At 34.7% G+C, this 67853-nt stretch overlaps 1 protein-coding gene across 1 annotated transcript; it reads right to left on the bottom strand.

The window, feature by feature from the left end:
- Nucleotides 1–14893: 14893 nt before the first annotated feature.
- Nucleotides 14894–16751, bottom strand: LOC105054247 (B3 domain-containing protein Os03g0120900). The gene has a single exon (XM_010935729.4). It carries the CDS (start codon nucleotides 16317–16319, stop codon nucleotides 15258–15260), a length of 1062 nt encoding a protein of 353 aa, XP_010934031.1. The 5' UTR covers nucleotides 16320–16751; the 3' UTR covers nucleotides 14894–15257.
- Between the last annotated feature and the right edge of the window lie 51102 nt (nucleotides 16752–67853).

The following is a 67853-nucleotide window of genomic DNA, read 5'->3' as shown; positions in this document are numbered from 1 at the left end:
AGCAACTTCCCATGTATGAGATATTCCAATGATACTGCAACATGACATCCAATATGCGCGAAAAAAGGATTCATATGCAAAACAATTAATGGTACTTTTCTAAGATGGGGTGCATGGATTATTGGAAGGACGAAATGATGACATCTACCACTTCCATGTAATGTTTTAATTCTAGTCACGGATCTACAAATTAAGGTAACTAGTACACTACGTAACATGCAAGTAAATCATGATTGATGCCAATATCTTTATGGGAGATGTGAGAGAAAGGATAGGAGAAAGCGATTCACATGCTAATGTAGGGAAGTTGATGCAACGAACCATGCACATTCTAGGGAGAAAGTTGTTGTCACGGACTTTGGTGGGGGAGATGGACTCGGTGGAAAGGGAGATATTGGCATCAAGGGGGGGTCCTCGCCCAAGTACTAAAATCACATGGACTGAAGCGATGTTTCCTTGGCATGGACGGCAGGGGCATGGGATAAAAACGGATGCTAGCTATGGCTGCATACCTCTCTAAGGTTTAGCACATGGACCACCTTGGTGATAAGGACTGACTCATTAACCCTCTGCCTCTTTCAGTCAGTGTAGATGCCACAAGGTGTACCTTGGTGGCATGGCATCCGGAATTGCAATCATGCATGATCCTTGCAGCTTTCAAGTTGCATAGCATGCCACTAGGATCCTATGGATGTGGAAGTAGATGCTTAATTAATTAACCAACGCTGATGATAAGCTGGTCTGTTCTCATAATTAGATGCTAGAAATCAGTCTGGTGTAAAAGTATATGTTCTATTGTTACTTCTTTTCCAAAAAATTGAAGAAACATAAATAAGATAAAAAGTGATATGTTGGCACTTCAGGATCGATGCATGACAATATTGAAGGCTAGTAGTTGGCATGTTAATGCACATAAGAGGCACGGATTACTCTGATATCTCGCAATTACTTGTGGATCCCTTTTTATTAGAACTATTCTGGAGAAGATATGCAGCAAGACGCTGATAAAATACGATAATCTTATCACGAGAAATGCAAGGATTTAAACATTGGAACCTCCTCTTGAAATATGAAGCCACGTCCTCCTTTTCTCTTCTCCTTTTTAGTTGCCCGCGGTCTTTAGATATCTAGCTGCTAAAGTGGAGTCCGGCAACAGATGAGGAGTACTCCAGCCACGGGAAGCTATGATCCCATCTCAATCTAGAGATTTTTACCCCCCTTGGGCAAGAAAGGGACCGGGTGCACGAGATAATGGAGAGTGGAACCAACCCTCCCGTTGAATTGTGAGTGCACTTTTTCCCCCGCTCTCTCTTCTGAACTCTAATCATATTGGGACTGAGGTGTTTAGATAGGAAAAGTTATTTATGTTTTATGGATACTTGGAGAAATCATGACTGGCTAGTTGTGACTCGTACAAGTGAGGCCATGCATAAATAGTTTTTATCAGAATCATCTCCTAAATCCAAAACCAAATTAGAATTTTTCATTAGGGAAATGGTTAAATGGAGAAAATCACCCAAAACAAGTTTTTCCCTGTAAATGTCTATTTCTTCCTCCACTTTAAGGTAATGAAGCTTCTTTATTTATATCCTAGCATATTGAACAATATTATTTTAGATGTGGTTGTCTTCTATTTTAGGTTAGACACCCTTTGAGACTGCACAATCTGTTCTACACCAGGAATTTCTATAGACTATAAGGTTCGTCTTGTACGAACTTGTAATGAGAGTGGGTGCTCACGCCAGACATTGATTTAGCTGCTTAGGTTCCAAAGCTTCCTCAACAGTGGAGACCCATCCTATAATGTCAGGGAGCAAATCAAGTCTTGCCTACAAAACGTATCTCCAACTTGTCTATGTATGGGGTTTCAAGGGACTCGAGTGCCATTTTTTTTTTTTTTCTTTCGTTATTCGTAGACACCATATCCGACTTTCCAAACCGTAAAAGCTCATATCATGCATGTTGGTAAAGTGGATGATGCCTGCACACTTATGCACAGTGTGTGAAAAATAACTCATTGCAATTGGAGTGGATGCAACCTGTTCCTCCCTAATGAGTCTTTGAATCTAATCCTCTCTATGAACTTCCATACAATAACGATGTAAGGACTATTCTTTCACCTCTCTCTCCAATGTTTTATACTTTCTTCTCTTTCATTTTGTGCATTGTCGATCTCCCAGTCTACACTTTCAATTAGCTTTTCAAAGTCTTTTAATCGAAACACTAATTCTATACTGCCCAAGCCTGAGTGATTTTCCAATCACTTCATCATTCCGTATTCATATTTAATAGATAAGAAGAGCATCTACGAAAGGACAGAAGCGGTGTTCGATATGTACCCCCCTTTACGTGCTTTCTTGTTGTGCACGCCCTCACTTTTTATCTTTAAATAGAAAAAAGTCCAAATATATATAGACTTCTAATAATAATCAAAAAGTTTCTACTAGCTTGCATGAATAGAACTCTTCTTGTTTCAGAGTCCAAAAATAATTAAGATTGTCCCCCGTACAAAATAGATCAAGCCTTTTGATTTGATGAAATCCACAATTTGGATTATACTTCTATCATAGTGGGTCCCAACTATGGTGTACTGTATTAAACTTTGATGACTCTGTCCGGGGCAATGCTGGTGACTTGTCCAGGTTTCTGATTAGAGACCATGAAAACAATCCTATGTATGCAGCTGAATATCGTTCCCACGGACAAAACCGTAACAGTAGCTGAGCTCCAGGCAGCATGGTAAGGGCTCAAAGTAGCCACTTTGTTTTCTGGTAAGGAATATTTGGGTAGAAGGTGACTTGCAAGCAGTTATTACATGGCGTTGGAAGGATACTTCAACACTTTCATCCCACCCATGCCTTCTTACTTAATTAGAATTTACTCACTTCTTTTCCCTAATCCATGGTTATCCACATCTATCGAGAAGACAATAGCTCTGCTGATTGGCTGGCTAGGAATTAAGAGCCTCTTCTTTATACCCAAAAAAATAACAAAATAAAAACATTTCCCAATTTTATTTTTAGCCACTGACGAATGTTCGATTTGGATGTAAGGATAGGCCACTCCCTACTCGTCAGAAAGGAATCCTTCATGTGTCATTTTCCTCCAACATTCACTCGCGATTCGAACCTAGGTCACTTGCGTGGAAACAAAGGCCCGTTCCAGCTGGGCTATCGCCATGGTAGCAAACTATGTATGGTTTATCTTGAGTACGTAGTCGTGGAAATTTGTTGATGACTAGAGAATTTGGAATATGGTTTAGTTTTTTACAAATCACACCTAATATTCTATTGAATTATATAAAAATATTTTTTATCATTGTTTACAAAGTGATTCAGAAAATATCGATCTTTTTTTTGGAAAAAAGCTTCTTGGGTTAATTGTCACAAATTAGTAGACAGTCATTTTCTTAAATTTTTGTGGGTTTGTTATACATGGAGGACAAAGCTACCCCTCTTTCCAAAATATTTTTTCTCCTTTCCTTCCTCTTTTCTTTCTCATGTTTCTTTTCTGGTGCTTCAACCCCCTTCTAGATCCTCGCTGCTGCCCGAAATTGAGGTTTCACCCCTTCTTGTTACTCTTGATCTAAAGCAAGATCAAACCTTACGCATAGCAACCAATCTTTGAGGCATATAGAGCCTAAAAGACATCATCAATTTGACACTTCCTGTTATTTAATCATTCTAATTAAGGATGCTCTGGAGACATCACCATCCTAGCTTGTCAAAATCTCCTCGGTGGCCACCATATTCTCCTTGAACCTACTTCGATAGTGATAATCAAGAGAGTTACCCATGATGAAGGAAATGGCTGAGAACTTTACCACCTATTAGACCATCCATTTCCTAGCTACTTATCCACAAACTCACCCTCTCTGTCCTTGTTGGGGATAGAACTTGAACATATTGGCGATGATCCTGATGAAAATGATTGATGTGACCACTGATAATATAAAGAAGTCTTGGCAAAGATATTTTCATGTTGCCATGGACTATCTTAATGAAGTTGTTGGCAGTGCCAACATTACCAAAAGTGACATCGGGGGCTGTTATGCCCCAAACCCAACATCGGATAATAAACCCTAGAGTTATAAACCCTAGAGTAATATCCTGTAGATCATGCAAGATTTAAATAATAAATAAGTCTATAAGAAAATCAAAAGAATTATAAATTTCAATCATATTTATCAAACCAAATCAATCCATCTCTATTGAATATAGTTCACAAAAGATTGAAACATTGATTTGGTATCAGAAAATCATCTAACTAATTAAGAATTTCATTACTTGAACTCCACGCCCAACCTGATCGATGCTACATATATGCTGCAACTCTAAAGAAAAAAAAAAGTGTGAGCTTTACAACCTAATAAGAATTTCTGCCTCCCCCCCACACTAGTATGAATATGAAATATTTTTTAGTTAATATTTAGCCAATAAGAGAGTATAGTAAAATCATACATCATGTAGATTATTGTGTTAAGGGATTTTTACCTCTATCATTGATTGACCCAAGTATAGTGAACATCGACTTGCTCCTCGGTTTATGAACATGGAGGCAAAGTCTCTGACCCAACACTGTATTGTCGAGGTAATTACTCACCTATAGAGTTGGGCCTCATCATTAAAACATCCGTAAATATTCAGGATTTTTGGTGGAAAAATTTTAAAATATCAGGGCGCATGATTGCATGATACTAATCCGGGACTATGATTATACAACACCAGTCTGAGACCTCTCCTAAGGTCAGCTCGAATCCATAAGACAACCCTTGATCATCACTAGTCTACTAAACATATAGAGAGAGAAAAAGTGAATAAGAGAGACAAAAATAGAGGAGAGAGAAAAGAGAGAATCAAAATATACATAAATTTTTCTCCCTCTCTTTTTATTTTTTGTTCTTTCCTTTTCCATGAGAAAACAAGGAAAGGGGGAAAAGAGCAACAATTCAATATAGAAATCTCGAGATATGTATCACTTATATATCATCAAAGCAACAATTCAATTCAACAATATTTCAGTAAAATTATTTTCATTATCTGATTAACATAGTTGGATCTTGACCATATTATTATTCTTCTACTGAACTAGACCCGCTCACACTCCAGCCCATCGAGATATGTATCACTTATATATCATCAAAGCAACAATTTGATTCAATAATATTTCAATAAAATTATTTTCATTATCTGATTAACATAGTTGGATCTTGACCATATTATTATTCTTCTACTGAACTAGACCCGCTCATACTCCAGCCCATAATAGGCTAAACATACATTATATTTCCATCCATGGCTGGCAGTCACATCTCAACTCATGGCTAACATCATGAATACCATATTTCACACATGCTAGCTAGTCAGATACCCTTCGATGAGATAGAGTTTATCATCTTAATTTGATTTCAGTATTGGACTAGTCACAACCATACTTCAGTCCATGGCAAGCCAAATGCATACCATGATTCTGCCCATGGTCGATGACTATAAATCATATCTTAGTCTGCGGTTGATATGTCACATTTTATATATGGCCAACTAGTCCACATTTTTTTTTTTACTTTTATGGTTATGCAAATTTATGTTTTTCTTTTTGATATTGAATTAATTACAATTATGCTTTAATCTGTGATAAGTCAAACATAGCACTGCATCCCAGTCCTAGACTGATCTAGCATATACACCACATTTCTTGTATGACCAATTAGTTCAAATACTGTTCATGCCCCATCCATATTATTAAAGTCATAATCTGATTTTTAGTATTAGATTAGTCATAGCCATGCTCCAGCCTATGATAAGCTAAAACTAGTATCGCACTCCACTCCAAAACTAATCCAACATATACATCATATTTTTTGCATGACCGACTAACTTAGATACTATCCACACTGCATCAATTATGTAAAATCATAATTTTTCTTATTCAACATGATATCTATAATTAAATATCAATTAATTATGAACCATGCAATATTAATTCATCAACATATGATACACGAGCTGATATATAAATAACATATACAATCATATAGATACAGTTATAAATAATTTTTTTTATAATCATATAGATGGTTGTATCAAAGAATTCTTACCTATATTAGTGATTGACTCAAGTACGAGGAACATCAACCTGCTCGGTTTATAAACATGGAGGCAAAGTGTCCGACCCAACACTATCTTGCTCAGATAAGTGCTCACCTATAAAGTTAAGCCTTATCATTAAAACATTCATAAATATTTAGGATTTTTGATGGAAAAGCTTCAAAAGATCAGGATTCATGGTTGTACGATGCTAACTCAGGACCATGATCATACAACACTGGTCTGGACCCCTCCTAGGGCTAGCATGAATCCATATATTAGACAACTCTGGATCACTAGTTCACTAAACGTGTAGTGAGAGAGTGAAGAAGAGAAAGAAAAATAGAGGAGAGAATCAAAATATGCATATTTTTCTTCCTATCTTTCTATTGTTTTTTTCTTCCTCCATGGAAAAATAGGGGAAAGGGGAAAAGAACTTTAGGGTCGGCCACACCCATGGTGGCAACCATGGTCGGCAGCAACAACTCCCACCCTTGGTAGTTCAAGCATGATGATGTCCTTGCGATGAAAGCTAATTCGGAGAAGAAGAGATAAAGAAAGATAAGGAAAAAGAAAAAAAACTCTCAGTTAGCCACACCCTACAGTAGTAGCTCCTCAATGATGGGACTGCAACATCTGCCTCAGACGCCATCACGATCAAGTCTGGCGATGGTCTCCAGTATGACGAAGAAGGAAAGGAGAAAAATAAGAAATAAAATAGGAGAATTCCTATTTCTTCACTATTCTGACACCTCACCAACCTAAATTCCAGCATCGGCGACACCCCACAGACTAGAAGAAAGGAAAATGGAAGATTTAAGCCTTACCTTGGCTCCAGTGAGGTCTAACAGTCAATTCATTGAAAAAATTCTGAAGACCCCTTCATGAAAAATCAAGGACAAGTCAGAGGATTTCTTGCTGATGATAGATGGGTTTGGTGTGTGATGAATAGAGGGAGGAGAAGCTCTTTTATAGATCAAAAATATCATAGGATTTGGCTGCTTTAGGATAGTTTTTTTAGTTAGAATTAAATAAGAGAAAAACTTTCAATATTAAAATCAAAGAAGAGGAAGACTCCCCGGAGAAGAGGAAGACTCCCATTCCCAATGGGAGTCTTCCTTTCCTACTCATGTGGACAATGCAAGAAGCTAACTTTTTTGGATGCTTTAAGATTCATGCAGAAAAAGAAATTAGCGGGCTGCATCCTCATAGAGGCCATTGTAGACCTATATGGCAATATAGGTGAGGATGGAATAGATATTATAATAGGCCTCAAAGGTGGTGAGCATAAGGGAGGGGTCATATGGCAGGCACCATTTTTGTAGTGAGAAATGCCTCCAAAGTGGTTAAGGAGGCCGCAAGTGGTGATGACGTGGAAGCAATGATATCATAGAGGTGGAGCTTATTATTCTGATACCACTTGATGCCACCACGAGTGGAGGTGGAGAAAGATTGGGCAGGATTTCTTATAGAAATCATGCCTGTTTGCTTACTGGCCCTGTTTTTTCTAATGGCCCATTCTTGTCTTAGCCTAAATCCCATTTATAGACATGTTGGACTACAAGATTAAGAAAAATACCTATGGAGGTCCTTTTTTCCTCTCACAAAATTTGGACCGGCGAAGGATTGGGTTGATATTAGCCTTACTTAAATAGATCGTATAATTCATGATCTTATGAGAAATGAAGCCTAATCCTACTATATTTCATAAATAGGCTCTGGATTGATTGTTCGACCTAGGATTTCATTCAATATGGGATTTCAAGGAAAAGAAGAAAATGATAACGAAGAGGAGTCTTGAGGGGTTTTAGCATTTAACTAGTGAGAGATTTTTTTTTTCCATTTTCTTTTCACATCCCTCTTTCTAGGGATGGAATAGTCATCAGCCATCCTAGTTAACTTAACTATTGGCCATTGTTACTTGAGATAATGGAGGCTAATATAAGGGATAATTAGGATTTAAATAGATATTTTCCAATCCTATTTATAAATACTGGTAAGCTAAGATTCTATATATAATTTGAACAAAATATTGAGCGTCATTTGGAATATATATTTATTTTCTTACCTATATATCTTGAAATCAAGTATTATTCTAAAACATTAAGGTTGTGAAGGACAAAATGCTTGATCAATTTGCTTCAAATAAAGTTGTGGAAGTAGGAATACGGTATAAGAAAGCAATGTTTGGAAAGTGATAATCGAGAAGTGAATAGCATGGCAGGCTGCGTGGCTTCCTTCATTGAGGAACATTCTGAAGGCGTAACTTGGATTGATATCTCGTATATCCTAATGAAGTTTCATGGTATTTTATTTTGTGATTATGTTGCATGTATTCATACTAAGATTGCATGAGCCATCCGTTTCATCAAAAAAAGATGATTTTGAGCATATTGGTCTAATGTTCATGCAGTGAGATATTTAAATAATTAGAGCTTGTAAAGGTTGTAATTTTCTTAAGATAATATTTCTGTAAAAAGAGATAAGCATTAAGAATTAAATGAGTAACAAATTTGTCTTATTACATCAAGCAATGAAATAAAAAATATATGGAATAAGAATATTGCGCTCGATTCATTTTAAGCACATCAACCTTAAATGCATATGAGAAGATTTTGATGATTAAGGAATTTAAAAATATTTTTATATTTTTTTGATTTCAAGTATTAATTTGAATAAGAAATTTGGTACATTACAATAGCATCTTTATGTATAATAAACGTCATTATGTCTGTTGTAGTAGAAGTAATGCATCATGTGCCATCCTTGAAATTTTACCTCACCACGGACATGTTTATAATAAAATTTCTCTGGTAAAAAAATCACGAACATATGTGTAGTTAAACAAGAAAAGCGCAAAAGGTAGTATGAAGCTTTCATCTTTAGGCATTTAACGAGCATCAAGTTAAAGATTAGTATTTTACTATATCTTTATAGAATTAAGGGACATAAAATATTAAACCCTATGGGAGATAGACTTATGGCATCATAATAATTTATTATATTTTTGAATTTAGAGATGATAGAGGAAATGTGAGAACATAGGGCAAATGGTGGGCTTTTGGCCAAGACCAATCACCCTATGACTGCTAAGTATAATACATGAAACTAGGAACATGTGAAATAATTGATGGAATTAATGCATCGCATCTCCTTTACAAACATTTGTCTTACCAATTTTTTTCTGGATAGAAAAAAAGGTATCGTGAAATAACTAAGGATCATTTTCATCAAAAGAAATAACTAAGCACAATTTTCTGAGGGAGAGGAGATAGGTTCATCGATGTTATAGTTCTTTAAGTCTAAAATTTTGGAGATAACACCATTTAAGAATAGAACCTAGCTTTAATCTCCAGTTGCTAAGAAGCGGCGTCTCACCCATTATGTTTGTTAAGTATTTAGTTAGACAAACTTATGATGGAAGTACAGATGCTGTAAATGATTCCTCTTTAGGTTTGCAATCAGCATTTGTTTCAATAAGTATGTAAAAGTCCATAAATAACATCCTTTTAGTTAATCAATAACATGGTTGAGTTGCAATAACACTTCATGGTTACTAAAAGTTCTTAAATAGTAGAAGGTATGGAGGAATGAATATTAAGGGTCTAACTGGATTCCGAAAGATCTTATCAGTGTAATAAGATTTCATGGCAGAGGTTTCAGCCTAATTAAAATTATGATGGAAGAGGGATGGTTCCAAGAGATCAGGGTAGTTTCAAGCCACAAGTAATCGTATTTTTAAGAGAATAAATTTGGTTGCAAAAGGTGATTTATCTTATTTATACTTTTAGGGATTGCTTGTTGCCTAGGCTTCTCCATCTCTATAAAACAACCCGCTTCCACCATATCTGCAGAATTGATCTCCACCAAGATCCTTGCCTGGAAAATCTTCTCACATTGATAAGATCCATATCATCAGAATTGAACTCTGCCAAGAAATTTGCCATCTTATTACACTGATAAGATCTATTCTCTCAGAAGTGAACTCCACCATGCCATGAAACTTTCATTACATTGGTAAGATATATATTCCACATCCAAATGGACCCTAAATAGATAAACTTGAAACTCTTGTCATTATTGAATATATTTGTACGAAGGCACCACCACCTAGCAAACAATATGAGCTACAAAAGCCCACATGCTACATAAGATATCTTTTTTTCGAGAAACATGATGTAATTGTCACCATATGGTTTTGAACCTAGGACCTCTAATACGTAGGAGAGGGGTCCCAAAAGTCCTATGGACTTGAATAAAATAACTTTTCCTTCAAATTTGCTATAACTTGACTGTATTTTTTTAAAAATATTTCACAAATAACCTGTTCTTTTTTCTTTTTTTTTTTTGAGGAACACAATTTGCTTTACTCGATATGTGTAACTATGACCTTTAGTGAGATTCATATATAACATTCAAGTCAAATCCTATCAAAATTTCTCTTTTCATGATATTGATTCAAATATCTCCATGATATAGTTCAAAGCTAGTGAAACAGAACTACCAACAAGAAATACTATAAGTAGCATTTTCTATTAGGGAAAATTTCTTCTAAAGGGAAATGCTTTCTGTGTGTGGGGGGGCTCGCATTCTCTCACTCTCTAACAACTTCTAATATCCTTGATCTTCTATACCATATTCTCTCTATTTTTTTATTTTAAATCTATTGAACTTTTCCAATTCCTTGCACTTTCTTACTTGGCCTTACTATATATTATGAAATTACGTATAGGATTTTTTTTTGAAAAAAATAAATCCAACTCATTAGTCTCTGCTAGTGTGATTAATTCAAATGAAGAAGCATTGCAATTCAAGAAGTTCAAAAATATCATATCTTCGTTTGAAAGTGAATCATGAGTCTCTGAGGTATATATCTTCTAAATGTGTGATACTTGACTCAATTATCAGTGGAATTATAATTAGACTTGAATTGATTTAATTTATCTTGATTTCTTTGTCTAGCCAAATATGCCAGGATCCATGTAATCTTCTGTTTAGTCCCATGTTGGTTGTGCATTAGGAAGATTTTGAGTACTTAAGCAGGAACAAGAGACCTCAATTAATAATTTCTATCTAACCTTTTTCAATGAGATCCTAGGTTACAATTTGAGAGTATTTTACTTACACAATCCATCTTAGGTTTTCATGTCCATGATGAAAGTTATCACGATGATAGACTATAGATAATTCACTTCACATTTTTGATCAAGTGCAAGCTACTAGAATAATCCTTACAGCAAAAATTCTTGCTAACAGATATCTATATTAGATAACTCAGCTAGCACTCTAAACTTTTCTAATAGTATTCATATTTTAACTTTTTTTTGAGGGAAAGGGAAGCAATGAATGCCACCCAACTTTATTAGATAAAAATAAAAAAAGAAATAAAAAGGTATAATGAAGATATGTGAAGTTCAAAGTGTTACAGCTCAGCCTCAAGGGAGAAAATACAAACAATAATAAAGTAGAGATGAAGACTAATAGAGGAACCTAAGCTATCCAAATTACCTAAAAAGCTGAGACAGCCTTAAGAAGTGTATTCATATCATAACTTAACTTCATACATATACCTTCATACGAAATTTTATGCCTAATAATTGCTGAACCAATTGACCAGTAGGAGAAATCTTTGAGTTGGAAGTTAACTATCAAATGAGCTTTTCATGTGCCTTGGATAGATGAGTATACAATGCCTATATATAGAAAGCTATATCAATTAATTTTCCAACATGTTGGGTCAGGTACTAGAACCCAAATCTTTGGAGAAGACAATATCTAGTTTAATCAAACTGTACTATAATCTTATGCCCAAACTTTAACCCAACTTTTTACTACAGAAATAGCCAACCATGAAAAAACTCAACTTTTAAGTAGTATTGCGACAAAAGAAAACCAAATAGGTAAAAGGAGACTTACAGGCTCGAAGCTGGCCGTTAACAAACAAACTGTGCCTTCGGATATATATATATATATATATATATATATATATATATATATATATATATATATATATATATATATAGCTGTTTCCAATCTCTCTGCAAATTTGTACCAACAATTCATTGTAAAATATTCAAAAGCCACACTAGATGTCCAACCAGTCTCCTGGTATAGCATAAGATGTCATGTGCAATGCTGGTGTTGTTTCACGACTAGGAATGTTTATATGCATGATAGGTTATATGATAGTTCAAATTAGGGTTTCTTTCTTTTCAAGAAATGCTAAGCAAGCTATGTAATAGTCCAACTAAACGAATCAAGGAAACGTGACAGATAAAAGAACAGTAGACGTATGTACTTTTTCAAAAAAAAAAATCAGACATATATTTATATAGAAAAAAAAAATTCTTTGAAAAGGGGTCCACAAAGCACTCAACAGAAGCTAGTATGTAAAAGGGTCTCTTCTTCCCCATCTTTTTTTCATTTTTCTCATTGAGAATGTCTCCCTGTCTATGTATTGTGACCATGACCAATGACAAATAAATTGAGATCACTTTGAAAATTGCAGATCCGATTTCGATCTCTAATGTACCTATTTTATTAACTTGGCATTAGATCAGCCAAACATGTCAACCTGTTTTGTGTTTTCAGTTATCTTTTTCTTCCCCTTTTGGGATGGTTCTTCCAGAATGAAGAAAGCTATTGTCTCACCGGCCAGCATTAATGCTGCTGCAGTCAAGTGGCCAGGATACAGAGGTTACTACATTTTCTACTAAATAAGCTGAAACAATAATGAAAAATGAGTTAGCTATATTCTAACTAACATCTATGTACCTACTTAAATATGTCTAAAATATATATTTATTTCCTCTTCTTCTTCTTCTTCGGATGCAAAAGATGGGATAACTAATCATATTTTGATACTTGGGATACCATAGTATGATTCAAACTGATGATGTATGTACACGTATAATATGAATGACCAAACCATATAGCCATTTATTATCAATATCTAATGAGTTAGTGATCTGCGTGCAAGATGAATGGATAAAATTTTTGTTCATTAGAATGTAACCAGAAGAAATAGCTATCCCATTGTTGGCAACTTTATATTTCCGTATCTTAGGAGCACCCTGCATCATGGCAAGCCTGAGGAGCAGCTTCCATATATGGTGTCATAATGACTGCTTGACCATTGTAGAAATTGGTTCGTTCAAACAGTGTGATAACCAAGTCATGCATGCATATTAACTCTAGTGTTCCAAATTATGTCGAAAATCATGTGGATAAGTATGTAGGGTTATGATACATAAAGAAGAGCTTGCTTGGTCAGTGTCTAAAATCTTTCATCACTTGTTTGAAAAAAACACCCTTCTCACATTTAGTTTCCATAATAAAAGGCCTACAAAATCTTCCCTCATACTAATTGAAATTCCATCAGTTTCACCCACCGTTTTGCACAAAAAAAGAAATTCAAAAAATTCTATGCATCTCCACTCCCTAATTCTGAAAGGTAGCTGATGTTATTTTCATAGGATTATTACGCACATTGTAATGGACCTAGCACTATAGTCTCTGTAGACATGGCAGGTATGAGTATCATGAGACGTCTAGGATGCCCAACTCAAAATATTTTAAGCGAACTCTTCTAAGTTTCAGGAGTTCCAATTTGTAGATTATTGAAGAAATGGGAATAACATTAGTTCTCAGAAGGTCCCAAAAAAGAGAGTCAAAGCTATACATAGGAAAAGGGAAAAAGAGAACAAGAACCGAACGTAAAACATATATATATATATATCATATTTTGGATTTTGCAGCAAAAAAACATTATGTTGTACTTGCACTTTGAGATTATCTAACATGCCTAAAGATAAATGAAAATAATGCAAAATTCACAATTTAATACCAAACTAAGAAAAAGAGATGACTAATAAAAAAAGTCTATTTTACTTTTTTCCAGGAAAAAGCCATGAAAGAGGAGGGGATTGGCGAATCCCTGTCTATAAAACAGACAGTCATGAAGAAGGACTTTTTGCATTCGAATTATTTTTTATCCCAAACAAATCTTGAAATCAGATAAGCGCTAACTTTTCTTCTGCTGCTATCCTCTATATTCTTTTATTTATAGATTGATTATCTTTTTTTTGTTTTCTTGGTATGTGTTTCAAGTACATGAGCAACCAACTGAACCTTGTATCGAAAATTCTATTCCACTCATTCCCTATTATGATTACCTCCCATACCATGCCCACTGCAAGTGCGTCCAACATCTTAGCTCTTGTCAGTATACCTCACTACAGTTAGAAATAACTATAGTGCAACAAAAAGCTTAGCCAGTTCGACCTTCAACTTTCTTAAATGCAGTACGTGAGCATCTTGGCACCTATTTTCTTCACTCTCTTCCACCTTAAAGAACTTTTGGATGGTATTCAACACACATCCCTGACAATTGTTACAGCACATTAAGCAGGGCGTCTATAGCATTAGCAGTACTCTCCTTTCATCAATTGGAGTCCATTACTAAAGCTTGACCACTTAAAATAGTATAATTTCTTTAAAAGAAAAAAAGAGAGAATTCTGCACAGCTTACTCCTATCATATCCCATCATGCATGAATGACAGCATACGAGGTGCTGTCATGGCAGGCAAAGATAAAATCCCAATGCACAACAGATAGGAAATGGATGGAGAAGGATTGAGATCTGACCTCCTTTTTCTCCATAACTGTCTGTCCTCTTTAAGGCATGCCCAGTGCTTTGGAGGTATGTGAGGAAGATGTAGCTGAAACAACCTAGCAGCACAACAATGAGTAATCTGAAGGCAATAATATCGAAGCTCGAGAGCTTATATCAGCGCATGCAACCGAATAAGGGCAAATCCCCAAACTAATGTAGTTTACACAGATGGAAAATGTTTATCATATGTAGGGCATAAGAGGGATCAATACCTATAATATATTTACAATTGGAATAGGAAATCTGATAGAAGGAAAAAGGAAAAGGAAAAGAAAAATAAGTTTGGATATGCTTCCTTCCTTTCTTCCCAACCCCACTCATGCCAAGTATCCCAATGATTCCTCATGCTCCAAGAAGCCAAGTAAGCGCTAAAAAGAAAGAATCTTTTAACCTTTCTCTCATTCAGTTCAGTGTCCATCGATCCCAATTCCAGGTATAGATCTCATGAGGGTATGACGATTAATTTCCTTCCTCCCCATTCTCCTCCTTTCGATCATCACATGTCAAGATCCAGCGGTGACTGCTTCTCCTTGCCCGGCGACCGCGAGGCGGCCATCGAAGTTTCGGCTCCACCTTGCGACCATTGGAGGAGTTGGGCCGTCGAATGGGGTTGCATCCGGCGCATGCTTAAAGACCCACCATTGCCGTCGTCAGCACCACCATCCGGTTCGGGACAGTCGAGGTTCACCCCGAATAGCCTGACCCGCTTCGCTTGTGCCTGGCTGTGGACGAGCGGCACCGAATCCAAAACCAATGGCACGCCGGCCACCACTTCATCCCCGCTGCTGCTTCCGCCTCCTGGTTGCACCCCAATCTGCGGCGGCCCTGCCGCTGCCGATCTAAAGAAAAGAAACTGCCCGCTGCCGGGGTTCGCAGCGTTGTACCCGTACCCCTGCTGGCCGTGGTCGTACACCAGTGCTGCCGGAGGGACGAAGAGCCGACCGCCCCACGGGCTCACCGACCGGGCCAGCGACACTCCCGGGAGGGGTAAAGGAAGGCGCGGCAGCTGGCGAGGCAGGTTGTGAGGCTCAGGCCGCCGCCTCCAGTCGATAAAGAGGCGATCGCGGGCGGCTTCACCGACTCCTCGCCCGAAGGAGACGGTATCCCCAGCATCAAGCCTCTTCTCCTTGACGAAGCGGCTCCAGCCCTTGGTCATCACGTAGCTCTGGCTGCTGTTCCAGTAGGAGTAGCGGAACCGCCACGGCTTCCCCGTCCGGTCCTCGAAGCTCAGCAGCATCCCTTTCTCGTTGGTCGACATGTCGAGCGGGAAGTACTTCTCGGCGTGCTGCTTCGGGATCACCAGCCGGTTGAGCTTGCCGACATCGCTCGGCGTCACCACCTTGTCGAACATGTGCTCCTTCTCTACATAATTAGGAGCATCGCCGCTGCCGCCGCCTCCGCTCCCCGGCGCTCCACCGGACCATCGGAAGGCAGTGGAGGAAGAGGAAGGGGGGGAGGAAGAAGAAGAAGGAGGAACAAGATGAGGGTGCTTGGAGGCCGCCTCCTGGTGGTCATCCTCACTGTAAAACCTCTCTCTTCTTCCATGTGTGAACTCCATCTTGACTTTGAGGTCAGAAAGCCCTGAGGAACCGAAATAGAAACTAGTACTGCTACTGCTGCTACTAGTACTCACCTTTGGTATGATAGATCTTTCACTTTCTTTGCTTTTCTTTTCTTTTTTTTTTTTTTTTTTCCTTCTCTAATTCTGTTGGTGATTTGTCCTGGGACTGAGATCTGATGGGAGGCCAAGGAAGAAAGGAACGGTCGGTGTCTACAGCTTTGACCAGAAATCAGTGAGGGCTGGGGACTCGGCGGGTTCCTGCTGACCCCTTTGGGGGATAGATCGGATGTGGGTGGTTTCCTGGCGCTGCCAACGGACTGCCTCGAAGGTTCCCCGAAGGGCCGGGAAGGTATTTTAGCTTCCAACAAACCAAATGGGAGGATAGAGAGAAGCGCAGACGCTAAGGGAGAGAGAGAGAGAGGAAAGATAGGATGGTACGGTAGCTTTATAAAGGAGAGATGGGGGTGGGGGGTGAGGAGGGCCCATGAATTATCTGGTTCGGCTCATGTGAGCTTGTCCTTTTCATCATTTGGGAATTTATACATGGCTCGCGATAAGCCCCAAAAAGCCTGCTGTTCTGGAGAGCATGAGCTAATTGAGACTGCTTCGCTATTGTGCCACAAAAAAAAAAAAAAAAAAAAAGGAGGAAAAACCTATATCTACACATGTACTATTATACAGGCGCCTTATAAACAAAATTATATTATATCCCAACTAGTATACATATGTATATATTATGATGGCTTGTTTTATATACAAAGAATAAAAAGCTCGTGTTTGTGAAGGGAGCAATAGTAGTGGTGTTACTGTTTTTTTTTTTTCGGGGTGGGGGTGTTGCTTTGGTTTAGGGGTGCTTTGACTTTTGGAAAACAAGGGAGGCCTGTATTGGCCTAAAGTGAGCTTGAAGAGTGGACAGGAAAAATTAGAGGCAGCATGAGAGGGTAGGGTGTCTTCTCCCACCAACCTGGCCCCTATTTAATTTTAAAACTCAAGCCTCCCCCCGTGCCTTGACCCATGGAGAAAGGAAAGATACCTGGAGGAGAGCAACATGCGATTTTGTAAAGATGTGCTGCAATAAAAATATGGGATCTTGAAAGGGCCACGACAACAAGTGCAGAGTTTGATATTATTGATGGAAAGGGTGGTGGAGGAGAGCAGCATCCCCGTCCAGCGCCCCAACCCTGGCTCTCCTCCCATCCCGCTTGGATTGGACAGCGGGGCGTTTTCGCCTTTTTGTCCATGCACGATGTGTCGTTGGGGCTTTCGATCTGATAACTTGGACAGGCTCCGCTGATAGCCCGATCAGAGCGACCATCGGGTAATATTAATAAAATAAGCATTTGGTGGTTCGAAAGGTGAGATCTTTCCATAATTTGTTTGTCTTTTTTTTCTCCGAAGAAGGGAGCGTTTTGTTGAGGTGTGGAATAATGTGTCGGCATCGGCAACCGATTAAACGCCGTCGCTCATCAGGGTATCGTGGGTATAATGCACAAATCGTACAAGTATGAAGAATTGCTAGAAATTCGATTCGATGTATGACACCTTTTCTTTTTTTGGGAAAATGCAGCCGGTACATTAACTGGTGTTGTTTGGATCAAGGATACATCTTCGCATTAGAGGACTGGGTTGTACAACACCCCCATTAACTGGTGTTGTTTGGATCAAGGATACATCTTCACATTAGAGGATTGGGTACGACACCCCCATTAAAGGGCATCTAAATCTGCTTAATTAAATTTTATATATATATATATATATATATATATATATATATATATATATATATATCCAAATCCCGACAACGCCTCATTTGTTTCATTATCGGCACATTTGTAATTGAATCCTGTCTAAGTTCAGCAAAATTATTATAAGAAAGTACCGCGTGTCCAATATCTAGATCGGACACGTGATGGCCACACACTCCTTAGAATAAGATCCTAAAAAATATATAAAATTTATTTTTATATTCAAAAATATTATCTCAAATCATTCTTTTTATTGTTTCAAATAAACTATAGTTCATCAATACCTCATCATAATCAAAATCAATATTTATTTCAAAATAAATTAGACAACATTTTCTAAGATCCTATTTTCCTCGCCGCTCAATCTCAAGCCCCATAAAATCTTCTAGATCTAAAAAAAAATAGAAAAAGGAGGATGAGCTTTACGGCTCAATAAGTATCAATATCTTTAAGAGATCAAGTATAATTAAAAAAGCAAAGAGATTAGCCCCATGACAAGGCAAAGAGATTCGTCCTAAAAATAAATATGTGAATGCTTCAATGTGTGCTAGCGATCAATCCTGACTAGCTAGGCTCAGAAGGACTAACTCTGCCAGCGATTAGCTCCGACTAGTAAGACCTAAAAGAAACATGTTTCTAACGTGTAGCCAACAATCAGTCCTGTTGGCTAGACCTAGATCATAGTTCAACTAGAGAGTTTTTTCCATTATTTTCATAATAACTAGCTTTCATAGCAATATAATTCAAACTTCCATATCTCATTTCAAAAAGCAACAGAATACTTTTTATTCAAACAGCATATATACGGGTGAAAATGCAAAATTTTTATTTTTAAAAGTTATACAATATTAATTAATCTTCTTTCCTAGTACCATAGAATAGATTTAAAACAGAGAATTTAATTTATTTCAAATAATAATTTGTGATAATCTTATCAGTCATTTTATGCTTGATCCATAATTTGAACAATCATTTTCATGAGAGCATGCACAATATAAATAATTTTTTTTAATTTCTAAATATTATATATATTATTTTATAACATCAATTTGAAATATATGATAAAAATACTAGAGAACATAAGAAACTTAAAATCAGTTGAATCCAAAAGTCATGATTTTTGGCACATGACCTGTTTCTCAGATCCGATGTTCTTCCCATGACAAGGCTCTGATCAAATAAATTATCAAGACCATTAGCCTTGAATTAAAAAAAATTAGATGAAAGAAGAAAAAGATCCTAGTATGGCCCCAGTCTAGATCATGATTGGGTCGATTTACAGGTCGGATCTATATTGTTCGATTTGACCCATACTCAATTGGATTGGATCTAATCAGCATGTTAGATTTTACTAAAAAAAATTGAGTCCCCCTCTCCCTCTCCCTCTCCCTCTCTCTTCCACTTTTTTTCTTATTTTTTCTTTCTTCGTCTCTTTCTCTCTCTCTCTCTTTCTTTCTTATTTTTCTTTCTTCCTCTCTTCTCTACCAAACCATGGGCTCCATCAAGGGTTTCTAGGGAAAACTGAGAGGGGAAGAAAGGGGTGGGGTCAGCGGTAGCCGACGGTGGTGGTGTAGTCTAAGTGGTTGGGAGATGGAGGTGCGACACGGTGGCGATCTGGCCTACAATAACAGGGTAGCCAAGAAAAGAAGAAAAAGAGCACTATCCCGTTTGCCATGGCAGCCGCACCCAAGATGAAGAAATAAAGAAAAGAGAGAGGAGGGAGGCTCATCAGCAGCAACAATGATGATGGGCAGTGGTTGGTAGAGCTAATTCCGGCAAGTATCACATCCAAAACCTCCTAGAACAGAGTAGATCAAGAAAAATAGAAAGAAAGAAGGGCTCTTAGACGACGACAGTTGATTGTAGCACTCTGACAACTGTCGGAGGTGAGAAAGAAGAAAGAGGGAGGGCTTCGGTGGTGGATCGAGAGGAGGGGTGATAGGATCTAAGAAAAAAATGGAAGAGAAGGGGGTAACCTTGACTCATCCACGAAAAAAGGTCGATCTTCACCGGTGTAACCCATCCAATGACCTCTGACCTTCCTTCCTCAGCATACGACACTAATCCGACAACCTTGGCAACCTTATCATTAGCTATGGTCGTGGATTGGGCAGGGAACAAAGTTTTCCTGTTTCATTCAAACCCTTCTTCATCCCCAACTCTTTTTTTTTTTTAGAAGTTCTGATGAAATCAACGGAGCTTGCCAATTTCATGATGAATCGGATCCAAAAGGACTGATTGTCATATTCTCCCCTCTTATAAAAATTTTATTTTCAAAATTTAAAAAATTTAGATCTTTCGAAGTTAAGGATGCTCAACCCCAAAAATTTACAATACCAATTTATCCGACTTTAATATTTCTATCAAAAAAAATACATGTGCACATTACTAAAATGCTTGCAAGCAATCTAACCCTTCAGGTCAACCACAATGCTCATGCACATTTCTATACTAAAGCAAAGACTCTTTGCAAAAATACTTCACAGTTCAACACCTTCACATTAATTCTGGAGTTCTACCCTTTTAACATACAATCAAAGATCTCGTACCTCCTCAATCAAAATTAGTATAATCAAAGACCTTCTATCACATTTAGAATTAAGATATAAATTAAATAAATCAGCACTAATTAAGTGACCAAGATTTTGAGATAAATTTATGTTCATTTAAGATTAAGTACTTAGGATCAATTGGATGAAAAAATCTTATAACAAGATTGATTATTAGAATCAAATATATTTAGAATAGAGCTGAAAATGATTTAGGCTCAAACACTATGATGAAATTTTGATCCCATAAAAGATAATGGCCCATCTTGATTAAAATCAAATAATCAGATGACTGTAAAGGTGATCATGATAATACAGTAATAACTTTAGGCAAAAATGATCCATCATAATTATAGAAATGATCTCAGAATTAAATCATAAAAATTAAATCTGAGAAGATGAAGTATTGATATCATTATTCCTATGTTGGAGTTTAAATCATAAAGAGGGAATGAATCACAATAGATTTATTTAGATACTTGATAAATAGATCAAATTTAATTAATAACCAATTAATCTTAGATATAAGATGGTCAAAATTTTTTTTTGGTACAATCAGTATAGCCATGACATGAGTATAGCCATGTCATGACTAGCCTAAGAACCCATAGTATTCATATTTTCTTTATGAAAAAAAAAGCTGTCTTTGTTTTTTGTCATTATTGAAAAAAATAATATTTTTCATAATAATATATTTCAAACCACAATCAACATTGTTGATCAATTGAAATGACTCAACCACCATGCTTCCATTACACAACTCTGATTAACATTCTCTAAATTTCTTAGTAATCTTAGATTAAAATTTTATAAAATTCAAGAGAAGATTTTGTTGTCAAGTACACTATATCATAATTATATCTCGAGTAATTACCAGATTTGCACCATGGTTTGATCAAAATATTAGCTTCTAAATCTTGATTTAAGTCAAGCCAACACTAGATTACCTCAATAATTCAATTAGATGATCAAAATCAGTCTCTCTCTTTTGAGAAAATCAACTTTAACTTATCCATCATAATCTTGTAACTTGCTAAAGCATCATAATTAGAGAGGTGGATCAACTTTAGAAAATCCACTCAAAAAATCAGAAAAAAAATTTATTCTTGATAACTATAAAATGCCCTTCCATTATTTAGATCTTGCCATGATCATAGAATTCTTCTTAATTACCTGCAATATCCTTGAGAAATCATTTGATTACCCTCTTTCTATTTTTTATCAACAAAACAACTAGAGTCTTCTAACTCAAGATGACTTTCAATAAATTCAAGATTACTATCTAATCATATTAGATTCCCCAAATAAATTCAATGCTGCCACAACATAATATAACCAATCTATATTACCCAAAATATATATTTTCTTCTATATCAATTATTTAACCTCGATGATTTTCTCAAACAATAATCTGTGACAATCTTCTATGCTTCAGTTCTAAGGATCATTATTTATATCCATAAAAAAATTTTAGAGATTGTATAATAATTTAATTAACATTAAATATCCATAATTATTATGAGATAATCAATCAAGATCCTAATTCTATCCTGCTTTCACTAATTTAAGTTCTTATAATTTTTAACCTAAACTCTGATACCACTCTGCCATACTCTGAGTCCAGCATCCGGATTGGACACATGATGGTAGCACATTCCTTAAAGATTATAAAGAATATACAAGACTTGCCTTCACATTCAAAAATATTATCTTAAATCATATTTTTTATTGACTCAAATAAACTATAGTTCATCAATGTCTCATTATAATCAAGATCAATATTTATTTCAAAATAAATTGAACAAATATCCTCTAAGATCCTATGCTCCTCATTGCTCGATCTCAAGTCCCATAAAATCTTCTAGATCTATAAAAAAAATAAAAAAAAGAAGATGAATTTTACAGGCTCAGAAGTTATCAATATCTTTGACAGATCAAGTATAATTAAAAAAAAATTTAAACATATAATAATAGATGCAAATACCAATATAATTTGAATTTTCAAACTTTACCATGTGTAATAGCAATATTTAAAAATCTCTCTCAGTCTTCATTGACTACGGCTATAATCAATCTCGTGATAAGGCTTAGAAGAGGCTAGTCCTTGAATACAGAACCTCCAAACCATCGATTTGTACCAGTGATTAGCCTCACTGGTTAGGTCTAGAAAAAAACTAGCTCTGATTCATACAGCCACGATTAACCCCATGACAAGATAAAGAGATTGATTTTAAAAATAAACATACGAATGCATCAATATGTGCCAGCGATCAGCTTCGATTGGCTAGGTCCAGAAGGACTAACTCTGCCAGCGATTAGCCCCGACTGGCAAGATCTCGAAGAAATATATTTCTGACGTATGGCCAACGATCAGTCACATTGGCTAGACCCAGATCATAGTCCAACTAAAGAGTTTTTCTCATTATTTTAATAATAACTAGTTTTCATAGCAATAATAATTCAAACTTCCACATCTCATTTTCAAAAAGTAATAGAATACTTTTTATTCAAAAAGCTCATGTAGGGGTGGAAATGTAAAATTTTCATTTTCAAAAGTCATGCAATATTAACTAATCTTCTTTCCACATACCATAGAATAGATTTAAAATAGAGAATTTAATTTACTTCAAATTGCAGTTTGTGATAATCATATCAGTCATTTTGTGCTTGACCCATAATTTGAACAATCATTTTCATGAGAGCATGCACAACATAAATAATTTTTTCAAATTTTTAAATATTTGTATATATTATTTTATAACATCAATTTGAAATACATGATAAAAATTTTAGAGAATATAGGAAATTTACAATCAATCGAATCCAAAAGTCATGACTTTTGGCACGTGGCCTGATCCTCAGATCTGGTGTTCTTCAGGTGACAAAACTCTGATCAAATAAATTGTCAAGGTCATTAGCCTCTAATTAAGAAAAATTAGATGAAAGAAGAAAGAGGATCCCAGTCTAGCCCCGGTCTAGGTCAAGATTAGGTTGATTTATAGGTCAGATCTATATGGTTCGATTTGATCTAAACTCAATTGGATTGGATCTGATCAGCAGGTTAGGTTTACTAAAAAAAAATTGAGTCCCTCTCTCTCTTCTTCTTTCTTTTTTATTTTTTCTTTCTTCATTTCTCTCTCTCTTCCTTTCTTCCTCTCTTCTCTGTCGAACCATAGGCTCCATCAAGGGTTTCTAGGAAAAACAGAGAGGGGAAGAAGGAGGTGGCGGTCAGCGATAGTCGGTGGTGGTGGTGTAGTCAGAGGGGTCGGATGATGGAGGTGCGGCATGGTGGTGGTCCAACCGATAGCAACAGGGTAGCCAAGAAAAGAAGAAAAGGGGCACTGCTCCTTTTGCCATGGCAGCGGCACCCAAGTCCAAGAAATAAAGAAAAGAGAGAGGAGGAGGCTCACTGATAGTGATGGCAATGAAGGGCGGTAGTTGGCAGAGCTAATTCTGACAAGTATCATACCAAACCTCTCAAAATAGAATAGATTAAGAAAAATAGGGAGAAAGAAGGGCTCTTGGACAATGGCAGTTGATTGCAGCACTCCGACAGCTGCCAGAGGTGAGGAAGAAAGAAGAGGGAGGGCTTTGGTGGTGGATCGAGAGAAGGGGTGATAGAGTTTAAGAAGAAAATGCAAGAGAAGGGGATAATCTTGACTCATCCATGGATAAGACTGATCTTTGCCGACGTAACCCATCCAATGACCTCCGGCCTTCCTTCATCAGTGTACGACACTAATCCAACCACCCTCGCAACCTTATCATTAGCCATGGTCATGGATTGGGTAGAGAACAAAGTTCTCCTGTTTCATTCAAACCCTTCTTCATCCCCAACTCTTTTTTTTTTTGAGAAGTTCTATTAAAATTGATAGAGCTTGCCGATTTCATGATGAATCGGATCCAAAAGGATTGGTTCTCATAGAAAGAGATTCAGGATTCAACCTTTGGTGTTGGTATTCCCATCGCATTTTTCAAAAAAGATACTTATAATTAAAATCTTTTTCATTAGTCCAAGAACCAGAGATTATATTAAATATTTTGGACAAGTATAAGTACCCCATCCTTTTTATTTTTTCTGCATAAATTTTAAAGCAAAATAAAAGAAGTAAAAAAAAAATTGAACCTCATGTGCTGGACACATGAGACAAAAGAGGACTGCCAATAGAGTCCGTCTTTCCTCTCTCCGAGTCCAATAGGGATCAGGATAGCTAATCGGAGCTCTTAATCCAGGACTGATAAAATATGATCTGACTTACCAACCCAACCCTTATTCAATCCACTACAAACAGATTTGAATTTAGGCTAAATAGGTTTGAATCATAAATAGGTCAATCTATTTCACCTATTTAATATTGAGGTCAAATTGGAATTTCAGATATTTAACCCATTAATCTATATAATATTCAGATCGGATTGAGTCAGATAATTAAGCTATTTAACCCATTTAACCTATTTAACTCGTTTAACATGTTTAAAATCTGCTTAATTTATTTCTGACCTATTTAACCCAATCTGTTTAACCTGTTTAATCTATTTAATTTGTTTAACCTAATTTGATCTGTTTAACAAATGGGTTAAGCAGGTCGGATCGGGTTATCTATTTAATAAATAAGTTAAGTTCAAATTTAAATTTTTATCTATTTAATAAATAAGTCAAGTTTGTGTTGGTGATTTTCTGATCCGACCCATATCCGATCCAATCCAATCCAATTGCCACCCCTATCTAAATCTCAGTTATAAATCCTTTCCCCTTCCCATCTAAACATCTCACCCCATGCACATCCTCGATCAATCGATGGTGAAAACCCCTTGATTTTCTCTCATTTATCATTGATTATGCTTGATGATTCACCATCAATTCATCATCGAAAGTGAGGTAATCCACCTCGATCTCTTCTCTATAGATATTCCTGTGTTCCTAAACCATCGTCAAGACCCTATTATTGCCGACGAGTCACTAGAATCAATGAAAACCCAATGCTTTGGTTCTTATTTTCTTCCCCATATTCCTTTTATTTTTTTATTCTCCCATCTACTCAGCCATTGTCATACTTAGGTTGCTGAGGATGGAGCTGTGAGATTTCACTACCATCAAGGGTCACTGCCAGAGGGAGGTGGCTTCCCTACTATTTTTTTGCCTTCCCATGTTTCCATGAAAAAAAAAGAAAGAAGAAAATGAGAGAAAGGGAAAAAAACTAGAAAACAAAGAGAGAAAAGGAAAAAAAAGAAAAGAGAGAGAGAGAGAGAGAGTTTCTTGCTCTTCCCTCTCTTCACTTACTGTCCTAAGATTCTCTCTCTACTTTTTCTCTCTATATTTTTTTCTCTCTTCATGAATTTCTCTCTCTATAAATCCTATGAACTAGTAGAGGGTTTAGATATCAAGAAAAATTCAGATTGATCAATTGATCCAGAGAGGGATCTTGAATCTATTTTATTATGATCGTTTATCATAATTCCTACTATCTATAATCATCTACAATTTTTATGTTTGATCCTGACTAGATATGTAAGAATCCAAATTTTTTCCACACAAATCATAAAGTAGAAAAAAAAAATAGAGAGAGTCCTGATTGGACTCTATTTCTCTCTTTGAGTCCATCATGAAAAGGACTCCTAGGGCTCATCAGATTTCGACAAAAATCCTAGGAATAGGCCTATAAAAGGCTCAGAATTCTTTCCCTATGCATTGCCTCTCAACCCCTGATCAATTGTTGGTGAAATCCATGGGATTTTCTTGGATTTTTGACAAGTATTTTCGAGAGCCACCATGTGTTTAATTTCATTGGGAAAGAGGACCAAATATCTTGCTAGAGATAAGGTACGACCTCCAAATCTCTTTTTCCTTCTTCTTCCTAGTTTCTTTGATGCCCCACCGGCTAGGTGGTCATCGAATTTTATGAACAAGGCCTTCCCTTGCTTTTCTTTTTTCTTCTCTTTTCTTCTATCAGACCAGCTACCATCGTCCGATCCGGCTTTATCGTAATCATCGAGGGTTGGAGCCACCTCTATCGAAGCCACTATCGTCAGTGCCATAGGGTCACCACTACCATTACATACACCATAGAGGGGGGATGACCGGCCTAAACCATCTTTCCTCTTCCCCTATTTTCATAAAGATCAAAATGAGAGAGAGAGAGCGAGAAGAGAAAGAAAAAGAAAAGAAAAGAAAGGACAAAAAAGAGAGAGTTTCTCTCTCTTCCCTCTCTCCTCTCTATATTCTCTCTCCCTTTCTCTCTCTTCTAGTTTCTCTCTACATTCTCTCTAGAATTCTCTCTCTAGATTATCTCTCTCTCCTCATAGATTTCTCTCTATAGAAATTCTATGAACCATTAGAGGGTCCGATGTCTAAATAAACTTAGATATATTGGTTGATTCTAGGAGGGATCTTGGACCTATAATGTTCGGATAATTTTTTATAATTTTTTCATCCTTAATCATTTATGATTTTTATATTTGATCTTGATTATATATAGATAAAATTATATATATAAGGTGTCAAGTGGAGATACCTTGATCTTAAGCTCGTGGATCGAAGGGTTGATCAATAGTTATCTTTGAGTCTGAGACTGATAAAGATAAAAATCTCCTTACATAATCATCTATATGTATATTTTTGTACCTTGCATGATGATTTTGATTTTGTTTGGATATATAATATTTACTCTTTTGATTGTTGGAAAACATGATATCCAATATTTTGAAATTGAACAAGAATGTATTACAAAATTAATAACTATTGATTATGAAAGAAGAATTCGACTAGCCATGATGTAGATTGCTGATCAGGCCAGGGCCGAATTGTGACATCTTGGATTGTCAATCATGGACCGAATCATGACATTCTGGTTTGTCACTACGAGCTAAAGCACGGATATCTTAGTTTACCACCAAGGACCAAAGTACGAACCTTCTAGTTTGCCACTACGGGCTAAAGCATAAATATTCTAGTTTACCACCGTAAGTTGAAGCATAATTATTATGGATTATCATTATAGGCTGAAGCATGGTTTATGATTTGTTAGTCATAGACCAAAACATGACCATGATTAGTCTAAACCGAAAGATGATGATTGATTTAGAAAAGATTAATGAAACATAAATGATAAATCATATGAACATATATATATATATATATATATATATATATATATATATATATATATATATATATATATATATATATATAGCTATTGAGTTATAATGCATATCTGATACGAGATTTATGATTTCTTTTTGATAATTGCCCATTCATTATTTTTAAATTATATTATTATATTGGTGTATGTATGATTGGATTCTTACTGGATTATAAAGCTCACTACCCTCTATTTCTCTTTTTCTTTCAGAGTTACAAAATGCTTATACTAGGTTAAGGTTGGAATCTCGATTCGAATGGAATGATTAGATAGAGTATCATCAATAACAATTGGATGATTAAGTTTTGTAAATTGTATAAGATTTGATATTTGTTAATGTGAAATATTTGTTATAAATTGAGATCAATAGTGTTTGCAGAATCTTGAGATTATAATGAATTTAAGATCTTACATATTCTTTAGAATTTTATCTTAAGAAATGTACAACCATCATGTGCCTGACCCGATGCTAAGTTTAGAGCATGATAAGATGGAGGTGCAACTATCTGCACAAGATGTGTTGAGCAAAATATCCTATTTATGAATTCATAGATGGAAGAGTTAATAATCGATCATTATACTTAAATCTAAAACTAATAGAGGCAAGGGTCCTTTACATGATCACCTATATATATGATTTTTCAGTATTATGTATGATGATTTCTAATTTCACATTGAATATATGAATTTTTTATTATATTTATATTATATGTTAACTATTTTAGTTGTTAAAGATAAAATATTAAATATTTAAAATTAAATAAAAAATATAATATGAAATTATTGAATAGTGTATTGATTATGTAAGAGGACTTGGACTAGCCATGATATGGATTGACAGTGATGGATCGAATCATGATATATTGGTTTGCCATCATGGGCTAAAACATAGATATTTTGGTTTGCCACCATAGACTGAAGCACTGATATCATTATTTGTACCATGGACCTGTCATGCCATGAACTAGAGTGTAATATACACCGCATGCCTATAAGGTGGACCCTATAGACATATAAGGCTTCCTGGATAATAAATCTAATTTATTCCATAAAAATTTTAATCAGATTATTCTTAATCCTCAAGAGCTAATATAATTACATACCATCATCCTTTTATCCATCATCATATAGTCTCGAGATAATAAAAAACCAAAACACGTCCAGATAATATATATTAACAAATGTCAGATGATAATTTTCAAATCTAGAGTTACACCCAAAACTAGTTAGTAAAGATAACTATAGTATCTAGTCTTTACATCTAGCTAGTGCACTCTTACAAAGTTCCACAAGTATTCACATTTTAGCATCTATAATAGAGAAAAAGGATATAAAATAATGAGCTAGACTAGCCCAGTAAGTGCTAGAATACTTCAAGGTGGGTACTACAACAAAAATAACCTATAACGACAGAATTTTAGTAACACTCAGAAAAAAAAGTTATTATAAATACTTTCTAGTAATAATTTTAAAAAATATCATAAAAGATATATAATATTGTAGTGCTTTATTAAGAGTGCTACTAAAAGTTATTATATAGCGTGGTATCTTAAAATTGCTACAAAAAATTATGTTCTATTATAATGATTTTAAAAATTATCATAAAAAATCTATAATATTATAATAATTATTTATAGATATTATTAAAATTTATAATGTTATGATGATATCAAGTAAGAAAAAATTTTTTGGTTAAATAGAACCTACTTGGCAATATTTATAATTCTATTATAGAATATTAATTATTCATTGATAAAATAAATTTTATCATTTACATATCATTATATAACTAATAGTTTTTATTATTAATTATTTATAGATAATTTTTATGATAAATTAGTATCATTGCAAACTAATTTGAATTTTTTATGGTGATAATATTTGATTACTAAATATGTCTTTCAACTTTCTAGAAAAAGATATTGCATATATTCAACAAATTTTAAAATTAATATAGTTTTAACTATATGGGCCAAGATAGTCTAATAATCAAATGAAAATAGTTCTTGACATAAAATCCACTATCAATGTTGAATGTACAATATATATCAAAATCGAGTAATGATCTATGATATAATTATTAAAAAATCTGTATAAAAATAAATTTGATCAAGAATTTGGATTTGATCCAATTTAATTTATAAAATTTAAGGATTACTTATATAAAATATATACTATAAAGTTTTAAAATATTATATATTAAATATCATTATTTTTTATTTGTAGCATAAATAAGAAGAATCATGATTATCTAATTTCAAAGAACTTTAGAAAAAAATATTTATGATTATATAAATATGTCAAAATTATTTATATTTTAAAAATATTTTAAATAATAAGGTTTTCAAAATATTATAAAGAATAAAATGACGTAATATATTTTTTTATTTTTCTTTCAAAAAGAAGAGGATTGATTTTTTTGTAAAAAATAATTAATTATTAAAATTAAAATATCATAATATATTTCAAAAAAACATACTTTACAATATGGATAAATTTTGACTAAGTACAATAAATCATAACATTATATCAAATTTTAATATTTTTATATAAAGTAATATATCTTTTTATTTTCTTTCAAAAAGAAGAGGATTGATTTTTTTATAATGATAATTAATTATTAAAATTAAAATATCAGAATATATTTCAAGTAAGTATACTTTATAATATGGATAAGTTTGAATAAGTATAATAAACCATATCTTTATATCTGATTTTAATATTATAATGGTAACTAAGTACTAGGTAACTATTTAATAGATCTTAGGTTTGATTCCTTATATAGGTGATAATTTAAAATTATAAGTTTGATCAAATACTAAGATACCATATATGAAGACTTGAATAAGATAAGAGGATAATATTTGATAATAAAAAATATATAATCCAATGGCATATATCAATAATAAATAATCGATATGATAACAGATAATAGGCCCTTAGGTAACTACTATTCTATTCATCAGGGGTGTGGCGTTGAAACTAGTTTATCAGATTACAAGTCGATAGGACCAACACACAATTTTTATTGACAGGACAAAAATAGATCATAGTCATGCTAAATATTTAAAGAATATTTGTGCGAGTTGCCTAGCCATATTTTTCCAAAATTAGTATCATGATAAATCATATATCAAACTAATTTATTTACATAGGTATGAAATACATATTAAATTTTTATACTATATATAAAATATAACATGCTTGACCTTCAATTTGATAGATGCAAAGATTATTAAATTATTTTAAAATATATATATACCAAAAAGCATTAAATTACTTACCTTATGAGTGTAAAAATCTAGATAATCCTAATCCAATCACATGGACGCTTTAAAACCTAAAACCCAAAACCATACATGCATATGGGTCTACTAGCAGTATATCAATATATTAAAATAATTTTTAAATTTTTTAAAATTTTTAAAGATTTGATCATTTTTTAATTTCTATAGAGAAATGAAATTACTAATCTTATCCTATTTTCCATCACTAAGAAACAAGAGAGAGAGCAAAATCATGGAAAGTATACTTGAGAGGAAGGGAGAATATGATGGAAACAGAAGAAAATGAGAGGAGATGGACTCTAGGCCCTAGTTTAGTGGGTCCAGATCTTGGTGTCACATCCTCTCATCTCTCTAAGTCCAATCAGGATCGATAGATTAGAGCTCATTGGAGCTCTAAATCCCAATTATAACTCCTTTCCTCTTCCCCTTTAAACATCTTGCCCCTCATCCTCAATCAATCATTGATAAAAAGCCCTTGATTTTCTCTCATTGATCATTGATTGGGCTCGATAATATACCATCAATTCATCATCGGAGGTGAGATAATCCACCTTGATCTCTTCTCTATAAATATTCTTGAGTTCCTCAACTGTCATCAAGACCCTATTATCATTGATGAGTCATTTGGAATCGGTGAAAATCCAATGCTTTGCTTCTTATTTTCTTTCGCCTATTTCTTTTATTTTTTATTCTCCCATTAAGCTAGCCATCGCCATGCTCGGGTTGCTGAGGTCAAAGTCATCAGGTTCTGCTACTGTCAAGGGTCGCCACCAGAGGGAGGTGGCTGACCTACCATTTTTTTGTGCCTTCCCTTATTTTCATGAAAAAATAGAAAGAAGAAATGAGAGAAAGAGAGGAAAAGGAAAGAAAAAAATAGAAAAGAGAGAGAAAAGAAAAAAAATCAAATTAAAGAGAGAGACTTTCTCTCTCTTTCCTCTCTCTCCCTTTCCTCTCTTCACTTGCTTTTCTTAATTTCTCTCTCCACTTTCTTTCTCTATAAATTTTTTTCTACTTTCTCTCTCTATAATTTTCTCTCTCTTCATGGATTTTTTTCTCAAAAAATTTTATGAACTAGTAGAGGATCTAGGTATCTAGGTAAACTTAGATCGACCAATTGATCCTGAGAAGAATCTTGAACCTGTTGTATTATAGTCATTTACCATAATTTTCTACTATCCATAATCATCTATAAATTTTTATATTTAATCCTAATTAGGTAGAGGTGCAACTGTTTGCACAAAATGTATCGAGCAAAACATCTTATTTCTGAGTTTGTAGATCAACGAGTTAATTGATCACTGCACTTGAGTTTGAAATTGATAGAAATAAGGATCCCTTTACATGATCACCGATATATATGATTTTTTTATATTATGCATGATGATTTCTGATTTCACATTAAATATATGATTTCTTATTATATTTATATCATATATTGACTATTTTGGTTATTAAGAGTAAAGTATCAGATGTTTAAAATTGAGTAACAAATATACACTACAAGAATATTGAGTATTAGCGATGGCTATTAGCTAAATTTGTCGTCGCTAATAATCTTTTTTTTCGACGGTAAATAGTGATCAAAAAATTTACTGTCGTTAATAACTTTTTTTTCGATGGCAGCTGGGTCATCCACTAGGCGAGCTGCAGTTGTAGAAGACCACACACCAATCTAGGAGGACTGATGATTATTTAGATTCTAGATCGTAACAGATCGTGATAAAAATTTTAAATTATATTTATTAAATTATTACAGGATCTGATATGTATATTAGAACTAATGTATTTCTGAACCGTATAGACGGACTATGTAGAGTACATCGTTGTACGGTACGATGATGACCCATCCACTCATACCCTCTTTGACCTTGAGAGATGGCTTAGGATCACCGAACGGGTGAGTAGGAGCTGGGTCATAGGATTCGATCACAGCTTCGATCCTTCAATGGCTCAATAATCTTCGACATCCTCACAGACCTCGACGTCCCAGACTTGGAGCTATACGCACATAGAAGAGATCGTGCAGAGGCTTCTGAGCCAATGACCTCAGAGCTTTCGAGATGCCGTCCGCGATACGGTCGTGAAGATTCTTCGGGATCCACAGCTATGCACGTGACCAGCTAGACTCATTGTTTCAGCCATCACATCAGGTAATTCTATTAGTAAACTCTTTTACTTATTTTAAGTTTTCATATTTAGAGGCTTCACATATTTAGGCTTGAGTCAGAGAAGATGTAGGGGCTAAAAATTCAATCTAATCATCCAATTGATAGATCGGGGGTGTTTCTAGTTTCGTATTATCAAATAAAATGTGTAGGAATAATCTGTTCGAGAATCGAAGAAGTGTATCAAAAAATATATCTCTGTATCGAAAGATATATCTCCATATCAAAATTTATTAATAATATTTTATTTTTTTTCATTTCAAAATGCTGGAACATCCAGCTCTCATCCATCAGCTATTGGAGAGGAGCAGGAGGAAGACGAGGAGGATCTGGACTAATTTTTTTTTATTTTGATGTATTGTATTTTTTTGATACTGCTTGTAAAATTATATAATTTATAATTTTAATATAATATAATTAATTTTTTATTTGTGATTGTCATATTATCTTTGAATTTTAATTATAATAGATGATAGAAACCATAATTGATTGTAATTAATTAAAATAAGTTTTAAAAAATATTATTATAAACTTTTTTAAAAAATAAAATTAACTATTACCGATGGCTTTAGCCATCACTAATGACAAAATATGATTTTTTTTAAAAAAAATAAATATTATCGATGGCATTAGCAATGGTATTAGTGACAATAAAGTCGTCGCTAATTATTTTTAATTTTTTTAAAATTTTATTTAAAGATAAAAAAAATAAATAGCGATGGAATTTAGCCATCATTAATACTGTCGCTAATACCTATTATTAGCGATGGCTAATAAATCCATCACTAATAAGGATAATTAGCGACTAAAATTTTTTCGACTACTAATTAGCGATAGAGAGCCATTGACGGGGTGCCATCATTAATAGTATTAGAGACAGCAAATCAACTATTAGCGACGGCTATTAGCCGTCGCTAATAGTCTAATTTCTTGTAATGATAATATGAAATTATTGAATGATGTATTGATTGTGTAAGAGGATTTGAGCTAACTATATTATAAATTTTCAGTTATGGACCAAATCGTGACACCTTAGATTGCTAGTTATGGACCGAATCATGACATCCTAGTATGCCACCATAGACCAAGGCATAGATATTCTGGCTTGCTATCATATGCCGAAACACAGATACCTTGGTTTGCCATTGCAGACCAAAGTGTGATTATTAATGGTTTGCCACCATGGGCTAAAGCATGGTTTATAGTTTGCTAGTCACAAACCAAAGCATGATCTTAATTAGTCCAAAAATAAAAGATGACTATTGATTTAGAATATATTAATCAAATATAAATGATAAGTTATGTGAACTCACATGTGATATATATGATGGATTTTTGATACTATATAATTTGTGATATATATTTATATAACTATTGAGTTACATTAGACACGAGATTTTGCGATTTATGATTTTTCTTTGATATCACTCATTTATTATTTTTAAATTATTTTATTGTATTGATATATGTATGATGAGATTTTTATTGGGCTATAAAGCTCACAACTTAAATTCTTTCTTTTCTTATAAAGTTGCAAGATGCGTAGTATTGGATGGGTTTGAGTATAGAGTTTGAGCAATGGAGTCATTTTATAAATCTTACATGATCTCTAGGATTTGCTTTAGGGTTCATGCAGCCATATCACATGGTCGACCCAAGTGATGAATTCAGGGCATGACAATGAGAACCCCAATAAAATAAATAAACCCCATCAGAAATCCTATAATGCACACATACTTAGATCTTTTTGGATGAAGCATGAATTAAAACATAAAATGGTTGATATTATTATCAAATAATTTCTTGATTTTTTTTCTTAAGATCTTATTGAAAAATTAGGACATTTAGATGGATGGGCTTAAGAGTATATAAGTACCACAAGAATATTTAACATATTCGATGTAGGACTGTTATTTCTCAATATCCCCTCTCATGTATGGATCCTGAGGGATGAAATCCATAATATGGGGCAACACATGCATTAGTAAGTAGGTGTTTGGAGTTTTCGACAGGCAAGAAGGATTGGTAAGCTCTGATACCATGTCAAGATCATATCTAAAAATCTGAACATTTGGATAGGCTTGAAAGTATACAAACACCATAAGAGTTCTTAATCTATCCAATGTGAGATTGTTATTTCTTAATATCATTAACATATTCCTATTTTCCAATTCTCTTTTGACTTATTTTCTTTTCTTCCTCTTCTTCTTTTTTTTTTTACTTGCAAAGCCATCTAAGATGGACATGGGGGATGTGGTAGATTCTAACCCAATCATAGATAAGAAATCAAAGGCACACAAGTAGCTAGCACCTAGTGAAACCCCTTAAAAAAAGTGTAAACTTGCAATAACCGCCCAAAAAAATCCTTAAGCCTAAATCTCCTTTAGCATGAATCTCAAAGCATGGAAAAGGAACTAAAAAAATTAGAAAACTCACATGCTGCGCATGTGAGGTGGGGGAAGGAAGACTCCTGATGGGAGTCTTCCTCTTCTCCTTTTTCGGCTAGGGAAAAAGGTCTTAGGGCAATCAAATCCTAGGATATGTGGTCTATAAAATGTTCCTTCCCTTCCTAGTGATCTTGCCCCAAAATCCCTTCCAGTGTCAGCAAGAAATCCATGTGTTTTTCTATGACTTTTCCATAGACAATCTTTGGAATATTTTTCCAACCAATTGGCCATCCGATCTCGTCGAAGCCAAGGTAAGGATGAGGTCTTTTTTCCTTTCTTCTGATCAGTAATGGGGTCACCATTACTAGGGTTTTGGCCAATAATATGCCAGATTTATATGGAACAAGGCCATCTCCTATTTCTTCTTTCCTTCTTCTCCCATCAAGCCGATCGTTGTTGCCAGATATGGGCTATACTTAAGCGGCCAAGGTCAGTGTTATCAGGGATCTGCCAGCGTCGGGGGTGGTCATCGCTATCGTCGGGGGTTGCACCATGGGGGGTGGTTGGCTAAAGCCTTCCACCCCTACTTTTCAAAAGGAGGAGAAGAAAAATAAGAGAGAAAAAAAATAATAAAAAGAAAAAGAGAGTTTCTTTCTCTTCCTTCTCTACGCTCTTTATCTTCTCTCTCCACTTTCTCTCTCTTTGAGTTTCTCTCTCTATAATTTTTTCTATTTATGAATTTATCTCTCTAAAAATTTTATGGATCAGTGGACGGTCTACGTACATGATAGATTTGAGTCGGCACTAAGAGGTATCTTAGATTAGATAGTGACATCCAGGATCTCGGGCTAGCATCGTGCAACCATCTATCTTAATTTTTTTATAATTTTTTATTAGAGATCTTTGACATTACAATCGATTTAATAGTGACATTACAAGATTATGTTGAGTCGAATACTTTGTCCAAAGTATATAGATTGAGGAGTTTATTAATTACTGTATTTAAGTCAATTATTGATAGAGATAAGGGTTCTTCAATACGATCATCTACATATTTACAAAAAATTAAATCTATATGATTAGTATATATTTTATATCTATCAGTATATATATTATATGTTATTGAATTGATGTTGCTTGAATTATGATTAATTAGTGCTTAATGATTGTTGAGTAAGAAAAATATGATTTAACATAATTAATGGGATAGACGACATCTAGTTAGCCAGTCATATAAAAAATATGATGTACATGCTGAATTATTCTCAGCCTAAGGTGCGACATTGTTTTAACCTGTCACGAACTAGAGCATGATTATGATTAATCTAATATCGAAAATCAGATTTATGACTTTAATAATATGTATGGATGGGGCATGGGTGATGTTTGGACTAATTGGCCATATAAGAAACATGGTGTATGTGCTAGGTCAGTCTCGAGCTAGAATGTAACGTTGTGTTTGTTGGAATTTCTAAAGTGCTAGTGTATGTAGATTTCAAAAATTTTTTGAAATACGTAGTGAAATAATAGATTAAAATACTTTTAACCATAACATGTATAGATCATATCAAAGCACCTAAGGATCTAGATCATATGCAAAAAAATAATACAATCTGATTTTTAATCTAAAAATAAAATATAGGATCGGATCACATACCTATTTTGCTTTTTCTTTCTTTAAGTCTGGATCTTCACACTGACCGATCTTCATCAATGAACTGATGATTTTAGATGTCTTTGAAAGATCTTTTGAAGCCACACAAGCATCCAATCTCTATGGATATCCACACAAGATTTTGATCTGATCAGAAGCTTTTGATCTCATCGGAATGCTAGCTTTCTTACAAAGATCGTATTTTGATGGTTGAAGAAGACTTTTCTTATCTCCCAAGATTTTTTTAGAGAAGATAAAAAATAGGAGGATGAAGATCTCTATGCTAGAGATCATAAGAAGAATACTTTCTTCTCTATCTTCCACGCATGAGAGAGAACCTTTCTCTCTTCCTTTTATGTATGAGAGACAATCTTTTTCTCTTCTCTTTTTATGCTTCCAAGAGGAATCTTTTCTCTCTAAAACCAGCGCACAAGAAGAAATACTTTCTTTCTTTCTCTTGCCCATGAGGAAGACCTTCTTCCTCTTTTTTTTCTCACACCACGAAGAACTTCTCTTCTGATTTTTCCAGCTGCTCTTCATGCTAAAAGATCTCTGATTGTTCTCGTAAAAACCTACCAAGAACCCATGCCTAAAGCCCCTTTTAAATCAGTGTGGAATAGGGATTTGGATAAGAGTCTAACTCCTATTTTTATGGTGCATAAGAGAGGCTATGGGGCGGCCTTTTGTGCGTTGAAAAGATCCTATTTTTATGGCGTGAGACAGACTTGGGGCATGGCTTTCTTCACGCTAAAGAGGGACGATGTGAGGGCTAAATTAGCATGGAGAAGTTGGTGCAAAACAACCATAAGTGGCATGGGAATGTGGGGCTTTTATGTGGCGCAAAAAGAGAAGGAATCCCAATCAAATTGGGCTTTCCTTTTATGCCAAGTTTAAACCAAATCAAATTCTAATCAATCCTAATCCAATTAGAAATTGATTGGACCTAAGTAGATTGAAATTTTAATCCGATTAGGAACCCAATTTCTATTGGTTAGATCTTAATTTAATTAAACATTAGATGGCATCTAAATCCTAATCAAATTAGGAGTTGATCTCTCATGCAATTGGATTATCTCATAATCCAATTAGGCTTAATCAAATAAATCTAAGTCAAGTCAAACTAAATCCAATTCAATTAGACTTGATTCAAACCCTATTACTCAATCAAATTGAGTCAAATAATAATCTAATTTTTAATTAATCTTCTTATAACTTACAATACTTAGTAAGTTTGATAATTGCAACTTTTGTATTAGATTAATCATCAATCATATAGATAATTAAATTTTATTATGATTTATAATCGTAATTCAACTATCTGATCAGTCAAAAAAAATTTTATGTGTGATCCCATAGATTTTATTCTGTCTGGTCGTAAGATATATTATGATCCCTATCATAATATCATTAAAACTCTTTTCAATAGGTTAGAACCAATCCAACTCTATCCATCAAGAATCATCGATTATCAAGATGATGTTCGTAAGTCTCACAATCCATCAGTGACACCTAGCAACATATAATAATAATCCAACAGAATAAAAGTGATGAACCTCTAGGTGCAGTTACCGTGTGATTCAGTCCCTCTATCATGAGTCCCGATTAGATGGCTATTGAAAAATATGTCTTAAAACCAATCATCTATTTATAAACGATTATGCTTCTTATAAATTATATATAAATTATAAATTAATAAAAATTATTTGGCATATTCATCATAAACTTTGCATCTTCTTTTGAACTCTTATGTTATGATGAAGTTCTTAGAACTACTTCTAATTGATAAAAAAGAATTTATCATGTAGTTCTTAAACCTTATTCATGATCAAATGATACGTTATTACTAGGACGATAATATTTAACAAATATTGATCATTGTGTGTCATATGAGTTGGTTGTTCTTGTAATCAAGGAGTGTGGAGACACTGGTATGGCATGCAAGAAAAGTGTAGGAGTACATTTCACTGAACGTGATCAAACTACAGAGTGCTCTACTGTCAAAAGCTGCTCATAAAGGATAAGGATATAAGTGTCCCTTCGATCTGAGATCATTATGGTGATTTGCAAGCAACTTACTATACTTTGATGTCAAACTATCTAAATTTTTAATTCAGTAATGAAAGATTTTTGGACATAATCAAATACTTGTGAAGTCTATGTGTAAGTCAAAATAGGATTGACTGCTTCTGATTTTAGGAGATAGTGCTACACTGTGTTTCAATTTAGTAAAATCTTGATTAGAGCAATCTCTGTGAGAAGTCACAAGATTTATAAGATTGAGACACAAAATAGATGTACTGATTAAGAGTTGATAGTTTAACTCTGAAGTCATCCTGAGCTTTGAGGGTTAAGAAGATAAATTATACGGTAACCATATGTCAAAGATTTTTGAATGTTGCTTTGCAATCATTTGACATATCCAGACATTGGATATCGTTACTAGATAATCACTTCGATTAGTATAAAAATTTATTTTCATACTATTGATTTAGGTTTGAACCTATGAGGTCACACATAATAGAAATTTTTATCTAATCAGATGGTTGATCAGCGATTGAGAATCATTCAAAGATATAATTATCAATATGATTGATGATTAACCTTATGCAAAGATTATAATAAATTAATTTATTAATAGTTAGTAAATTATAGGAAGATTAATTAGTAATTGATTACTGATTAACTCAATTTGATTGAACTTTATTAATAGTAAGTAAATTATAGGAGGATTAATTAGTAATTGATTACTGATTAACTCAATTTGATTGAACTATAAGGTTTGGATCAAATCTAATTCAATTAGATTTGATTAGGTTTAATCTGATTAGATTAAGAGAGATTGATTCCTGATTTGATTAGAATTTAGAGTCGATTAATTTTTAATTGGATTAGAATTTCATTAAGTTGATTTAGTTAGGTTCAATTATCTAATTGAGTCTAGCTAAATTAGATTTGGATAGGGACCTAATTGGATGAACCAAGAGTCCGAAAGGATTGAACTTCCTCCCTTTGTGCCACCTCATCTCCATGCCCCATTTGTATTCACACAAACTCAGATTTTGTGTGAATTTTTCTCATGCCCATAGTTTTTCTCATCCCTTCTCAATGCCCATTTGAATGGCAAAGAGTTTGGTTCAAGTTGAATTCAAATTTGATTTGAATTCGAATTATGACAAGGATAAAGCTTTGTTTGAATTTGATTCTAACTAAATCTATTGTTATTCTATCCTATCCAAGTTGTTGGATGCCAACCTTAAGAAAGGATGGCTTTTGTGCATGCAAGATAGAGGTTCACTGAGAAAAAGAGTGAAAAATCTAGGTGTGAGGTCTTGGGGTGGGAGTCTTCTTGGTGTGTGAGATTAGAGGAGAACCATCTCCTCTTGGGCGAGTGACCTAGATCTTGATCTAGAGTTTAGGGTAGTGAGAAAAAGAGAGATAATAGAGTTCTCTTCTTCACCTTTCTTCAACCATCTAGTCTTCCTCCAACTATTCATCTTCGTCCTTGGAAGAGTCTGAGTGACTCGAAGAAGGAACGTGATCAGCCGTCAAGTGATCTCTGCAAAGAGCTAGCACTCTAGAGAGATTGATCAAATCTGGACTTCGTGTGGACTTTCATAGAAATCGAACATCCTATGCGGCTACTGCATGACTAGAATAATCTCAGATCTATGGTAATCAGTAGCCGCAATCTTCGACCCACATTTAGGTATTGGATTCAGAAATCAATGATCACACAGATTAGATCTATGATTTTTGATTTGAGATACTGTATGCATATTATGTCATGTCATTGATCCTAATGTAGGCTGTTTTAGATCAGATCAAATGTATGCTAGATTAATTTGATTAATCTAGAGTATTCTGCTGCATTATATTTCAAAAAATTTTGAAATGCATACATGAAATCACCTACAATTTTTATCAATGGCAGGTTATAGATAAATCGTCAAACCTCAACATTGATCATATGATAGATTCAATTAACTCAAGCCTAACTATGATTCTCATAAAAATTTTTTCATCAATCACACTACTATAACCACAGACTTAAGGACTCAACCTCTCAAATTTCATAGAACTACTCCCTTTTGCTAAAGTCGATAGATTTCATATGGATGCGCATCTTACTATCGCAGTAGACCAACTATCGTCAACACTACTACAAGAATTAATTAAGGTAATGTTATGTGTAGTCAAACTCCAACAGTCTCACTGTGAGCAGTCATGGCACTGTAAGTCAAAGGACTATTCACACAACTATAGCAACGAAAAAATCACTAATGAGTGAGCAGACATCCATGTGACTTCTAATGTTGGTCACGTTCGATGTCAGTTATTCTCTAACAACCACCAACACTTCGCTCCAATGTCCTTAGACTGCAAAATCGAGACTCATCTGTTCGGAGAAAGCCATCCGTGTACCAGTCTATCAGGATCAATCACTATCTCCATGATGATCTTTCGATTGGAAGTAATTTAGAAATTAACCACCAGTAATACATGTCTCAAATTCTTAACTTTTTGAGAATATATGTCATCATCTTGTTAATCCTTTAGACGATTCATGGACACATACAATATGAATGAAAATAAAACTATCCGTCAAGTACAAAATCATGTTCTAAAAATATGATATACATCAGTCAAGATTGACTTCTAGGACATACATCTAACAGTGTTTGGCCTATAACAAGTTAGAGTATATTTGTAATTAGTCCAATACTGAAAAAATAAATATAAACATGCATAACTATAAGTATCGGAAAGGAAAACATGTGGACTAGTCAGCCATGTATGAAATATGGCATATCAGCCGTAGGCTGAAATATTTTGGCCTACCATGGATTGGAGCATGATTGTAACTAGTCTAGTATCGAAATCAAATCAAGATGATAAATCGGTTCTAATTGAAGGATATCTAGACTAGCTAGCACTTATAAAACATGGCATTTATGATGTCAGTCGCAGGCTTAGATGCAGTTGCCGGTCACAAATGAAAATGTAATGTGTGTTTGGCCTACCATATGCTGGAGCATGAGCGGGTCTAGTTCAGTACCAGAATAATAATGTTGTTTGGATCAGAACTATATTAATCAATTAATGATAAGGAATCTCGTTGAATTATTGTTGAATAGAATTGATGATTGGTGATATGTGACATGTTTAATAGAATTATCATGATGATATTATTCAACTATCATATTGATGATATATGAATTTTATTATTTTTCTATCAGCTATATATATTTGTTAAAAGATGTTTCACATTCATGATAGTGTGTGTGGAGAATTCTCACTGGGCTATAAAGCTCACAACCCTTCTTTCCTTTTTCAAAGTTGTAGGACACATAGTTTCGGATGGGTTTGACTTAGAGTTTGAGCAATGAAGTGATCTTACAGGCCTTGCATGAACTCTAGCTAGAACTTTGCTTTAAGGTTCATACAGCCATATCACGTGGTCGGTCCAGGTGCTAGATTCAAGGTGTGACAGAATAGTATCAAAGCTTAAGATTATGATCATTTGGGACTATGACAGAATGGTATCAGAGCTTAGATTATGAATATATACTTGAGACTATTACATAAGTGACTAATGCATGTATAAGTAATATTAAAAACTTAAGTTTATGATCATTAGGGATTGTGACAGAGATAATTCATAGAGTTTGGCTTTTGATGGACAATTCATATCTCCGGTTATAATTCGAGGGATTGATAATCTATGATTTTATTGGTTTTAAAAATTATTTACCAAACTCAAGAATTTTGATGAATTTAGATCAAAGTGCGCGACAAAAATATAGTGATTTTAGTCATTTAAATTTGATTAAAAATATTGATTCTAATTTGGAGGTATTATAATAGAGGATTAAAACTTCTTTCGAGTGAAGAAAACTACTTAGGAGCTCGATGATAAGATAAGAATTTTGTACCCTTAAGGTTATCAACTTTGTAGGATGCTAATTTCAAGAATAGAATTATATTAAAGGGGAAGAATGTAATAACCCATCCAAAAAAAAATCCTTAAGCCTAAATCTCTCTTTGCACTAATCTCAAAGCATAGAAAAAGAACAAAAAAATGAAAACCCCACAAGCTGTCTCGGGAGTCTTCTTTTTCATTTTTGACTAGAAAAAAGGATCCTAAGACAGCCAAATCCTAGGATCCATGGTACATAGAAGGTCCCTTCCCCTCGTAGCCATCTTGCCACAAAATCCCTTGCATCATTGGCAAGAAATCCATGGGTTTCTCTTTGATTTTTTTCATAGAGGATCTTTGGGATATTTTTCCAACGAACTAGTCGTTCGATCTCACTAGAGCCAAGGTAAGGCTGAGGTCCTTCTTTTTCCTTTCTTCTGATCGGTAATGGGGTCATCTCTTGTTAAGATTTTGATCGACGAGGTGCCGGATTTATGTGGAACAAGGCCATCCCTTGTTTCTTCTTCCCTTCTTCTCCATCAAATCGGTCGTCATTGCTAGATATGGGTTGTGCTCAAGCAATCGAGGTTGGTGTCATTGGCGATCTACTGGCATCGGGGGTGGTTATCATCGTTGTTGGGGTCGCACAATAGGGGGGTCATCGGCTAAAGCCTTCCACTCCTATTTTCCAAAAAGAGGAGAAGAAAAATGAGAGAGAAAAAAGAAGAAAAGAAAAAAGAAAATAAAAAGAAAAAGAGAGAGTTTCTCTCTTCCCTCTCGTCTCTCCTACATTTTCTCTCAACTTTCTTTCTTTATAATTTTCTCTTTTTTATAGATTTTTCTCTCTCTAGAGATTTTATAGACTAGTGGAGGGTTCGGGTACATGATATGTTTGAGTCGACTTAGGAGGTGTCTTAGACCGGATTGTGAGATCCGACGTCCTAGACTAGCATCGTGCAACCATCTATCTTGATTTTTCTGTAATTTTTCATTAGGGATCCTTGATGTTACAATTGGTTTGATGGTGAGGATTAGCTCTATAGATGAGCAATTACCAAGATAAGATGGTATTGAGTCAAATACTTTGCCTCGAGTTCATAGATCGAGGAATTCATTAATTACTATATTTAAGTCAATTACCGATATAGATAAGGATTCTTTAACACGATCATCTATATATTTATAAAAAAAATTAAATCCATATGATTAGTGTATATTTTATATCTATCAGTATATGTATTATATATTGTTGAATTGATGTTGTTGCTTGAATTATAATTGATTGGTGCTTAATGATTGCTGAGTAAAAAAATATGATTTAGCATAATTGAGGAAGTGGGCAGTATCTAGGTTAGGTGGTCATCTAAGAAATGTAGGGTATATGCTGTGTCAATCTCGGATTGAGGTGCTACATTATTTTGACCTGCCATGGGCTAGAGTATGGCTGTAACTAATCTAATACAAAAAATTAGATTTATGATTTTAATAATATGGATAGAGCATAGGCGATGTTTGGACTGATTGATCATGCAAGAAATATGATATGTGTGCTAGGTTAGTCTCGGACTGGAATGCAGCATATTGTATTTGGCCTACCATAGACTAGAGCATGGTTGTAATTAGTCCAATATGAGAAAAATAAATATAAATGTATATAACTATAAGCATGAAAAAGGGGAGCATATGGACTAATCGGTGATGTGTGAAATGTAGCGTCTCAATCGTCGCCTGAGATGTTTTGGCCTGCCATGCATTGGAGCATGATGGTGATTAGTTTAGTACCGAAATTAAATCAAGATTATGAACTAATCCTAATTGAAGGATACTGGACTAGTCAGCACATGAAAAATATAGCATTTGTGATATTAGCCACGGGTTAAGATATGGTTGCTGGCTACATAGATAGAAATATAGTATGTGTTTAGCTTACCATGAGTTGGAGTATGAGCGGATCTAGTCCAATGCTAGAATAATAACATTGTTTAGATTAGAACTATATTAATTAGTTAATGATAAATAACCTCGTTGAATTATTATTAAATAAAATTAATAATTGATGATATGTGACGTGTTTAATAGAATTATACATGATGATATTATTCAACTATCATATTGATGATGTATGAATCTTATAATTTTCTTATGACACATACTTATTTGTTAAAAGATATTTTATATTCATGCTGATTGTGAGTACGAGGGATTCTTTCTGAATTATAAAGCTCATGATCTTTTTTTTTTTTCGGAGTCACATGATACAGTTTCAGATCGATTTAATCTAGAGTTCAAGCAAATGAGTGATGTTATAGGCCCTACATGAACTCTAGAGCATCACTTTAGGATTCAAGTGACCGTATCATATGGTCGACAAAGGTACTGAGTTCGGGCCATTACAAAACTATAAACTTGGATCCTATGTACAAAAACAAAAGTGAAATCCTTTAGAACTCTAGTTAAGCTTGATTAACACGTGAAGCAAGAATTTTAGGACGAGTCTTGCCTTAAGAACATCAAATAGGATCAAAGAGTTACCAGAAGAAAAAATATAAAATTAAATTAAAATATCAGAGAGTTATCTTTAAATTAATAAGCTGTGGAATGATATTTTTTTAATGGCCTCGCAAACTTTGTCAGCAATACTTCTGCGCAACAAGTGACTCAGATGGTTAGAAAGCTAGCTTCGATACCAGAAATAATTGGAGTGGCTTGAGCTTTAAATCCAATCTATACTGAGCAGAGCGAAGCTTTTCTCTTAAATTGACATACCTAGAAATATGACGTGACCTAGTATTATCTAATTTTATAAAATTTATCCTAATTAAACGTTTGCACGTTAAGTATCACGTCATGTACTTCCCTCCACAGGAATCAGACGGGATCTAAAGGCCGTCTAAGAGGCTTGCGACAGTGAAGGGTGTGGATTTGGCCGTCGATCTTGTTCCAGCATGGTTCTTTGTGCACCTTGACATCTTCCTCTAACTGGGTGGTACTTAGTTAATTAATTCTCTTCCTCCAATGATACCTTTGATCACTAAATTTGATGTGAGGGAGACCAAGTCCATATTATCAGTGGGTAGTACATTTCAGGCCGGTGTAGTTTTCATTTGTGGACTCAGTGAAATTAATTCAGAGCCCTCTCACTCTGTTGCTGAAAAGTAGTTTGTACAGAGGCACAGAGTGTAGTAGAGGGCAAAGTGCTAAAGATGTTTTTGGTAATTTGAAGAAAGCTTTAATCTTTAGGTGGATTTCATTGTACACATCCTCTTCATGGTCAAGGAGTCAATGTTTTCCTCCACCTGCCAGCCTCTCCTCCTCCTCCAAAGTAAATTTGTTATTTTTTTCCCCTAAGCTGTCTACTGGAGGAGAAACTTGGTGGAGATATTCGTCCCTATAAAGGTCTATAATAATGCAACTTAATTGGAACAAAAACCATTCTTTGTCTTAGTTGTTTATTGTTTTTCTAAGAAGAGAATTATTTACATTTGAACATGATTTACTTTGTAGGTACTTGCAAAACAGATGAAATGCACTGCACACCATACATGTGGAGGAGATCTATCAGTTAATGCAAATTGCATGCCATATGTAAATTTAGACATTGCAATTTATTATAAGATTATGTTTTATAGAGCGAAGATGGAAGGAAGCTTGGGTGAAATTGAGATTACATGCTAAATTAGAATGTAAATTATGGATATTAAAGATCCAATAACTTTACCAACTGAATTAATTAGCATCCTTTAGACAAAGCAATTTATAAAATAATTGAGTTTGCTCTTAGCTCATATGGCATGTACTGTGCAGCTTCTGCTTCACATACCATGTCTTTTATATGTAAGTGCTTCAGGTCCTCCAGAGCTATTACTTTAAAGGGGTGTTTGGTTTGGAGGAGTAGAGGTCTGAAATCGAAATCGGAATGGATGATTCTCATTTCAATCGTTTGGTTGAGAGAAGTTCCATTCCGATTCCGACTCCAGGATGGAATGGGAATGGTTCAATCTATATAGAACGCAATCCTTACTCTCCTCTATGGATTCAAATTTTCATTCCGATTCCGATTTTGATTCTGGTCACGAACCAAACGCTTCGATTCGCATTCCCATTCCGATTTTGATTACGAACCAAACACCCTCTAAGATTCATGATAGGAATCCCACGAGACCTATTTGTTGGCCCTAATGATAAAAACTCCAATGAAATGACATCACAAAAAATTTCAATTCATGTTGCCATCATTAATGACATATATATACTGTTCTTAAGAGCTGGTTTTCGTTACATTCCAAAAAGGTAAGAATCAGTCCTCGACAACCAAATAATGGTGCACACTGGATGATCCTGACTCGATCCATCCTAGAGGCAAAATCATCTGTAGACTTTCACATGATGAGGCAGGTTATTGTCCCAAATGATGCATGATAGCATATGTACACCAAGCCACTCACTCCCTCATAAAAGTTTCCAAAAAAGAATACACGTACGTAGATCCATGCCATAGTCATTTTCATCTAATTTTTCCGTTATCTTCACTTTCCATATTTTATGTATCTTCTATTTTCATGGCACCCATCAACAGTTAACATGCATCAGCTTTGTTAAAACCACATCACCTAGTGCATTATATGAATTGTACCAACTTGCTTTAGGGCCATGTTCTGGCTTCGATGGTCCAAAGCCAAAGCTCACAGCCAACCTTTGTCATCTGATATTTGACTGACCTAATAAGCAAGTGCTAGGTAATTAATGAATAATTAAAAAAAAAAAAACTAAGCTTAGTTGTGATCTTATAAGCTGGTCCCTTTCCGGTTGGCATTGAATCTAAGTTGGTGCTACCCTTTAGGCCCCACACAAACACCCACTTTACATAAAATAACTCCTTATAAAAAGGACCCTTCTCAGCCTCCAACCTACATTGCAAGTTATACCTCTACAAGTTACATAACTTTTCTGAGGTTTGGACAAAATATGTGCCATGGAATTGAGAGGAACCAACACATCTATTTGTCCTTGCTTATTGTTGCATGCTATGCCTCCATTCTCCAATGCGTTTAGATAAGGTACTTGAGGGGAACCAACACATCTATTTCCTCGATATAAAATTGAGAGGTTCATGGAATTGGTTCATAGTTTTGTTTCATGGATGCTTGGGTTCCGGTGAACAAAATCCCGGACCACCATTAACGTCAGCGGCCCAACCCGGTCTGACGTTGGTTTAGTTTAAGAGGGGGTAATTAGACGAGCGGGAAGAGGGAGGATTAGTTTAAGAGGGGATAATTAAAATTTTCTTGACGTTATAAACGGAAGGGAGGAAGCTGCCTAGTGGCCTTCGGGTATCCCAACTGGCGTCCCACACCCCCATAAAAAAGCAGTGGCGCCACTTGTCCTTGGACTCCTTTAAAAAAAAGCATATGGTAACTTAGTTATTTATATTATAAAGAACCCCATTGGCCGTTTCTTTTTGGTACAATTGTTTTTTATTACTTCACTTTTATTTAAATAATATATTTTTTGATAGGTACTGATCAGCCGCCATAGTTTTGGACTTTAGCGGGATTAATGTTGGACAGGATTCGATTTGGAGGCCAAGGGTGTGGGGTGGGGTGCGAATTTTCTATTTGGGCCTTGCAAAATTAGATTTTTGTCTATAAATTTTGCTACAGTATTTTAAAAAATATTTTAATATTTTAATATTTATTTATTTTTGATCATCGAATTAAATATGTTTCATGCAGATTTCAACTGGATGTAGGGTCTATGTGTATGACTGACACGATAAATATTTCAAAAATCAAAATTATTTCAATGTCGTAAAGGGTGATATTTCAAAATCTTTAGCTACCATCCGAAAGACGGAGGAGCTGGGAGGGGCGATGGCAGAGGCACACTAAGGGTGTCGTGGGTGAAATAAAGCATCAATGGGTAGAGAACCATCAGGGAGTGATGGAGGTGCCATCGGTGAGGAAAAGGGCACGATGGCAGAGCCGCATGGGTGGGAGAGTGCTGACGGATGAAGGATTCGTGGGTGGGTAGTGGAGAAAAAGAAAGAAAAGAGAAAGGTGCAGTGAAGAAGAAGAAATAAGAGGGGTGCATCAAAGAAGACAGAGAAAGAAGAGAGAGGAGCGACATGAGTAGGGAGGTGACATGAGCACCAATGGGGAGTGGGGCACAAGCACCAATAGGGGAGGGGGGACGCCGCATGAGAGCCGATGGGGGGTGGGGGGCGCCACGGCTCGAACATGAGGGTTGGGGCATGAGTGCTAGTGGGGGAGAAAGGAGGGAAGACCGAGGGGTGAGATGGCACGAGCATTACGGGGAAGGGGGACGACCACTAGGGAGGAGGGCAGCGGCATAGGTTGAGATAGATGAGAGGAGGAAGAAAATAAAATATTTAAAATATTTTTTATAATAAAATATTATAAAAAATATCCTAATAATTTTTTTTTTATTTTTATTTAGATGTAGATATTGGAATAGCTCAGCCAAGATGAGACAGGTTCGATGACATAGGACCAACCATTCTTACAGCATGGAGCCATTCCAAACCAACTTTTTATAGGGACAGTAGGTGTGAGGGATTTGCAAGCACCAAGCAGAGATTCTTCTCAATTTGCTCTCGAGCCTTTTGCTTTTAACATGCTAGTCTTTCCATAACACGTATCATTAAAAGAAGAGGACTTGTGTGTTTGTAGCAAGGATTGATGGCAACATTAATTGATTATTTCACAATCTTTCATTTGTGTCTTTTAGATATTCGAAGGAGCGCCAATCCCTCCATCCCTATGGATAGCTTTCTTAAAACACGGTTGAAGGAAAGCTACAAGCATAGGTCTAAGCTCCAACGTACTGATGCATATCTCAAGTCGTGCAAAATATGCCAGCAAAAATTATATGTAGGCATGTCAATCGTTTTCTATTGTATATTTCATCTATTGATTTGACTAGAACTGTATTAGGCATTGTATTTTTGCAGATACTTGGACAATTTGATTGAAGACTATGTAATAGTCTAATCATGGTACAAAAAACGACAAAAAAATGGAATGTAGCTGATAAGCAACTTTCTTGTTAATTCTTTCTCTAATGGCTTGTTTTGTGTCACATATTAGCTATCGAAATTAGAATCTTCCACGTTAAATGAGTAACTGTTTTCTTTAATTTCCATGTTATCAAAACATATCATGAGATGATATTTTTAGGTGGTCAGATGATTAGATGGTGTTGTCGCCGAGGTGGAGTAACTTAGTCGGCAGTGATCCGAGGGTAAAAAATAGTGATCAATGATGATTTGAGGACAGTACTTCTAGGACCTGTAAGAAAAATTTGATCATCGAAAATTCTCCAGTAAAAGATCTTTCGATGCTCAAGTTAGTCGATGCTTAAGTTAGTCGGACTTTGAGAATAATGAAAAAAAATTTAGCAAAAGAGTGGATCTTTAAGCCCAAAAAAAAATTACAACAGGATCTTCTATCATCCTTTTTTTTTATAAAAGGGAGGAGATGTACATTACCTTCATTACCGATAACCACTGCGGAGAAGCATAGTCCATATGATAAATCATAAGTAATGGGCGATTAATGACATTAAATGATGCACCACATTTCGTCGTAACCATTGGAAGCTTTGTCGAAACCGTCTGACATTTAAGGAACGTAGGGTTAACTCACATTCTCTTTGTAATGGCTCAACATCCGAAGGTTTTTCTAAAGTTGTCGGCCAGAGTCCGACTAGGTAATCGAGGATAGCATGATGTAGTCGTCGATAGGTAATTGAGGATGATGTTTGTAAATGAAGTGCGGTATGGTCATACATTTCTTTCCGACTCTCAGGGATTCGAGTTGGGGCCACAACAATGAGGGATCTCTCATAGAAGAAGCAGGACATGCAAATGACGCTTGCTACCGAGGTCTATTGAGGGACCTCAATCATTGGCCATTGTATATTTTCGAGGATAAGCACCGGGGACAATGGTCTAGGTGGTAAGACCCCATAATAGAGGGATATAATTTAATAGTTATATAGATTAAAACAACAACTTTTGCTCTCTCTATTTACATTTAAGTCATCCTTTCAGATGATGTTAGCATGTCAAATTTTAAAATGATGTCAAAATTCATAATTATCTCGATCTATTTCCTCAAAAAAATTCTAAAATTTTTGAGAGAGTTCCTTAGTTTCTCTCATTGGAGGAAACATGCATTTCCAAGCAGATGAATAGCAAAAGGTTGATACAAAGATTATCCCTTCATGGTTTGCATGTTTGAGGGAAAAAAAAAGGATTCTCCTTAGTCCAATTATGGCTTGTTGATGTTGTAGAAAAAATTTACTGACATTTTGACAGGTTTTAGTTGTCACGGGGCAATGATAAAGGACTTTTCAACAAGGCGGAATTAATGTTAGATAATGAGTAGCAATCTGATAAACAGCTAGAAGCATTAAAGTGGCTTACATAGGTGTAACAAAGATTCGGATCAAACAGTTCCTTTCTTTTTGTTTTCCAATGTTGGATAACAAAAATAAAACTGGATTATTAATAAACTCTAAAAAGAAGATGATGATGGAATTTAGTAGTTGACTTCCACCATCATGTGCTTATAATGTACTATAAAGCACTTATCCGAAGTAAGGCCCTCCTAAGGTTAGTTTAATTTAACTAGAGTTAGCCCTATTTCCTTGCTTGTACCAACCGTTTCTTGAGTGGGGACCTAGGTCAATCAAATAAAATTGTTTTTGAAAACAGATCGAATGAGATTAGTATGGTAAAAATGTCACACTTCTTTTGACATGCTAACTTGAATAAAATATTATGTCGTTATTTATAATCATTTGATCCAACTTTTAAAGTCATTTGGGAAATTATACATCTTTTGTATGTCTTTGATTACTCAAGATGGGTAGCTATTTTGAATAATTTGATGCTTCATTGATAAGTTTTACATTTTTCAACTAATTCTACTAGACCACAAAAAGATTACAATACATGTCAAGTTTCACACCCTTCACAGATGTGATTCAGTTGATGCACATGGAGGGATAAATAAGTTACAAGGATTAATTAAATAAATAATAACTTGGAGAGAATTTGAACTCACATTCTATTGTAAATCTAAGATCTAATGCTATATCAACTAACCTCCAACACCAAAAACTTGAATCATTAACAAATGGTTCGATAATGTATATTAGACTTAACATTTTTGAATAGAAAATTAGAAATTAGGTGTTTATATATGAAAAATAAACAACTAGGATTGATGGTGTTAGAGGAGTATAAAATATGATTAAGTATAGCTTATCTTTTGGATTGTACCATCATTAGCATAATAACATGTGAATAATGACAAATTTTCTGGAACAGTACTGTTACATGGGACCACTCAAAAATACTTCAGTGGCATCGGCCCGAACAAGTTTTACCCAAATTCTTAAGAGGCCTTCATATGCAAACCATGACATGCCAACAAGATTTGCAAATATCATTATTTTATGGGATGAAGCACTGTTTTATTAGTTGTTGATAGAAAATTAATGTCAATGTTTGCGGCTGCAAGAATTAACTTGTGGTCCTCACAATCAGATCATAATTTTTCAGACCAATTTCTGTCACTTCTTACCATCTTCCTTTTAGGTAAATGAGATGACCCATATTTGTTATGATTTTGTTAATGTAATTAAATATCTAGTATAGAGATAATAAGCGAACTAGAAATTATTTTTAGGTTGCTTTTTTAAAAAAAAAATTAATCACATTTAAAGTGTGGGATAAAGTAGATAAAAGACTCTAATTCATTACAAAATTTATGAAAGTAAGAGAAAGGGTAGATGAATTTAGAAAAAATAAAGAAATATAAAGGTTTGGAGGCTTATTTGATGTTGTTCCTTGAACAATGATATAGATATTCTACTACCATAAGAGAAAGGATGAATGAATTTCAAAAACATAAATAAATATAAAGCTTTGGAGGCTTATTCGATGTTATAGTGTAAGGATCTGTGTGAAGATATATTTAGTCTCACATTGATTATTCGTTGGAAAAATCTTAGATACTTATACAGAATCAAGGAACACAAAAAATACCTTCAGACTAGTCTTTTTGAATAAGATCCTGTGTTGTGTTATAAATGGTATCAGAGTGGATCTGGTTTATAACTCATGTGAACTAGAAGATACTACAGTATGAATTTATTAGACTAACTATGGGCCAATCATAATATTTATGTATGAATGTATGGATTTAGACCTTTAGTATGAGAAGACCGCTAGGATTTAAAATAAGGAGAGTATGTAAGGACCCATTGGGGCATGCATATAGTCCCACATTGGTTATTCGTTGGAAAGATTTTGGATACGTATACAGAATCAAGAAATATTTGAAATAATATCTTCCGACTAGTCTTTTTAGATAAGGCCTTAGGTTATGTTATATATATCTTGAGCAATGATGTAGATACTCTACCACCATGTAGCTTTCAAATGACCAACAACATTACGTTACTAAAATTGAATGATGCACTAGTCCAACTAATGAAGTCCAAAAACATTTTAAGTTTGGCTGCCAAGCAATCAAATCCCATGACCCGATCCTATGCCAGGTTACGTAACCAAACTATGCTAGCATGGTTAATAGAAATACAAATAAGATTTGTAGCACTAACATCAACTAATATTTGGTTTTATTCCCCATCCTCCCCCTCCCCCCACCCTTAGTGATAATTGGTTGAGCATATATATATATATATATATATATATATATATATATATATAGAGAGAGAGAGAGAGAGAGAGAGAGAGAGGTAGATTAGGCTTCGATCGATCGGATCCCAGCCTATATTTAGTCAACTCTCTGACTGTTGGATCGGCACACATCTCCAAGACTCTCCTAAAAGGCAAATGGAGGATTTCTCTTATCCGTTAGCTGACCTGACGTGTTAAAAAAAGAGAGAGAGATGCGACGGAGATGGAGAGAGAGTGCATACTTTCTATGATACGACGACATCCCACGCATGCTCCTTCCGCCGTAGTTTATATTTACTATTTAAAGTTTGTATTTATCCTTCGATAATTTATATTTATTTTTATAGAACTTTGTTTATCATGGATGGACCCTACGATCAATAAATTTTTGAATCCGAGTTTGTGTTTATCCTGAAAAATTTCTGTTTATCGGTAGAGTTTGTATTTATTATTCGTAGTTTCTATTTATCTGCATAAAATTTATATTTATTATTCACAGTTTCTGTTTATGTTTATTATTCATATTTTCTCTTTATTATTTGGAGTTTGTGTTTATCCTCCAATAATTTGTGTTTATTTTTGCAGGACTTAGTATTTATTCTCCTCTCTTGTTATTTATCATGGGTGGACCGAGGATTACTCAACTTTTGAGCCATAAATTTGTATTTATTCTAAAAAATTTTTATTTATCAGCACAGATCTGTTTGTATTTATTATTCACAGTTTCTATTTATTATTCACAGTTTCTATTTATCGGCCCCATAGCGGTCTATTATCTTTTCTTGCCCGCAAATTACTATCATCTATCGTTATCTCTTTGCCATGAATGAAAATGCCTTTATAACAAATTCTGAAGAGCTTTCAAAGCTGTGTATGGGCGACTTAATTCACACAAAGAAAGATTAATCCTTTTTTCACGTGAAAAATATAATCTTTATCCACCTTCATGAAGGTGCCTTCATAAAGGCTGAAGGCACCTTCAGCCTTCAACCTTCTCTTCTGGCATGTTAAAAAAAAATGATAGAGAGAAGGCTAAAGGCTATGGAGGCGCCTTCATGAAGGCTGGAGATGGGAGCTAAAAGTTTTGAGAGGAATGAAACCGTGGGGAGGAAAAAAAGATGAACAGAAGGAGCTAGGATGTTGATTTTAAGTCGAGATTTCAAATTTTGGTGAACTTGGATCCAATCGAATAGAACAAATTAATCTGAAATCGTGCATCAAAGATGCCTTGATAAACCTAGAAGGAAGGTGCCTACATCAAGCATGTAAGCGCCTACTTCAAGCATGTAGGCACCTACATGCTTCATGTAGGTGCCTATATGCTTGATGTAGGCGTCTGATTCTTTCGTCAATCATTCATCAATCATTATAGTTCATGATAGAGGGATGGGAAGGAGTCTACATAAAAAGAGCAGCATCCCACCCCTATTAAGTCACGGGATGTTCCTTAACCACTTCTGTTAAGTCATGGGTGCCTTCCTTTTCGAAGACATGTAGACATGCAGTAAATTCATGGAGCCAGAAGTGTAGGCACTTCTTAAAATATACGCGCGCATCCAAAGACGAAGCAAAATTTTTTTAGGATAAATACTAACTCGTGGTTCAAAATTGAATGATCCTACGTCTACCCACGATAAATAAAAATAATATTAAATCTTACGAAAATAAATATAAACTATCATAGGATAAATATAAACTTCAAATAATAAATAAAAACTACGAATAATAAACATAAACTTTGTGCCAAAAAATAGAAACTGTAAATAATAAATGTAAACTCTGTGCCAATAAACATAAACTTCTCAGGATAAATACAAACTCGAGGTTCAAAAATTGAGTGATCCTAAGTTCACCCATGATAAACAACAACAAGAGAAAAGGATAAATACTAAGTCCTATAAAAATAAATACAAACTATCAGAGGATAAACACAAACTTCAAATAATAAATAGAAACTATGAATAATAAACACAAACTCTATGCAGATAAACAGAAACTGTTAACAATAAATGCAAACTTTATGTCGATAAATAGAAACTTCTTAAGATAAACATAAACTTAGAGTTCAAAAATTGAATGATCCAATGATATACTCAGAATAAAACACAAGAGAGGATGATAAACACTAAGTCCTATCCAAATAAACACAAACTATTAGAAGATAAACATAAACTCTAAATAATAAATAAAAATTATGAATAATAAATACAAACTTTAAATAATAAATAGTACTACAATAAAATAGATTATTAGTGATAAAAATTTTTCGTCGCTAATAACCTATTTTCGTCGCTAATAGTTATTAGTGATGAAATTTTCATCTTTAATTATTCATCATAAATAATTATGTCGTTGATAATATTTTTTGATGAAAAAAATATTTCATCACTAATAATTCTTATTTGCGATGAATAATTTTCATCGTTAAAAATTTTTGATGAAATATTTTAATCATAAAAAAAATATTTGCAGTAAATTATAATTTTCTAATAAATAAAAAATTAATAGTGATAAAATTTTTTATCACTATTAATTTAATTAATTTTTTTTGAAATGAAATATTTAAAAATTTTTAATGACAAAAAATTTACGTGGCAAATAACTTTTTTTGTAATAAAATTTTTCATCGTTACTAATTTAATAATAAAATTTTTAAAAATTAAATTTAAATAATATTAGCGATGAAAAACTTACATCATAAATATGATAATTTTTGATAAAAATTTTTATCCCTAATAATTTTTATGATGAATAATTTTTCATTGCTATTAATTATATATAAAATTTTAATAATTTTATATTTATTAAAAAAAATAAATTATCATACTAAAATATTTTTGATGATGAATATTTCATCAGAAATAATTTCATCACTAATAATTTAAATATATTTTAAAAAAAATATTTATGAATATATATTTTTAATTTATAACTATAATATTTTTTATAAATTAAAAAAAATAAAAATAAAAATTTATACAATAAACTAACAAATAAATTTTATTATTTTATTATATTAAATTAAATTTATAAGATATTTAAAATAAAAATAAAAAGTACATGAAGAAGCTGTCAAGTGTTGGCATCTAGAGAACGAGCTGGGAAAAGAGAGTGCTCGAAAGAGCTCGGACTGACCTGCTGCTGCCTCATCAGCTGTATCGTCTGCTCCATCTGTATCATCCGCTCCATCATCTAGATCTGGAGCACTGATACTGGTCGATGCGTGCAGCCAACTCTTGAGCTCGCTGCTCAGCTTGCTGTCAATCTACGACAGCCTACTGTCGATCCTCCCCAGTCTGTCTCTGCACCTCCGTCAGCTGAGCCTCGCACGCAGAATGGATGTCAGTCCTAGATGAGCATAAGAATGAGGGAGCAGTGATCCTAGACCCTAGGCCCCTAACATAACAGAGTCTCGTAACAAGCATCTGATCATAAATCTCATCATCTGTGGGTGAGATCGAGCCCTCAAGGATAGGTTGGGATCTCATGTCTGTCATACGGTCCTGAAAATTAAAGTTATAGCTATTTTAATTTTATAATAAAAATTAGACTGTAAATAAAAAAATAATTAAAAAAACTTACAAAGAGCTTCTGATTTCCGTCGTCCACTCCTCTGACCGTTACTGGTGGGTTCACTGGTAGATATCGATCCTACCGGGAAGCTCGCCACTCTCAGCATCTCTCTATAATTTGAGAATTAATTAAAAAATTTTAAATAACTAAAATATTATATACTAATTAAAAATTACCTACCATGTGCTCCATGAGCGAACGACCTCGAACCCCCACAATACGATACGATCTGTCTCGTCCGATTCACAACATTTTGGACACACCTTCTCTGTACGGTTACCAGTCAAATTAGTAGATAATAAATTTAATTTAAGAATAAATGATTCAATCATTAAACTCTAAAAAAAGAAGAAGTTTGCATGTGTAACCTGATATGCCGAATCCTTGTAATGCCGGCATATGATAGTCCAGTCATCCATAGTGATGCTGTCATAGGACTGCTGCCGTGCTGCCTCTTCCTCATGGTCCTGCACCATATGGTACCAATGCTGATATATGTGATGGCGATAATCTTTGAAACGTAACAATAAATGAGTGTCCACGGCTCGTCTCACACGATCCTCCTCAAAATCAATGATGCCGAATACACCCTATCAATAACAAATATTAGAAGAATACTATGTAAATTAAATATTTATAATATAATTTATTTTATCTGTAAGTGGGTGTAGAAAATCTCTCTCTGAGCTGGTAGAACGTGACGTCAATCGAAGAGCGTCACAGAAGCATAGCTGCGGCATATGATGTCCAGCTCAGTCTGCCACAGCTCGCACCATCTCCAATGGGCCTGATGTAGCCGGCTGGTATCTCGATACAGAGATGCTATCCTGAGTGCTCGCGTCTCCAATGCTCTAGAGCGAGGTTCTTCGATGGATCTCACCCTCGCCTCCGAAACCCGCTGCTGATAATGCATCTCATTTCTTCAGCTGTCTTTGTGGACATATACAATCTTTGAAGTCTTGAAATCAATAGAAAATATCTCAAAATCTTTTGAAGTGTCTTCTTTGCTTTCCTATTATCGATTTTGTATCTAGGCTCACCACATTTCAGACATTCAGTTGCCTGTTCGTTATCGTTATAAAATAATATACAGTCATTTTTGCAGGCATGTATAGAAATATAGTCAAGTCTCAATTTTCGCATATATATTTTTGCTTCAGAATATGATTTCGAAAGTCTCTCTCCATCAAAAATAGCTGCTTTAATCAATATCAAAATTTGATCAAATGACTTCTGACTCCATCAGTTCATGATTTTAATATAAAGTAATTTTATCAAAAACTCTAACTTAAAAAATTTTATACAATTTGGATAGAGTGGCTCTCGTGCATCCTTATAAGCTTTGCAAACTATTCAGAAGTCCTTCTACCTCAAGCCGGATATTATATTCATGATCAGAATTACTTTCAGATGCAGTAGTACTCATGCGTATATTTGAACAAGCATCCTAATATAAATCATCTAATAATTCTCCTATACCATCATGTTCGATAGGTCCAGCAGCATCACTATCATCTTCAGTATCGTCAACATCATGTATCACTTCATTCGGATCTCCTTCCCCATACCATATCCAACAAGTATACTTCTTATCCATACCACAATATAGCAGAAGCTCCTCAATAAGTGTTATGTGACGATATATCATATTGACATATCTCTTGCATGGACACTTTATCCGATTAGTACTGTCAGCCTTATGCCGTGCAAACTCAATAAAATCTCAAACTCCTTTTCGATATTCAGGCAAAAAAATACCTTTAGCATTCATCCAATTTTTGTTGATATCCATCCAACAACAAACACAATCATTAACAACCAAAAAAAAGTTCAGTGATATTTTGGATCCCAATCTAAATTTCGGACTAAATCACAATCCGAATTCCGACCAAAATCTGATCCAGATCCAGACACGGATCACTTTATACAAAATAACATATATTAAAAAATACAGACTAAACAATAGCACAAAAATATCTTTCCATCAATTTAATAAAGTAAAAATATATGATCCTATCTATTTAAATCATTACTAAGGGTGTGGCTCTATCTCTTTCAGAAAAGTAATAATCTTATTATTGTTATTAGTGATATTTCATCTCATTTTTGTAAAAATTTTGACAGTATCTCTCCATGGTTCTCCAAATATATGATGTGAATATGGTGCCTATGCACCCTATCCACTATATACTCGGAGAACAATAAACAGATAACTACTAATACCACATAATAAAATAAAATATCAACTATTAACAATAATAAGATTATTATTTTTTTAAAAAGTTTGAATACGGGACATCCAAGAGTCGATCTCATGAAGATAGACTCTTGAACGAGAATCTATGACTCAATGTAATTTAACTACTATCTCTAAACATGCATTCGAAGATGGATTTTAATTTATCAAAAAATAATAACTTCATATTAAAATTTTTATCAAAAATTTTAATACATTTTTCTAAAATAAAAATATTTTTATATTTAATTATAATAAATAAAAATATATAAAATAGACATAAAATAATTAAATTATAATAAGTAATAGTAATATATATTGTGTTAGTAAAAAATAATTAATCAAATAATTAAATAATTTCAGCCGTAATACTAAAAAATTATACAAAAATATAATTAATCAAATAATTTTTTCGGCCCCATCTCCATCGGTCGACACCCTCTCCGGCCCCCGTCTCCCCCGACCGCCCCCTCCCGACCCTATCTCCACTGACTGACACCCTCCCCGACCCCATCTCCTCGATCGCCCCCCCGGACCCCATCTTCGCCACCGACACCCTCCGGCCCCATCTCCCCAGCCTCCAGCGGCCATGTCCCCAGCCCGTCTCTTTCGGCTGCCAACAGGCCCCCTCCCCAACCCCATCTCCCCCGACCGCCAGCCCCCCTCTGCGGCGCGTCTCCCCAGCCACCAGCGGCCCTGTCTCCGGCCCGTCTCCTTCGGCCGCCGACAGGCCCCATCCCTGGCCCCGTCTCCCCCGACCATCGGCGCCCCCTCCCCAGCCCCATCTCCCCCGGTCGCCCCCATCTATGTCGGTCGACACCCTCTCGTCCTGTCTCCATGGCCGCCCCCTCTCCGCTTGATCTTCTCTTTTTCTTTTTTTCTCCTTTTTTTTTTCTTTCTTTTTTCCTTTCTTTTCTTTTTCCCCCTCCTTTCTCTCTTCCCTTCCTCCCTCCTCGCCGCCGACACCCTCCCCGACCCTAGTCCCCATCTCCGTTGGCTCGATCACAGTCACCGTCGGCCCACCCACCCCATCCCCGTCGGCCCTCCGGTGGCCCGAGAAAACACCCAAAAAAAAAAAAAAATCCTTACCTTCGACAACGGACGGCGATGGACGATGGTGGATGATGGCGACGGACGGCGGACGGACATGGACGGCGGCGGATGCGGCAACAGGGAGAGGGGGGAGAGCAGAGAGGGGGAGGGGGGAACAGATTTCATGTGAAACAGGGTGGGGGGGAGGGGAAGAAAATGGGTTTCACGATGGGACTTGATGGGTCGCGAACTATTAGCGATAAAATTTTCATCGTCAATAATCAATTTTTATCGCTAATAATTTAAAAAAAAATTTCGATAAAAAATTTGCATCAAAAATATTATTTACGATGAAAAAAAATTTATCGTTAATAAGCCTATTAACCACAAAAAAATTTTCATCGCTAATAATTTCTGCCAAAAAAATTACCTTATTTTTCTACTAAAAAAAAATTTCCATCAAAAAAAAATATTTGCGATGAAAAGCTTTGCGTCGTTAATTAGGTTATTAGCGATGGAAAAATATTTTCATCGCTAATAATTTTTGAAAAAAAAATTATCCTAATTTTTTAAAAAATTTATGATGAAAATAAAATATTTCATCATTAATTATCTTATTAGCAATAAAAATTAATTTCATCATTAATTATTTTTTATGAAAAAAATTGAAATAGATATTATTTTACTATATATATATATTCTAAAATTTTTCTTCAGCAACTTGATGGCCTTTAAGGCTTCAATATTATTTTTGGAGGATAGGTTAAAGATAGGGATCATAGTCTAAAGATAAATAGGGTTGTTATGAGGGACGATCTGGGTGTTCCAAGCTTTGCTTCTTATGACCCATAATTTTTTATATTTCAAACACCACCAGCACGCACCCCCTCTCTAATTTTTATATGTCAAACACCCCCTTAGCTCATAATAATGGTAGAAGCATCTATTGAAGCCATAATAGATTCCACTAGAAGGATATTGTGAATATTACTACTTGATTTACATCGAACTAGTCAAGGAGCAGATTATGACATTAAACACTTTTTCCACTCGAAACAATCATGTATGCCATGTTCATTGCATTGCTGAGGATATAACTTATGTGAAATTATTTGAAAAATAAGCCCAAGAAAATGATGAAAAAGACTTCCAGTGGACAGGAAAGAAAAATACATGTGGGCAATATGTTGAATTTTATAGATATAATAATGTGCACGAATAAAGATAGCCGAATTTTGACATCCCAAAAATCAAAATACAAAAACAATTCTAGCCGTAAGAATTGACAAGAAGGTGATTCAGCTAAACTGTAGACCCACTTCTATATTAAGATATGGAAGTAGTGATATATAGTACATACTATAATAGTAGATCATATGATTAATTTGCCTAGCACCGATACTGAGCAACTTCTTTTGACTCGAACTCAGATTAATATGGTATGACATTAGTTTAGAGAAAAATGAACCATTTTCATGAATCAATATGGTACCGTACATACACCAACAATAGAAACCTTGCCTACCAAACCAACCTAATCTATTCAACAAAGTACAAGAGCTTCATCAGAACTTATTAAATTAAACAATGCTAGTTTCGAAACAAAAACCGGCAAGTTAATCAAAAGAAAGTAGAGTTGAAAAGAAAAGTACAGCTCCAAAGAGGATATGGATAAAGTACAGAAGAAAAAGAGAGGAAAAAACAAAATAAAGATTATGTTCTAGCTAGCATATAAATAAAAAGAGTAAGATTAGGAGTATAGAAAAGCTGCAGTAATAACTTGTTGTGTTATAAAGAAGAATTTACAATGTTTTCGTCTCAAATAATTAATTATTTATGATGAAAAAAAAATTCATCGCTACTAATCCAAAAATTTTGAATTTTTAATAATTTTTATTTTTTTAAAATATTAACGATGAAAATTTTCATCGTAAATAGATAAGTATTTACGATGAAAATTGAATTTATGTCGTAAATAAGCATTATTTATGACTTAATATTTTTCACAACTAATCTGTTATTTTTAAATTTTTAAAATATTTTTAAATATTAGCGACATAAATTTTTCATCGTAAAAACTTAAGTATTAGCGATGGAACGTTAATTATTTATGATAAAAAAAATTTATCACTAATAGTCGAGTTTTCAAATTTTTAAATTTTTTTATTTTTTTCACATATTAGCGATGAAAAATATTCATCATAAATCATTGAGTTTTTGCAATGAAAAATTAGAATTACGTTACAAATAAAGGATTATTTACGACGTAATTTTTTTGCAAATAATTTATATTTTTTAAATTTTTAAATTTTTAATTTTTTTAAATTATTAGCTATGCAAACTGTTCATCATAAATATGGGAGTATCACAAATAATCATGTTTTTGCGATGTAACATTTTAGTCGTAATAATCTATAGTTTTTAAATTTTTAATATGTTTCAATTTTTTTCATTATTAGTAATGAAATATTTTCATCATAAATAATTTAATATTTATGATGAAAATTTTTTTCATCATAAATACTCAAGTATTTATGACGTAATATCTTCATCATAAATAATTTATAATTTTTAAATTTTTAAATTTTTTATTTTCTTTCAAATTTTAGCGATAAAATTATTCATTGTAAATAATTAGTATTTACGACGAAAGTTTAGTTTTCATCGCTAATACTCATTATTTACGATGTAATCTTTTCATCGCAAATAATATATAATTTTTAAATTTTTAAATTTTTTATTTTTTTTAAATATTATGACAAAAATTTTTATTGTAAATAACATGTATTTGTGACAAAAAATTAGTTTTCATCGCAAATACTAAAATTATTTATGATGAAAATATTTTATGATGATTATTTTCATCATAAATAATAGGTATTTATAATGAAATTATTTTTTTCATCACAAATATGGAGCTATTTGCGATGAAAAATAATTTTTTTCATAAATATTTTATTATTAGTGATGAAAATTAATTTTTATCATAAATAATTTATTGATGATGAAAATATTTTTGTCGCAAATAAATTCATCGTAAAAACTCACTTTTCTTGTAATGTAGAAACTATAAATAATAAATACAAATTTCATGCCGATAAACAAAAATTTTCAGAATAAACAAAAACTCATCGTTCAAAAGTTAAGTGATTTTTTAACGATAAACTAGAAAGAAGGAGGATAAATACTAAGTCCTATGAAAATAAATATAAACTATCGGAGGATAAACATAAACTTTAAATAATAAATAAAAATATGAATAATAAACACAAACTCTGCGCAGATAAAAAAAACTACGAATAATAAATGCAAACTCATTTGATAAATAGAAACTTTTCAGGATAAACACAAATTCAGATTCAAAAATTGATTGATCGTAGGATCCACCCATGATAAATAAAGTCCTACAAAATAAACACAAACTATTGAAGGATAAATATAAATTTTAAATAATAAACATAAACTAGGTGGGGGGATGCGTGTGGGGTGGCGTCGCATCACAGTAAACATGCGCTTTTTTTCTATCTTTGTCATCTTTTTTTTTTTAACATGTCAGATCAGCTAACGGGTGAGAGAAGTCCTCCGTTTGCTTTTTAGGAGAGTCTTGGAGATGCGCTCCGATCCAATGGCTGGAGAGTCAACCGAATATAAACTGAAATCCGATCGATCGGAGCCTAGTCTACCTATATATATATATATATATATAGAGAGAGAGAGAGAGAGAAAGAGAGAGAGAGAGCTAGATTTGGCTACATTCGAGTGGATCTCCACTTAATCCAATTAGGTTTCTATTGAACAATAAAAGTCCTACATGATGATCTAAGATGTTGGATAAGATCTACTGTCTCAAAATTATCTCGTACCAAAAATTATATGATTTAGAGACTCTTAGCATATGCATCTAGTGGTCAAAAAATTAGACAATCTCAATAAAATTCACTTCCTTATTTGAGATTGTCTAATTTTTTGAATGTTGATAAACCACTATGTTATCCAATAAATTTTTTTGCTGGAAGGTGATAAACCACTAAGTTCTCGGAGGCAAAAAATGTCTAATCATTTTATATCTCTTATAACTAGTTATATCTACAACATATGTCAAACATATAATTGGTCTCTTTGAATAGGACATCACTCCTTAGAATAGGAAATAAATCAATCATATTCAAGGAATTGGATATTTACTTTACCTTGTAGCATTCTTGGAAACTGGATTTTTGCATCTATATACAGGGTTATAAGGATTCGTATCAGTTGAGATAACTCTAGGTTATATGTCATACGGCATTGTCTCGAACATTTTTGAAGTAGGTTAACTTTTATGATGTGAATACTTGGCACAAAACGTATCGAAAATAACTGAGCAGGATTATGAATATTTACTAATGTATTTATTTCATCTATCACTTGCGTACTTTATATATAGTTCATTACTGATTTTAATTAGCATAGGATGGTAGCATCGAGATCTTCAGGGGGTAGGGCGATAAACACTCTACCAGTTACTTCATTTCATATTCTAATATGTGGTATTAATTGATGTACTACCTCAGCAACCATAGCCACAGGTCTACTGCCTAGATAAGTTAAAACAGGATGGCATGCCGAGCTTGACAAAGATGGACGAGTAGGCCAACGGCACATACCATCATGATGCTTGAGCATTTATGCGCATACAGTTGGATAGAAAGCTAAAGATGGATTGCACCAATTCGGCAAACAGTAAAAAGGAAGTGATCTTAAATGAAGGCAGCAGACTTTTATCATAAAACTGCAACCGAAGGGCTCTTTTGCCAGCAGAGAATAGAATAAGGGCTTTCCATTTCCATGTAGCCCAAAAGGGACGTTAACCGATGTGCGTCTCCTCTTTAACAACTAACCACCCCCCCCCCCAAAACCCAGAAAAGACTCCTTGCCTACCACCCGCAATCCTTGGGCCTTTCCAATTTCCTTTGCACTCGTAGAAGACAGCAGTGTCCATATCTCCTAAGCTCTACACAGCAAATGGGGAGGTCAAGGAGCTGCACCACTGCCATAGATTGCGACAGGCCCTGAGAGAATCTTAGCCATCCCATGAGACCACTCTAGAGGGCGGCACCGTGATGCGTGCCTCCCCTCATGGTGGGGGACCTTCTTGGAAGATGACAGCGGAGTTGGAGATATGGTACAATGGCACATGCTATCGTAGAGGCACCATTCATTAGTTTCACACCCAATTTTTTTTTTTGCTAAGAAAGTTTTACACCCCATTACCACTGGTTAGTGAATAGTGATGATCTTGTGGGACCCGGCTAAACACCGAGTGGTGCAAAGTTGAGAGTGATTCCAGGTGGGGGACCAGCCAGCGACCATGGGCAGATAAGGTGCGAACCTTGCACAGGGAACAGGTCCAGTTTCCGCGTTGCAGGGCCCGGATGGAATTTGCTGGGATGCCATTGTTAGAAGGTGGTACCAATTGCGAGCCAAGCGGGTGGTTTGGTAGATCTCCACCAATGGCCGGAGGAGATATGGACTTCGGAGCCATGCAGGTGGTGCAAGGGGTCATGTTATTCCTGGCCGGTATTGGGAGCCCCTTGCAAGATGCCATTTCCCTGGGTATCTCTATCGACCAGGATTGCGAAGTGGGTTGGTGCCACTTGGAATGTCCCCAGCCTCTCCTATGGGAGGGCGTGGAACCAACCCATCACTCTCTTGGACATCTATGTAGAGAGATAGGAAGAGAGGGAGCGGTCTTCAAAAGTGGACATCTATGAACCAGTTGGGCAATGGCCTAAAAAATAGAAGCTAGCTCAATGGGGACCTCTCCTCCTCCGCCTCCTACTACCTCCCTCTCACTCCTTCTTTCCTCTCTCTCTCTGCAAATTAACCCTCTGTCATCATTTATTCAGATGAGAGGGCTTTGTCTTGTATATTAGCATGAGTGTATGGGGCATCATGGTGAGCTTTCACATTCATTAAATATAAGACACTACTAGGCCTTGGACCACATCCCTTCAAAAAAAGAGGAAAAAAAATCCAAAGACTCCATCCTCTTCCTCCCATAATTCTCCTCTCGGCCGTTTTCTCTCCCCACTCCACTTTTCCACTTGCCCCCCCTTCTATCAATTCTGACAACTTCCCTCTCTCCTTTTATTCCCCTTCTATAAAGACAGAGGCCTGAAATCCCATTTTTTCAAGCTTACCGTTTTAGTCCATACTGGCCATGTTTAGATGATAACAAACGCACAACCCACACACATAAAAAGTGTAGCTAGAAAGAAGGCAAAGCCCTTGCAAACAAACAGTTACAACCAGCTGCTTGTTTGTCCCTCCACCCAATCCCTCCACTCACATTGCTACAAATAGCCAGCTACTACTAGATGCCACCTATCATAATACACCACAACCTTTAAGTAAATCCTTCCATGTATGTAATCCAACACCCCAACAATTAGGTCCCCTTCGAGGGGTATGGGGTGTGGGGGTTTCCACTGCTGGCGGGCGCGAAGTCCCAAATAATTCCTGCCCGTTTCCAATATCCGGGCAGCCCGGTCAGCTCTCCCCACCCCCACCTTCCCCTGCGAAAACCGTTGAGGCTTCGCTGTTGGGTCGCTTTCTGTCCTCACGACTAGCTTGAGAGAGAGAGAGAGAGAGTAAGAAAGAAACTCTCCATAGAGAGTGATAGAGAGAGAGAGAGAGAGAGAGGGAGAATGGCAATGAACATATTTACTGCTGGGGGAGACCCAGAGTTACTTTGAAGCATATAAGCAAGCTGTTGGTAGGTAGTAGTGTGGAACGCGAAGAAGGCAGAGACAAACTGTCTTTGTTTGCTGCTGCTGGTTGCAATGCGCTAAAAATGTACTGCAGATCAACAGCCGCAGCTGTCCCCATGCCGCTCTGCCAACGCGCTCTATTTATTAACGCCAACCCACCTTTTAAACTACGGCTTAAATACCTCTTCCTTCAATTTTAAAACGACGCGTGCTGTGTGCTGGCTGGCTATTATTATATATAAATAGGTAGATAGATAGATAGATATATAGATAAATAGATACTAATCTCTTTTATTTTGCCCCTCTTTTGATGGGCCGGGGTGGGGTGCCGAGAGTTGGCCATTGAGCCACGCATGTTTGACA

Source organism: Elaeis guineensis, chromosome 11 (assembly GCF_000442705.2).
Source record: "Elaeis guineensis isolate ETL-2024a chromosome 11, EG11, whole genome shotgun sequence".
NCBI lineage: Eukaryota > Viridiplantae > Streptophyta > Magnoliopsida > Arecales > Arecaceae > Elaeis > Elaeis guineensis.
This window is presented reverse-complemented; position numbering and strand designations above follow the sequence as displayed.

Coding starts and splice junctions, on each gene's coding strand:
- LOC105054247 (XM_010935729.4), bottom strand. CDS start 16,319: ATGGAGTTCACACATGGAAGAAGAGAGAGGTTTTACAGTGAGGATGAC.